Source organism: Lolium perenne, chromosome 3 (assembly GCF_019359855.2).
Source record: "Lolium perenne isolate Kyuss_39 chromosome 3, Kyuss_2.0, whole genome shotgun sequence".
Classification (NCBI taxonomy): domain Eukaryota; kingdom Viridiplantae; phylum Streptophyta; class Magnoliopsida; order Poales; family Poaceae; genus Lolium; species Lolium perenne.
The window spans coordinates 67,062,514-67,133,606 of record NC_067246.2 but is presented as its reverse complement, the minus strand read 5'-3'; the positions used below and the strand labels follow the sequence as shown (position 1 = coordinate 67,133,606).

The 71,093-nt window shown below is 44.4% G+C and overlaps 4 protein-coding genes and 2 long non-coding RNA genes across 11 annotated transcripts; 4 read left to right on the top strand and 2 right to left on the bottom strand.

Moving 5' to 3' along the window:
- Positions 1-24,461: 24,461 nt before the first annotated feature.
- LOC127341623 (uncharacterized) lies at positions 24,462-29,015 on the top strand. 4 transcript variants are annotated; one of them, XR_007875673.2, is made up of 3 exons: positions 24,466-25,190; positions 25,446-25,489; positions 25,594-29,015. It is a non-coding gene; the product is annotated as an uncharacterized lncRNA (long non-coding RNA). The 4 variants fall into 4 exon arrangements; XR_007875671.2 differs by having other exon boundaries at positions 24,469-25,359; XR_007875672.1 differs by having other exon boundaries at positions 24,462-25,190; positions 25,446-29,015.
- A 118-nt stretch (positions 29,016-29,133) lies between these two features.
- On the bottom strand, positions 29,134-30,956 carry LOC127341624 (uncharacterized). Its single transcript, XR_007875674.2, has 3 exons — positions 30,479-30,956; positions 29,940-30,119; positions 29,134-29,559 (listed from the first exon to the last, which is right to left on the bottom strand). It is a non-coding gene; the product is annotated as an uncharacterized lncRNA (long non-coding RNA).
- Positions 30,957-38,608: 7,652 nt separating this feature from the next.
- LOC127341625 (protein GIGANTEA) lies at positions 38,609-46,425 on the top strand. Of its 2 annotated transcripts, none has more exons than XM_051367490.2 (15): positions 38,609-38,765; positions 40,572-40,688; positions 40,783-40,860; positions 40,953-41,007; positions 41,092-41,234; positions 41,325-41,581; positions 41,717-41,775; positions 42,159-42,399; positions 42,473-42,623; positions 42,762-42,968; positions 43,438-44,919; positions 45,024-45,092; positions 45,257-45,475; positions 45,637-45,729; positions 45,811-46,425. In XM_051367490.2, the coding sequence occupies exons 2-15, from the start codon at positions 40,602-40,604 to the stop codon at positions 46,114-46,116; spliced, it is 3,447 nt and encodes a 1,148-aa protein (XP_051223450.1). In that variant the 5' UTR covers positions 38,609-38,765; positions 40,572-40,601; the 3' UTR covers positions 46,117-46,425. The 2 variants fall into 2 exon arrangements, with proteins under 2 accessions (XP_051223450.1, XP_051223451.1); XM_051367491.2 differs by having other exon boundaries at positions 38,614-38,765; positions 40,584-40,688.
- Positions 46,426-46,616: 191 nt separating this feature from the next.
- LOC127341626 (uncharacterized) lies at positions 46,617-49,706 on the bottom strand. Its single transcript, XM_051367492.2, has 3 exons — positions 49,496-49,706; positions 47,907-47,984; positions 46,617-47,571 (listed from the first exon to the last, which is right to left on the bottom strand). Exons 1-3 carry the CDS (start codon positions 49,658-49,660, stop codon positions 47,206-47,208), a joined length of 609 nt encoding a protein of 202 aa, XP_051223452.1. The 5' UTR covers positions 49,661-49,706; the 3' UTR covers positions 46,617-47,205.
- Positions 49,707-49,929: 223 nt separating this feature from the next.
- Positions 49,930-53,943, top strand: LOC127341627 (uncharacterized). Of its 2 annotated transcripts, none has more exons than XM_051367493.2 (8): positions 49,930-50,218; positions 51,386-51,540; positions 51,746-51,957; positions 52,060-52,298; positions 52,558-52,756; positions 52,842-53,219; positions 53,301-53,396; positions 53,495-53,943. In XM_051367493.2, the coding sequence occupies exons 2-8, from the start codon at positions 51,432-51,434 to the stop codon at positions 53,621-53,623; spliced, it is 1,362 nt and encodes a 453-aa protein (XP_051223453.1). In that variant the 5' UTR covers positions 49,930-50,218; positions 51,386-51,431; the 3' UTR covers positions 53,624-53,943. The 2 variants fall into 2 exon arrangements, with proteins under 2 accessions (XP_051223453.1, XP_051223454.1); XM_051367494.2 differs by having other exon boundaries at positions 49,931-50,218; positions 53,301-53,390.
- Positions 53,944-62,498: 8,555 nt separating this feature from the next.
- LOC127341628 (uncharacterized) lies at positions 62,499-63,187 on the top strand. The gene has a single exon (XM_051367495.2). It carries the CDS (start codon positions 62,591-62,593, stop codon positions 63,011-63,013), a length of 423 nt encoding a protein of 140 aa, XP_051223455.1. The 5' UTR covers positions 62,499-62,590; the 3' UTR covers positions 63,014-63,187.
- Positions 63,188-71,093: the final 7,906 nt, after the last annotated feature.

Here is a 71,093-nt window from a genome sequence, read left to right as displayed (position 1 = left end):
AAAGAACTTTGGTTTGATCATTGTTTCCCAGAAACCCAACTTGTTTTCCTCTCCCCTTGTTTGCTTCCGCACTAGAATTTACGAATAAAAGAATTAATGTGTTCACGTAAACCTCGGGGAAGTTTAGAATAGGACATACAATATACCGGGACGGCTTGTGCAACAGATCTGATCAGGACTTCCTTGCCAGCCGATGACAACAATTTCTCCAAAAAGCCCCTCACTTTATTCCAGATTCTATCCTTTAAAAATTTGAAAGCTCTATTGAGGTTCGAGGATAGACATAGATTTTGTGCACATGAGCACCAGTGATCCCTTTTTAGAAAAGTAATTAAAAACATATTTCTAAGTTTTAGAAAAATCTGAAAATAAATCATGACGTAGTCAGTATTGTATCCCACAAATGTGCAAATTTTCAACTGAAAATAATGTGTATTTTAGGCTGCATAAAAATAAAATATATGTGGATCTAAGTATAGTGATTCAAATCTTCAAAAAAATCAGACTTCGTCATTTTTGTGTAGCTCAGAAGATGAAACATTTGTAATTGAGATTTTATACGTTAGTGGAATACCTCATTAGCTACTTGTAGAATTTTGTTACATAATTTTTTGAAATGTATAAATATAATTTTAGAATTTTTGTAATCGCTAATATTTTTGTACACCACGCATGGGTGTGGGTGTCTCCAACACCATCCATTTATTACTCGATATTCGTGCTCACCATGTTAGATGGAAAGATTCTTTTCTCTCTTTTTTCTATCCGAATCTCAAAGCAAAATTGACGGTGACGGAAACAACCACACTCATATGTAGGTGTACCACTCTCTTTTTTATAATATAATAAGAGCGCCGGTGCCTATGATACGAAAAGAACTTTTTGTTCGATGACTGACTTTTACAGGCTATCATTGGAGTTTCAGGTTTGGGCTAACGAGTTGGCCGGATGCGTACACTCTCTCTTGACTAGACTGAGCGATCTTGCTGCTCATTTGGGCCAGATTAGCTCATGGGCTCACGGCCTTCAGCTTATTGTGGAACAAAAAGAAAACAGCTTCCAGTTTTTATTTTCCTGTTCAGTTACAAACAAGAGTACAAGACACACGTGCAGAGTACAAGCAGAGGGCGGAGATTGGATAGACTCAAGCCCAGTTATCCTAGACTGGAGAAGTACAAGCGCCCATACCCTATCTCCTCGACCAGACGACCAAATGGACATGCTGAGTACGGAGTACAATTCAGAAGAAGTTTCTAGCCGCGCGCGGAGAAGTCCGGCCGTGTGCATGTTCCGAAAGATTGTTCCTTTATTTCTTCCTCGGTACCCCGCGACTCATCTATCTGAGGCTATGAGCTAGTCACCACTCATGCATGGCCGGCCAAGCTGCGGCTGCGGCTGCGGCTGTGTGGTAGTCCGCGGCGAACCGTGGCACCCGGCGCAGCCTCACGTACGCCCAGACGGCCGCATGGGCAAAACACGACGCGACTGCCCTTTCCGCTGTCACCGTTTCGGACTTGGCCTCTCCGTCTCCGGTAGCCATCCGTTCGGAACGGATATCAGCGGCGGCGGCGGCGGCCGCGGCTTATCCCTTCCGCGTACGTAGCGTAAACGACGAGCTCCCGTGCCACGCCGTGTACGCGCGCGTGCAGCCCATGCCGCGACTTGTCAGTCCGTGACCGGCTGATAATCTTGGTACTTGGAAGAATGATATCTGGGTGTCCTAAAAAATGATGCTCTGGTGCGTTTCTTCTTCGTGGTCTTGTGACGATGACTTTTCCTATGTCTATTACAACGAAGGAACTCTATTATAATAAATTTTGCCTCGGTAGAGGGGTAAGAATGATGGAACAACTTTGGCTCGTGCTAGTATCTATGGTTTTCGCTAGATGATCTAAATAACTATTTATAATTTTATAAAAAAATTAAGATGTCTGTACAATTAATAGATGGGTAGAATTCTTGTAAAGACTTTGACGGGGTTGACTTGTTAAGCAAAGGCTGAGCTGACATTTTCCACGTCCCTCGTCCTCTGCTTTTTAGGGAGTCAAGCAATTAGGCCTGGACTGTCTCCACGTTAAACTTTATACTCCCTCCGTCCTAGAGTGTAAGTCATATTCCCAAAAACTATTTGTCTCATAACCCCCACCTCTAAGGCATAATTTTATTTAATGAGGGAGAGAAAAGGGTTGCATGCACTGATGAGAGAGAGAAAGAGAATGCATGCACCAATGAGAGAGAGAAAGGGGTTGCATGCACCAATGAGAGAGAGAAAATAAGACCCAACCAACTAGTACCTTGGACCAAGATATTCAAAAATTGTGACTTAGACTAGTCATAGTGGGGAGTAACATATAGTAGTGTCATGCATATGACACTACTCTATGTTACTACATTCATAATGCATAGTAATTTAGATGTAGTATCATGCATGAGTGTATTAATTAGCTTGTAGACTCATTCAATCTTGAAAAGTGTGATGTTATGGTAACATAGCTAGTTACCACAACCATCTCTTTCTTCATTTAATATCATGCCATGTCATCAATTTGCCTAGTTGGCAATGCATGTAGCTCTATGTTACTACCTTAGTTACTCCCACTATGAGTAGTCTTACAAACTAGGACGGAGGGAGTACTTCCTATGATCCATATTATTTGATGCTAAAATAGATGTATTTACAACTAAAATATGATACATCTATTTTAGCGTCAAATAATATAAATCGGAGGAAGTAATTGATTTTGACAACCAGTTGCGGAGAGCCACTTATAGGACATCTGTAGCTCTTCTTTCTTTTGAGAATTTGGTGGAGCCTCTCCAAAATTTCGAAGCTTACACAACTCACTCACACCACTACCTCGTACGTTATCGCTCATCCAGCCACGACACATTTACTTTGCTTCTCTAAAGACCTCGCCTCCACCATATTTTCGTGTACGTTGTTGTTGGACGTGTACCAAGTCACCATGTCTGGTTTCGGAAATAATGAAAATTTCAATATACGAACTAGTGTTTTCATTGAGATATATTTGAAAGGTTTTTTCTACATATAATGCTTGAAGATCATGTGTTGGATTTAAGATCAAAAGTCTGAGAAAGTAAAAGAAGATGGAGCTCTTGTGGAGAACTCATAGATTCTCTTGCTCTAGCTTATGAGATAAGCCATGGAGGATCAAAATCTTCAGAAGATGATTACATAAGAGAAAAATTCACAATATGTCTCTAAGTCGCGGTGTGTGAGCCATAGTTGATAACGGGTTGGAGCATGCAATCAAGTGAATAATTCATTGTGTGGATCAAGACATCGTGAGAAAGCATGAAAGAAGATCAAACGATGACCAAGCTGATGTTCATGGTGTGATCCCATAATTGTCATGAGATAGTTGGGCCTATGACGTGCATGCCTTGAATAAGATGATTGTGTGAGCACTCATGTTTACCTTTAATACATCGTCATAAGGGCATGAGCAATGGTGGCATACACAACTAGCTGCTCCATGTAAAAAAGTTGTCAGAAGCAACATGGTCAATTTTATCTCTCCAATGAAAGCTATAACTTTAGTCAGAAAAAAGAGAGAAGGGATCCCACAAATATGACACTATGTATCTCTTTCTCTCTCCAAAAAGAATGCTTTTTAGACTTAAGATCCCACTTCTTGAAGAGGAGGCTACCTCCTCATCCGAACCTACTTTGGACCACCCGAACCTAGTTAAAGGTGTGAGGCAGTAGCTCTAGGGCAGTGCATTGGGAATGCCCTAATGAAGAGATAGAAAAGATATGAGGTTGATCAAGAGAAAGTGCAAATATTTGATTCTTTTTAATCAACATACAAAGTGTAGATGATGTACCAGGTGGGACCATTCGACCCCAGTTGTTTTGTGTCTCCTTTGGAGAGTGGTCCTAGCTAATTCGAAAGACTTTTTTTTAACTTGAAAGATCTGGTAATTGCGAGTTAGTAACCCTGGATGGCAAAGTGGATTTGAAAGATCGAGATGTCGCCTAGAGGGGGGGGGTGAATAGGCAATTACAAACTCTTGCGGATTTGTCTTGTAAGAATGCGGAATTAAACTAATGTTTAGTTTACAAGCACAAACCCTAAATATGCTAAGATCAACTAAGTGTAGCAATGGCAACTAGAGCTAAGCAAGATAGGCACAAGATATATGTAGCACAAGTGATAGCAAGATATATGTACTTCAAGCACGATGGCTATCACAAGGAAAGAGAGCTCGGGTATAGAAATAACCGAGGCACGCGGAGACGAGGATGTATTCCCGTGTTCCCTTGCTTTGCAACAAGGTACATCACGTTTGGAGGAGTGGAGGTCCCACGAAGGATTCCCCGCGCCACGAAGGCTCACCCTATTCTCCGAACCACACCCACGAAGGATAATGGCCCTTTCCTTATGGTTAGCTTTTCCTCCGCTCCGGAGATGGCAAGCTCCACAACCACTTCACAAGCTCCACGAAGGAGAAGCCCGGGCCTCTTCACAATCTTCTTGAAGAGATCACCGGAGCACCAACCGCCAAGCCAACTAGGAGGTTTCCCTCCAAGAGTAACAAGCTCACGGTCTCTCACTTGAACTAATCGTGGTGGAGAGCTCAACACTATGCAATGATGCAAAGCAAGAACACTAGAGGTGTTCAAATCCTTCACTCTCAAATCCCACCCAAACAACAAATGCTAGGATGAGATTGGAGAGGAAGAACAATGGGGAAAGTCAACAAAAGACTCCAAGATCTAGATCCCAAGAGATTCCCTCACTTAGAGAAGAAATGGATTGGTGGAAGTGTAGATCTAGATCTCCTCTCTTAGATCCCTCAAGAATGAGCAAGAATGGTTGGAGGAATCAAAGGGAAGAGCAAGTTCTTCAAATGCAACAATGGTGGAGAGAGAATGGGAAGAACTAACTCAGCCCAAGGTGGAAGAAGGGCTATTTATAGCCCAAGAGCAAATATAACCGTTGGGGAAAAGTTGGGCTGAGAAAACCGTCGAGGAGACCGGTCAACCGGGCCTAGGGCCGGGCCGTCCGGTCCAGGGCCCGGTCAGACCGGACCACAGACCGGACCAGCCGGTCCAAACCGGGCGGCAGACCGGACCTCGACCGGGGACACTTTGCGTCTTCCAGGAACTCATCCGGTTGGCGCCCGGTTGGCGACCGGTCGACCGGACGGCACGCCGAGCCCGCCGGTTGGTAGGCCGGCTGACCGGGCGGCAGGCCGGAGCTAGTCCGGCGCACGGGCCGGTCCGACCGGGTCCCAGACCGGGTGAGCAGGAAAACATGTTTATACAAAAACTGTGATAACTTTTGTGTCCGGACCCCGATTGACATGAAACCAATTTTGTTGGAAAGATAACGACGAATAGAACCCCAACAAAAACTGGAAATATGGAGACTCCTCACAGAACATTTTTATATGATTTTAGAGAGAGAGTCTCCCACCGTCAAGAAACGGTGAAGACGTCCAAACTCGAAAACGCAATAGAAGATGCATGCGGATTCCGTTTTCGATGAACTTGGGCTTGTTGTAAAGCTAGCAACAAGCTCAAGAACCTCACACAGATAAACACCAAGAAGCAATAAGGATATGCAAAGTATGCAAAGGATTGAGCTCCCTAAGACGATGTGATCAAGTTACTTAACCGAAAGCCCCTCTTAATAGTGCGGCTATCTATCCTATAATCCGGTCTCCCAACAACCACCTTGAGACCGGTAAAAGGAAAACCTAGCAAGGCCATACCTTTGCCTTGCGCATCCCGCTTGATCTTGATGATAGCTCTTCAAGCTCTTCTCAAACCGGAATGCCTCAACTTGATCATCGTTGCTTCGTGAAGACTCACAAATGCTCCCCCATACATCATGATGGGAAAGCTCCATTGATGCACATCTTCACATGTCCATTATTACCAAATGGACGGCAAGCTTCAAGCATGTGCTCCACTTGAGATGCTCATCTTGAACTTGCACGACTCAACCTTGTATCTTCTCATACTCACTTAAGATAGAGCATGGCTAATATTGAGTTCCACATAAGAACTCCATCTTCATTTCTTCTTGTTGATCATATCACATATTTATCTTCAAACCGATGATCATGATGCCAATACACAAGATATATCTTTATCTTCATGGCATCCATACTTGAATCCAACACATGGAGTACAAGTAGTACCTATGGAATATTCCTTCATATAAACTCAATGAAAACATTAGTCCATAGGGGTTGTCATTAATTACCAAAACCACACATAGGGGCAATGTACCCTTACAATCTCCCCCATTTTGGTAATTGATGACAACCACAATAAGAGGGTTTATATAATGAATATTAGAAACAAGTACGCAACTTATCCGAGAATAAGTTGTATACAAGAGGTTGTATTTGATATGGTCAAGTAACACAAAGCTACTAGCCCATATCAAAACCGGCTCTACTCACACAACTACAACAAATGCAAGAGATGTGAGTAGAACCAATATATATAGAGAAAACTCCCCCACAATGTATGCACGTGTGATGAACATGAATTCATTCCATATATTGTCAAGATTAACCTTTGGGATAGTTTCCACCATATATATACAACCATGCAAGACATATAAATATGGAATGCATGACAGGACAAAACACTTAAGCACAAACCAAACTTAAGTATAAAACCATTCCCTTAAACCCTCTAAACTTCTCCCCCATTGGCATCGATTGTCAAAATGGGTGAAAAATTTAGAAGGCCAATATAATGTGAGTTCCTCCCCAAAGTGTGCACTTCTCATAATTTGAGTGGAATCAAGTGCACATATCCAATGATGAATACTTGAAGGAAGTCAAACTATATTGAGGATCAAATATTGCATAAACATAACATGGTGAAGTGAGCTTCAACAAATAAAGCGAGCAATCAAAGATCCAATTGGACAAACAAAGATATCATGATAAGAGAGATATAGTGCTCTAAATAAAATAAGAAAGCTCCCCAAGGTTCGTGCGCAATTTATAATGTTTGCATTTGAATACAATATGCACAAACATGGAATCCTCACTCCCTCTATATTATTTAGAACATACCCAAGATAAAAATAATATGCTTATCAAGAATAACTTGAGTCCAACAATTACGAGATATGAGTGCATGAAGAAAAATAAGTAAACCAAGCACTCAAAAATCTTCTTTACCAACAGTACTAAAATCAAAAGGGTAAAAGATGATTGGCAAGGAACAAGGATATCAAGTTGATGGATTAACGCTCTCATGTATATAAGTTTCTAAAGTGGACATAGTGATCCATAAAGAAACATGCACACACAAGAGGTTAACAAAATAAATAAGACATGATATCCAAGATGAAGTCATAAAATATACCAAGGATGTTTGCTTAAAAAGCATATATAGCCTATGGCTCCAATTTACACACTTGTGGTATATGAATGAGCTTCAACCAAGAAAATCTCAAAAACATCACAACTAACAATAAGGGAAGTAAAGCTAGTTGGAATGTTTTGAGAGAGGCAACAAGTATCACAAATACGGATTTATTTCACAATTTCATCAATATTGTACACAAGAGCTCTTTGAGGAATTGATATGCAATAAATTGCTAGAGGGCATATTTGTGATAGGTGAATCATAAAATATGATATATATATATAACCTATCATATGCATCTTCTCAAATTACTCAAGTGTTCAATAAGAAGTTTTACTTAAAAGGGTTTTTCAAGAACCGCAATATTTTCGAAATAAATAATTTCATGCCAAGATACAACCTACAAGAGGTTGGATGCTATATGAGAGTGCATGAATAAGATACTTGTTACCGAGATGGCAATGGCTTGATGTAGTGGATAAGAGTTCATCGATCATCCTAGCTTGACTCCAATCGTCATATGGTGACAACACCTTCCTTATAGATGAGACAAGCCTCCATTGCATCTCCAATGTACCTAAAACATCATTCAAGTACATCTTGGTCCCCAAACTTATTGGGTCCAACATGGTTAGACTAACCACAATATATAGAACACACTCCATAAAAACATGTGCATATTTAGATGAAATTCGAATTTCATGCACATCTTAGCCATTTAGGATTTGATGGAGTATATCCTACATAATGGATCGAAAGAAAGCAAGCATGCTACAAGCATAAACAAATTACATATAAGCATGCACCAAAACTTTTAAAGATCCAAGAAAGATATACTTTGGACAAAACACCAAAAGAATTAAATAAGGCATAGAGGTGTCACAAAACAAATTTGTTGTCCAAATTATATCTAAGAAGCAAATCACAAAAGATTTGTTCAACAAAGTTCAACAAGTGAACTAAGAAGAAACCATTGAGCATAGAGGATGAAATAAAGCAAACATGCTCAAAGATTTATCTCATTCAAGCTAATAAAATATGTAAGAAGGAATGAGATAGCAAACTCCCCAAAAGAGCAAGGTTCGAACAAATAAACCAAACCCTCACTTTTCACAATGGCACAATGTACCGTAAGGAAAAGGTTTGTCTTCCAAAACAAACACTTGATATGAATTAAGAGAATTTATCAAAAGGTTTTTTTTAAAGGGACAAGGAAGACACATGGGAGCAACAAAGATTTCTTGGAGAAATAAGTAAATAAGAAGAAATCCAAGGTGAAGATGATCCATGAATTCAACCACATACAAGGTTATCAATTGTCAAAGACAATGGGTATATTGGAAATAATTTCCGGTGGTGAATTGACAATGATAGTAAGGATCAACTTCACAATAAAAGGCATAGGATAAGTATATAGAATTAAGCACTATGCACGGATGAAGATTCTTGATAGCTTCAACTAGTCAAACAATCACGCACGGCAATGATTAGAATAACTTGAAGCAATCGGTGTCCCAAATAAATTATAGAGATATGTATTTGAGGAAAACCGTACCAAGAATTTCTTATTCAAACAAGAATCCATAAGATGAGCAATAAAAGTTTTTTAATAGAAGTGGAGCTTGTTTGAGCAAACATGCCACCTAGGAACAAGATAATTAAGAGCATCAACTCTAAGTGGCATAACCTCATATGTTCACATTTTCTAGGCTTGTGATATGTACAAAACATATTACTCCCCCGTAACGTGATAAAACATTTCTTCTAAACAAGAGGCAACTAAAAATTCAACTAGAGATGATTAATGGATATTTAGAATTTGAATTTCTCATGAGTATGACACACCACATAGTGACTAGATAATCTTGCAATATCAATACTAAGTGGTGGTACCCATGTACACACATTTTAAAGGAAGAGAGATGCACAAAGCATATCACTCCCCCAAAATGGGATGTTCCATTAATCACTCAAAGAGAGCCAAATAAGATATCATCAAGATGCATTAGGCTCCAAGACAATACACACGTATATGATGAGTCAAACAAACATACTTGAATACACAAGATAGGTAAGTAAGGCACAACACATACACACAAATATTTGGTACAAAACCAAACATGCAAAGGGGCAAGTAACTTACAATAGATATGATGAGTTGAAGTATAAGTTACCGCAAAGAGGAACATTGGATATAAGATATAGATGATAATCCATACGACTTGGCTTGGTCAAAATATAATATATGAAGGTCCCTTAATTCTTCATGAAGTAGCCAAGTCTCCAATGACCTCCACTTGTACCTATTGATCAAGTTTGAGATTGTTGGTCCCCAACCAAGTTGGGTCCTAAGAGGTTAGTCACAATAGGCTTGGCAACCCAAATGGTTCTTTTCTTGAAACCACTTTGAGTTCCAACAAACTTGGCAAACACATTGCCATTCTTATCCTTCCCTAGAGAATAATCTTCATCAACAATTATAGGGTTAGATAAGGTACCACCTAAGCAAGAAGAAGCAAAGTGCCCCTTCTCACGACATAAGTAGCAAGTGTTCCCCTTTCTCTTCTTTATTGATTTCTTCTCTTGGGGAACAATATCTTGATTCTTCTTGGGAAGAGGCCTATCTTCAACTTGAGGTCGAGCATGAGCTTGACCTTTACCTTGTGGCCGTTTCCCTTGTTGTTTCTCACTCAAGTGCTTCTTCTTCTTCAATGGGCATGATCTAACATGATGCCCTTCAACCTTGCACTTGAAACAAACCAACTTGGCTGGATCCTTGACTTTGTCTTGGCCCTTCGTCTTGTTGCTCTTGCTCTTGGACTTGTTCTTGTTATTGGAGTTGAATCCAAGTCCACTCTTGTCATTGGGGGATTGTTGCACACTTAGCATCTTGTCAAGTGCGGATTTCCCTTCATGACGCTTTTCCAAGTCTTTCTTCAAAGAAAGAACTTGAGCCTCGAGCTCTTTTATTTCCTCTACATGGTTAATAGAAATACAAGTACTAGAGGAAGTAGAAGCTTCATTGTTAGAGCAACAAGGCAAAGTGAGTAATCCAACACAAGGTGTATCACTAGTTTGACTAGATGGATTACAAGGACTAGCACATGGCAATATAACATTTGTAGTAGAGATTGTGCTAACATCCATATGAGGCTCACAAGATGTTACCTTAGTGATACTTGCCTCATGAGCTAACTTTAGCCCATCATAGGAAATTAGAAGTTCATCATGAGAGCTTGAGAGCTTTTTATGACTTTCTTCCAATTCCCTATAATTGCTAGTTAGCAACTCAAGTTGAGCCCTTAGCTCAACATTCTCCTTTAAGGTCGATGCTTCACAAGAATTAGAGTTAGTAGCACAAGCATCAACAATAGTTTTCTCATTTTCATGCATATAGGATTCAATTTTTTGTGTAAGCATGAAATTAGCATGCTTCTCATCTTTTAGCTCATGCTTGAGGAGAGTGAATCTCATTTCCTCATTTTCAACATGGGACTCCAACTTCACTATGGTTTCCTTATATTTATTCAAGATATCCATAGAGTGTTCGAGATTAGCACGAGCCTTTTTATTACCATGAAGAGAAGCATATATCGTTGCCATATTATGCACCAAGGTATTATATTCTTCATCATTATCATCATCATCACTCTCATCATTAGAGGAAGTGTTAGGAGTCAAAGTAGGAGATACCTTTGATCCATTTGCCATAAGGCACATGTGCATACCGGAGAATGAAGATGAAGATATTCTTGAATCCTCATTTGAAAACATGTCTTGATCCATAGAGTGTTCGGTTTCCTCTACAATGTTAGTCAACAAGCAACTAGAGGAAATAGAAACATTTTGATTATGGGAGCAAGACAAGGCAAGCATATCCTCATGAGATCTATGTAAGCAATTTACACATGATATGCAAGGACTATCAACACAAGCATGTATATTATTTTCAATGCAAGATGTGTTTAAGTCCAAAGAGGAACCATTGCAATGAGATAGAGATGAAGAGTCATCACTAATGAGCACAATATCAACATTGCAATTTCCCTCACCACTCACCATATCATTACCTTGTGTCTTGCAACACGTTGGTGAAGTGGAAGAAGATGATATATCATCACGACCGGAGGTGGAAGCAACTTGGAGCTCTTCATGATGTGAAGGGGAAGAGAGCTCCTCGGAGTCACCACCGACCAATTTAGAAGTGGATCCACCAAACATTTCCTTAAGCTTGATCCACATCTCATGAGACGATTTTCGCTTTATATATATCAAGAACCTACGAAAATCGGGTCTCAAGGAGAATAAAAGCTCATTAGATACTTGAGCTTCAAGATGTAAGTTTTTCTCATCCTCTAAAGATAGATTTTGAGAATCCATCGGAGGAGAAAAACCGACATCTAGAAATTGCTCTATATGTGGACACAAGGTCCGAAGCTTACAAAGCAAGCAATTTCGCCACAAATGATAATTTGTGCCAACAAAGATAATTGTGTCATTGTGCACTAAATTACTAGCCGGCATCTTTACTCTCAAGGCGGTGAAGCCTAAAACAAGGAGAGACCTTGCTCTGATACCAATTGAAAGATCGAGATGTCGCCTAGAGGGGGGGGGTGAATAGGCAATTACAAACTCTTGCGGATTTGTCTTGTAAGAATGCGGAATTAAACTAATGTTTAGTTTACAAGCACAAACCCTAAATATGCTAAGATCAACTAAGTGTAGCAATGGCAACTAGAGCTAAGCAAGATAGGCACAAGATATATGTAGCACAAGTGATAGCAAGATATATGTACTTCAAGCACGATGGCTATCACAAGGAAAGAGAGCTCGGGTATAGAAATAACCGAGGCACGCGGAGACGAGGATGTATTCCCGTGTTCCCTTGCTTTGCAACAAGGTACATCACGTTTGGAGGAGTGGAGGTCCCACGAAGGATTCCCCGCGCCACGAAGGCTCACCCTATTCTCCGAACCACACCCACGAAGGATAATGGCCCTTTCCTTATGGTTAGCTTTTCCTCCGCTCCGGAGATGGCAAGCTCCACAACCACTTCACAAGCTCCACGAAGGAGAAGCCCGGGCCTCTTCACAATCTTCTTGAAGAGATCACCGGAGCACCAACCGCCAAGCCAACTAGGAGGTTTCCCTCCAAGAGTAACAAGCTCACGGTCTCTCACTTGAACTAATCGTGGTGGAGAGCTCAACACTATGCAATGATGCAAAGCAAGAACACTAGAGGTGTTCAAATCCTTCACTCTCAAATCCCACCCAAACAACAAATGCTAGGATGAGATTGGAGAGGAAGAACAATGGGGAAAGTCAACAAAAGACTCCAAGATCTAGATCCCAAGAGATTCCCTCACTTAGAGAAGAAATGGATTGGTGGAAGTGTAGATCTAGATCTCCTCTCTTAGATCCCTCAAGAATGAGCAAGAATGGTTGGAGGAATCAAAGGGAAGAGCAAGTTCTTCAAATGCAACAATGGTGGAGAGAGAATGGGAAGAACTAACTCAGCCCAAGGTGGAAGAAGGGCTATTTATAGCCCAAGAGCAAATATAACCGTTGGGGAAAAGTTGGGCTGAGAAACCGTCGAGGAGACCGGTCCAACCGGGCCTAGGGCCGGGCCGTCTGGTCCAGGGTCTTGCGAGACCGGACCACAGACCCGACCAGCCGGACCAAACCCCGCGCCAGACCGGACCTCGCCCGGGGACACTTTGCGTCTTCCAGAACTCATCCGGTTGGCGCCCGGTTAGCGGCATTCGGCCGACCGACGGCACGCCGAGCCCGCCGGTTGGTAGGCCGGCTGACCGGGCGGCAGGCCGGAGCTAGTCCGGCGCACGGGCCGGTCCGACCGGGTCCTGCACCGGGTGAGCAGGAAAACATGTTTATACAAAAACTGTGATAACTTTTGTGTCCGGACCCCGATTGACATGAAACCAATTTTGTTGGAAAGATAACGACGAATAGAACCCCAACAAAAACTGGAAATATGGAGACTCCTCACAGAACATTTTTATATGATTTTAGAGAGAGAGTCTCCCACCGTCAAGAAACGGTGAAGACGTCCAAACTCGAAAACGCAATAGAAGATGCATGCGGATTCCGTTTTCGATGAACTTGGGCTTGTTGTAAAGCTAGCAACAAGCTCAAGAACCTCACACAGATAAACACCAAGAAGCAATAAGGATATGCAAAGTATGCAAAGGATTGAGCTCCCTAAGACGATGTGATCAAGTTACTTAACCGAAAGCCCCTCTTAATAGTGCGGCTATCTATCCTATAATCCGGTCTCCCAACAACCACCTTGAGACCGGTAAAAGGAAAACCTAGCAAGGCCATACCTTTGCCTTGCGCATCCCGCTTGATCTTGATGATAGCTCTTCAAGCTCTTCTCAAACCGGAATGCCTCAACTTGATCATCGTTGCTTCGTGAAGACTCACAAATGCTCCCCCATACATCATGATGGGAAAGCTCCATTGATGCACATCTTCACATGTCCATTATTACCAAATGGACGGCAAGCTTCAAGCATGTGCTCCACTTGAGATGCTCATCTTGAACTTGCACGACTCAACCTTGTATCTTCTCATACTCACTTAAGATAGAGCATGGCTAATATTGAGTTCCACATAAGAACTCCATCTTCATTTCTTCTTGTTGATCATATCACATATTTATCTTCAAACCGATGATCATGATGCCAATACACAAGATATATCTTTATCTTCATGGCATCCATACTTGAATCCAACACATGGAGTACAAGTAGTACCTATGGAATATTCCTTCATATAAACTCAATGAAAACATTAGTCCATAGGGGTTGTCATTAATTACCAAAACCACACATAGGGGCAATGTACCCTTACAGGATTTATTACCTATTCCATTAGGAACCACTTTTTTTAGTAGAGACCAGAGGAAGAGAGCTCAATTTCGTTTGATGGTGTTATGTGAGCTCACACTCGTTAGAACGAGTCGCGACAAACAACGTAAGATGGTCAGTGTCAATACTTCTTTTAGATTCTCTAGATATAGTTGTCATTTATCTCTTCTTCTGGGTCCCTTCTATTTGCTTGGCAATTTCCTGCTGTAGTTGGGAAAACAAGGGCCATATTTTCGTTATTCGGTTTCGTTATGGTAGACTATCAATTCTCAAAATACAAAGCTCTTTCATGATGCACTAGCACTTCCCTAGCTAACGGGAGCATAAACACCCATTTGTGTGTGAATTATTGAGAGGTGAATTAACAAATTGTGGCATCCTATTTATCCAATTTATCGAGCCCCAAGGGACCCCCTCCATGGGATTTTACATTTTTCAATATTTTGAAATACGAAAATTATCTAAATGTAAATGCTCTTTGCTGGGCTGTTTTGGACTCTAAATGCATAGATGGTTCAAATCCGACTCAGAACCAGCAACGGAAGAATGTATTTTTTGAAAGAGCAGAACTCTAGTATAGGTTGATATTCGAACAAGCCACAACCTACTTTTCCAAGCGGGCTTATTTGTCAATACAAGGCCAAAAAGGTTATCTATCACGCACCCTTCGAAACAAAGCTAATAATCTGCATTTGTTGAGACATCTATTCCTTCGCAAGCAGGGGTGCGTCCCTCTCGGTGTTCTAGAGACCAGGGCAAATGCAAGCACAACGTGTTGGGACAGTCTTAAAAAAAATTAGGGTAGTAGTTTATATTTCGACAAGAAAAAGTTTCAAAAGAACCGAAATTGCACTAGTAGTGCCCCTAGCAATTTGAAATTTTCGAGAGTAGCCATATTAACTTGTTTTAGCTCGGTTTCCTAGTAGAACGTGGAATTTTAGTGTACAAAAGTGGTTTCCGAATTTTGATTTGAATATTTTTTGGTCCAAGTCAACTCACCAACGTATTTTGCGTTGAATTTTTTAATACTGAGTTGACTTTGACAAAAGAAAGTTCAAATCAAAATTCATAAACCATTTTTGTATATTAGAATTCCAGTTCTACTAGAAAACTGAGCTAAAACAAGCTAATATGGCTTTAATATTGGTATAATGCAGGGGTGTGTAGCTACCCATGCAGGTAGCAGGCTTCAAATACCCAAGCCAACTGCACTAAAACCATGGTGCACATTGCCATCTACATTCCCCACATTTCTACCGTCTCACGCATGCCGGAGTTGCGTCCCTCTCGGTGTTCTAGATACAAGGGCGGACGCAAGTACAACGAGTGGGTTCAGTCATTTTCTTTTCTAAAAAATTAGTGCAACAGTTCATATTTGAATAAAAAAGGTTTCAAAGAAGGTCGAATTTGCACTAGAGGTGCTCTAGTCATTGTAACTGCCCCCACCGAACAATTTGTGAATGTGGGGCCAGATTTAGTTTCGTCAACGCATATGTTTCTTCTTCCTCAAAATAACAATGCACTATATGTATACCCCAAGTCAACTCCACTGAAACCATAGTGCACATTGCCATCTCCCTCTCCACATTTCTTACCGTTCCATGCATGCTGGTGAGTTGCAGCTGTCGGGATAGTTACGTTCGCCATCAAAGATCGGTGGCGCTCAATTATTTTCTTAATAGATCGGTGTCCGATTAGTTGCCAGGGTAGAGTACTCCTTAGAGCATCTCCAGTCGCGTCCCCCAAACCGTCCCCCAAAGGGATTTGGGGCGCGCCGGACAAAAAAAGCGTTCCAGCCGCGTCCCCCAAAGCCCTTTTTTGTCCGGCGCGCCCCTATACGGTGTCCGGCGCCCCGAGCCCGTCCCCGTCCCACGAGGACGCTCCGGGGACGCCGGACACAACGAAAAGCGAGGCCAACCGACGCGGGCCCGACCCGTCAGCGGCACGGAAGGCTAAAACCCCGTCGCCTACCTTTGGTCAAGCGACGTTAATGGCGTCCCTGTTTTCCCAGGTGACGCAGGGACGCGTCTCGTCGTGCATGGCCGCGTGGCCGTCCGCGCCGGAGTTATTGCGTGCAACCACCCGCTGCCGCCGCTGTTTTAAGGCGCCCTGCAGTTAGCGCCGCTCTCATCCTTCTCGTCGCCGCCGCCTCCCCCTCCCAGATCCTCTCCTTGCCGCTCAAAAAATGTCGTCCTCCCGCAAGATCGCCGCGGCGAACGGCTTCGGACGCGGCAGCCTCACCGTGGCGGAGGCGTGGGCGCCGTATCGCGCCGGTATCCGGGCCCCGCCGGACATGCGGCCGCCAAGCGCCGGCGGCCGGAGGATGGCCGTGAACGGCATTGGCGTTCCGCCGCCGCCGGCCGCGCACGGACCAATGGTGGGACGCCGTCATGGCCCGGCGGGCTCAACTCACCGCGGAGGAGCGGAGGGATCCGACGTGGGCGGTCGAGAACAACGACGCTGGTGGATGACGTACTTCAAGGCCAAGTACGACGTCGAGATGCACAAAGACCGACGGGCTCGTCGGCGGCCCCAACAACTGGAACAAGGACGGCCGCGCCCGTTCGGGGCGTTCCGGCGCACCCTCGAGAACGTCATCCGCGGCATCCGCAACGGCGCTCCGCGGGCCGGAGATGCCGTCGTCGCCGCCGCCGTCTCCTCAATGGCAGCCGAGGAGGACGACGTGCTCGTCCTCCTCGCACTCTTCTTCCTCGGGACCGGCGCGATCGACGCCGTCCTCGTCGTCACGGTCGGCGCCCTACACCGTCCCCAAACGGGAGGTCAAGGAGGAGCGGCGACGCCCGTCAACACAAGGCGTGGCGGCAGCGCGGCGGCGGCAAGCAAGGGAGGCGCGGCGGCGCCCTCCTCATCCCGGCGGAGGTGAAGGAGGAGCCGGAGGAAGCGTCGCAGCGGCGCCGCCGGGCGGAGTACGAGCGGCAGCAGCGCTCATCGCCGCAGCCGACGACCCCGAGGATCGCCCAGGGCTGCGGGCGGCGTTCATGGCGTCCATGGACGACAAGGACGCCTGGAGGGCGACCGGACGCGGCGATCGCCATGTCCATCCTCGACTTCCGGCAAGCCGTCGGTGGACCTCACCGACGACGGCGAGGCAGACCAAGCGGCTTGGTGAAGGACGAGCCCGTGGACGAGCCCGTCGACGAGCGCGGCAAGCAGGAGGTCGTCACCGATGAGATGTACAACTTCCAAGAAGATTACGACGCCTCCGGCCGCCGCAAGCGGTTCTAGATTAGGTTTAGTTTTAAAGTTAGTCAAATTTCGTTCGAATCTATGTAAATTTGGACGAATCTAATCGAATCTAGTTAAGTTTAAAATTTGCGAAATTTTGTTTGGGGGACGCGACTGGGGAGCGACGTCCCCCAAACGCGGCACGAACGAAACACGTCCCCCAAACGCTCAATCCGGCGCGGTTTGGGGGACGGTTTGGGGGACGCGACTGGAGATGCTCTTAGTACCTTTACTTTCTTTTCTTATAATCAATCGATGTCTGCATGGCAGCGATCCACCATCCATGGCTTTAGCCTAGGCGGAAGCTAGTGCTCTCGCCACTTGCACAAAGCATGCGCGACGACGACGTCCAGGCCGGCATTCTGTCTACTACTCTCGCACGCAGAGTCGCAGTTGACTTTACTTTGGGGTGTGGGTAACAAAGCATCCCGTTTAATTTAGTGATTCTTATGTCATGTCAACTTTCCATAATAATAATCTCATGCATGGGAGTGGCTTCGCAAACTCTTGCGGGCGGGTGGTCGCCGATGGAGGGCAAAACCAGCGGGAGGAGCCCGCGCGCGGTCTCATTCCACCAGAGACTCGTCCTCCTGCGGTCCAGCCATCCATGTATAGCAGCATGCCCTGACGCGTGGGCCCGGTTATCCAGGGAGATGTCGACTCCGATAAATATCCTTTGCTCGTCCGCCATTGGCTCGGCCGATCGCCCACCAACCGTGTGGACTTCGCCGAAGATACTCGTGGCACGCGGCGCGGAGATAGTTTTGCTTGGCCAGGATACTTTTGCTCCAAGATCGTTTGGTTGGCTGGGACAGTGTTGCCCGGTGCGCGAGCAGATCGTTTGCTTGGCTGAGATACTTCTGCCCCAGTGGCGACGAGATCGTTTCCTTGGCTGGGATACTTCTGCGTCGTATCGTATCTCCCCCGGCCGCGTCGCCGTGCGGCTGCAGTCCACGAGATATCGATTTCCTGTTTCGGGGCTGGAGGTGCTCCATCGTGTCATAGGCCGGAGAGGATGTTCCGATAGATGGATAGGTTGATCAGATGCGCATATGTTCTCACCGGTTATACTCAAGCTTTTCCTTTCGAACGGCTACACGTGGACGATACCCATGGAAACAATTTTTAGTGCAGGGGCACGCTTGTGATCGCTTGTACTCTCTCTTTTTAAGAAATATCTCGGTGGTTTGTCAAAATTCGGGTATTACTATTTAAATTTTGACAAATCTCGAACAAGTTTCGTGTGATGGATGGAGTAGTAGGTTGCCTTTCGAGCTACACGTGGACAATGCGCATGAAAATTTAATTTACCGTGCGGGGTGATCACCTGCACTCTATCTACAAAACTAATTTATTTAGGTATTTAGACAAAAGTGAGACACCTATTTTTTGACGGAGGGAGTACAACTAACTCGGATTTATCTAGGTACAAAACTATCTATATTAAAATACATCTACATACATCTGTATCTAAATAAAGTTACTTGCATGACCGAGGGATGCTTCATTATTATTATTATTATTATTATTATTATTTCTTATTTTCTTAAATACTATGTGCTTTTGAAAAAAAATTAAATAAAATGTTGCGGCGTAGGATCGGCGGATTCCGATTGGGACTTTTCGGGCTAGGCCAACCCGACATAAACAGATTCCTTGTCGGGTTTGGCCAGACCAACAAGGGGCTGTTGGCGGGCTGCCAGGGCCCATGTAATCCCAACCTTTCGTGTTCGCCTAGGCCGATGCCGCAATATTTTTACAATTTATCACAAAAATATAATATTTGTGAAACTAAATTAGTTAGACGGAAAAGCTACTAGTACCCATTTTTTAGGTTTATTACAATCTGGTTGGTCAGCGTGACATTGGAAGATTTCCGAATACCGATTGGTGGATCACTGGACCACGCGATAGCAATCTCAACATTTGCCCAAGGAACTCCCATGCTGCCCATGCACGTGCACACACCATCCTCACTCCACTCCAGTCCAAGCAGCTGGGTCGACACTTGTCTTGGCCTTAGCATGGGTATCATATGACGTGTTCCATATTTTAGCCTTCACCGGACACACCGGCCATCCGGCTCTTCCCATCGGAAGCGGCCACCTGGTCCAGTCGTTCGTCAATATAGGTCTCCTTCCGGCAGGTCCATGTCATGGCTGTCGTCGGGACTGCTGATCCGAGAGCGTGGCCGGGAAGCGTGGCCGTTCCTGAGCCGTCCGATGCGGAGGAGACGGCTGCAGAGAGCGCCGTGCGGCTCAGGCTGGCTCTACCTACTCCGCCCCGTCCATCCAGTAAAGCAAGGCGAACGAAAGTTTCCAGACGCTTCCATGGAAGAAGGTGCTTAAGATATTTTTACTTGGGTGCTCTGCATAATCGTATTCTATGGTCTCTTGCGTAAGTGGGTGTGACATGCCCCATTGTTTTATATACTCTCTCTTTAAAAATTCAGCATGATAGCTGCGCGTTCGGTTAATATGATTAATTCGGTTCGGTTTATTTGGTTATACGGTAAATACGGTTTCAATACTTCGGTTAATACGGTTACGTATAAAAATATGATTTGGTTTCGGTAATAACCATTAAATTTCGGTTCGGTTTCGGTAATAACCATACTAACCAAAGTTGACGCGAATTTTTGAATAACACATAAATTTTATGAACATATATTTCATATTATTTTATTTTTACGATGGAAGTGAATGTTTTACAAGAGGAAGATACAAAAATGTAAAAAATCTGCGGACGAAAATAAAAACTGTGCAATGTTGGTACTTGAACTCACAACCTATTCTCATGTAAGGCTAAACTGCACGTCTAAACCAGCATGCTAGACCATATTCCCTATATAGAATTTAATACCAACTCTATATAAAAGTATACTGCGAAGTTTGGCTGGGCCATCAAAGAAAAATGTTCGCTGTCTACTCAATTCGGTTTCATTCGGTTAAACCGAATTATTTCGGTTTTAAACCGAATTAACCGTTTGTCATTCGGTTAGCTATTTTACTAACTGTAACCTAACCTATAACTGAAAAAACCATAATTTAGTTACAGTTAGGTTTTTTTCGGTTCGGTTTTCGGTTTCAGTTCGGTTATGCACAGCCGGACTGCCTACACAGCTTTGTACTAACCGTGTGTGGACCGGACAAATGGAACAATCTAGACGTTGGCCAAAGGTTCTTCTACCCACTAATTACTAGGCGCGCAGGGCCAATATATACTTGGCAATTGGCATGTAGGACCAAATTCCTAGCTAGCCACTGGACTACTTGTAGCGTGGGTTCATGCAGGCATGCATAGTCCTGGGTTTAATTTTCTTCTATTGATCAAGCAAAACTTATGTTAAGGAGAGTCTTGTGTTGTTACGGCTTTCGAATCGCCCACTCCGTGTGGATCCCCGCGAGTGACCGGGACGACAAACCCTAACCATTCCTTTGAGCCTCTCCTCCTCCCATCTCCTCCTAGCCATCGTCAGGCAAAGCTCGTACGGTGCCAGTGGTGGCGGCCTTCATTTTTCACTCTTACGTGGAGGCCTCCGTGGGCAGCGGTGTCTAGGGTTGCTGATTTTGGATCTCGGCTCGGTGAACTGCAATATGGCGACCCCGGTCTTGCTCGGGAAGGAGGCCAGGCAAGCGCTGGTCGTTGGCTGGGCTGATCGGAGCCCTAAAGCGTGAGGATGTACATAGTTGGGTCGTCGGTGCTTGTTGCGGGTCGGACATGTATCTGTAGGCGGTGACGCGATGGTGACCTGCGCACGGAGATGTCCACGAAGATGCAGCGTTGGTGACTAGCTACAAGACCGTGGGGGCACAGGTTAGTGAGTGATATGGATGGTGGAGGTGAGGTGCTGACCATCGGGTGACCAATTTTGATCTGCTGAGGTGCCATCAACCGTTAATGTTGGCGGGACATTGTGAGGCAAAGGCGGTAGCTATTATGAGCTTGCGGGCAAGATCTAGGCTAGGTGGGCCTGGATCTAGCGGATGTTGTACAAGCTTTTTCAGGTTTGGGCTCTACGGGCCTTATTTTACGTTTCCAATAGATTTTGAAATTCGAAAAAGCTATAAATAGGAAATGCAAATGTCATTTAAAAAAAAAAACTCAATCTAGTTACTCTTCAGCTTCTTACAATAGCATAGGAGCACTCTCCAAAGGAGCTGCAGCGCGCCCGACCGCAAAAAAAGAGTCAGATTAACCCCAAGAAGAAAAGTCCATCTCTTTAAAAGTAAAAAAAAAACACTTAAACAAATCAGGTCCCTTTATTATACAACTCCTATGCGTAAGAAGATTTTTGTAGCAAGCTGGTGGACTTTGCAGATGACCAAGAACCTCCAACTCCGTTCATGTTTATCCCGACACGGAAACATAAGTTATCTGAACGCAAGATTGAAAATCCTCTTTCGCGGGACCACGTTTAATTGGACATCCAAACGTGGTTCGAATCCACTTCAAAATGAACAATGAAAGAACCCCTTCGTTTATGAACAATAATTTGGCTCGTTCGACCAGATTTGATCAGCTCAGTGTACTCCCTCCGGTCGGATTAAATCGACACGGAGGGAGGCTTCCGCATGCATCTCATTAGCAGGAGTCTGCGTCAATTAATTGAGTCCCGATGTAGTACTCCAATAATATATTATACCCCAAGTCAGCTCCACTAAAACCATATATGGTGAATGTTGCCATCCCCATCTCCACGTTTCTACCCGTTCCACGCATGCTGACCGGCCGGTGAGGTGCAGCTGTCGGCATAGTTACGTTCACCACCAAAGATCGGTTGCGCTTAACTATTTTCTTAATTGATCGCAATTCGCAAAGCATGCGCGACGACGACGTGCAGGTATTTTGCCCTGAGGCGTGGGCCTCTGCAGGGAGATCGATGTCTCGGTTCCGATCCGATAAATATCCTTTGCTCATCGCCCATTGGCGCGCGGAGATAGTTTTGTTTGGCCAGGAAGAATACTGTGGCGTGGCGGAGGAGATCGATCATTTGGTTGGCTGAGATAGTTTTGCCCCGGTCACGCGCGCGCGCGCGACAAGATCGTTTCCTTGGCTGGGATACTTCCGCGTCGCCGTGGCCGGCTAGCGGCGACAGGCGTGCGGATGCAGTCCAGGATCGAGATGTCGATTTTTTCCTGTTTCGGGGGCGGGGTGGTCTCGTGTCGTAGGCAGGAGAGGTCGAGAGGATGTTCCGATAGATGGATAGGTTGCCGCGCATATGTTCTCTTCTCACCAGTTATACTGACGCTTTTCCTTTCGAGAGATCGGGCTACACGTGGACGATACCCATGGAAACAATTTTTGGTGCAGGCACAAATGCTGGTGATCGCTTGTAATTTTCAAGCGTGCTACAGGATGATCTAGGGATCTTGCTAACACACTGTACCAGTGTATACGGGGAAAAGCTAGTAACGTTTGTTTTCAAAGATAAAAAGCATCGGTCGGGCGTTAAAATGACAACGCATTCAAGGGCAAAAAGAAAGATACAAAATGCCGAGCTCAGCTTACAAGTTACGACTGCGCACACACAAGATACAGAGGTACCGAATAGGCTTGAACCACATCGAAGAGGATGAGCCCATGGCTGGACAAGCTAGCAAAGTTGTCGGGCCGAAGCCGCTCACTTGGCAGCTCAGCCGCGCCAACAAGCAATGCACGCCGTCGAGACCACTCCACCGAGGATGTACAGAGAAACACAAATGACGCCTTTAGGAAGGAGACATCGTCAATGCCCGTCGCCGCCTCCGTGGACCGTACGGCGAGGGTTTCCCCTCGGCATAACCTCTCCGCCTTCTACACATGGTACACACCATCGCAAAAACGCCACCGGCCGAAACGCCACCACAACACGCTGCTCGCCGGCCAGCACACCGCCCTAATCATCGGCCAGCACTGAGCCGCCAACCAACATGACTCCCACGGTCCAAGGTTAATGCCCCGATGTATAGACTCTGTGCGCCGTTGAACTGGAGGAAACGCACCGCGGGGACCTTGTACACCCAACGAGCATGCGACGGCCGGCAACTGAACCACGCGACACCACACCTGGGTGCGGCCCGATCTTCGGTTCGCCCATGACAAACTGGTTGTTATATATTCCTTTTCTTTGCAAACATTTTTTTGAGAAAAAACATAAGTGTACCACACTCTGGTTGGTTGTCGCGGATCCTCGAAAATACACGCGGAGTTGCTAAGTTTCAGCTAGCTGGGATCTAGCTTATGTCTCAGTCATTTTGTTCGGCGTTAGATTTTGTTTCTGCTTGAAGATTCACATTTATTGATATTTGTACTTTGTTTAGGGCTATTGAAACACGCTAAAGTAATTTGACTAAGACATAAGTTAAGTCTAAATCAACTGATCGTTAGAGACACTTCTGTTGACGCGGCGACATGGGAAATTTTCCAAATACCGATCGCTGGATCACTGGACCAGGCGATAGCAACCTCAACATTTGCCCAAGAAGCTCCCATGCTGCCATGCACTTGCACACACCATCCTCACTCCACTCCAAGCGAGCTCGATTGACACTTGTCTTAGCCTTAGCATGGGTATCGTACGACGTGTTCCGTATCGATGCTCCAAGCCGAGTAGCTAGCCTGATGCCCCCACAGCAATCACAATTTTCTTTTTTCAATCGTGTTTGCCTCCAGCTGGCTCACACACTCTCAGACACACATAGATTAGCCTCCACCAGACGCAACCCCCGCCCGGCTCTTCCGAGCTGAAGCGGCTACCTGGTCAAGTCCTTCGTCAACACGTATCCTTCCATTACGTACGCCCATGTCATGGCCGTCGTCAACCTTGGGCGGCGCGCGTGGCCGCTCCTGAGCCGTCCGATGCGGACGCGACGTCAGCGGAGAGCGCCGTGTGGCTCAGGCTGACTCCCAAGTCTCCCTACGGCCAAGCAAAGGATGGTTCCAGATGCTTCCACATCCGAAGATGCTTAAGATATCTAAAGGTATAATTGATGCAACCCCATGGGCATCTCACAGCGATTAGCGCTTCTGAACCATCAATTTTTGTCGATTGGTAAATCTGGACCGTCTAATTTTTATGGCCTGCGGTATAAAAGCAACCTGTCCCAGTGAAAACCTAACCGCGCCGCCTCCCAGTCTTCCCCAAATCCCGTATCTTCTCCTCCCCCAATCACGTCTCTCCCTCCTCCCCCAATCCTCAGCTTGGCTCCCTCCGCCAATCCCATCCATGTCCGCCCACCTCCTCCTCCGCTATGACCATTTCCTGGCCGAGCCCCACCATCTCATCTCCTGGTCGAGCTCGCCAACCCTAGCCACCACCACCGAAGAGATGGAGAAGAGGACGACCTGCTGATGTATGGCGCCGCCGATTCGTGCACCCCGATGGGTTGTGCTGGACTGCTGGCCTCCTCCACCTCTTGACGCCGACCACCAGCACAGTGGCATGTCCTCCCCCACCTCTTCTTTGAAGGGGATCTGCAGGTTCTTCCTCATCCCCTCTTTCTCCTCTCCTCTCTTTTTCTGTTCGTCCTGCCATCCCAGGGTACCACAGATCAACAAAAAAACGGTTGAGTGTAGATGAGCCACCGGAGCATACAAGGGAGGCAAGATCTGTCCACCACCGTCCACCACTGGCCTGGCCGCCACAGAGCCGTTCTTTCAGGGCCACTAGTGCTGTACTCTTACTGTGCTCCCACATAGGATTTGAAGGTTCAGTGGTGATCTGTCTTTTCTCTCCCTTCATCTCCTTTGATGTTTATATGTAATATATTTGTTTTTTATATGTAAACTGGCTTGGATCTCTGATGGCTATGTGCAAACGCTACCATTGAAAACATTTGCTTCTTGGATTTGGGTTTTCTTTTAATCTATTGGTGATGTATGAGGCAGACAACTTTCGTTCTTGTTTCTTGTGATATTCCTAGGATCTAAGATGCAAACTTGATCATGTCTTCATGATTTCAGCGGCTGGGTTGTGAGACTACAGAAAAAACTTTCAATGATAATCAGTAAGTAATAACTCATCTTTGGCACTTTCCCCTTCGTTCATAGTTATGCACATATATTAGTAATGAATCATGTATTACCATTGTGGGTTATTTACTTTGTTCAGATGGTCTGTGGCTTCTCCTGGTTCCTGTTGTGCCAGTTCAGGTGATTAATTGATGAAGTATCTGATATCTTCATAGCTATTGCAAATGAACTGGTATGCTGCATGGTAATGAGAGGTTGGATGATTTATATTGATGTGTTATGGCACATGCTGATGCAAAAATATTGTTATATATTTTCTTCTTTCGATACAAAGGCTTAATTCATTGCTTATAGTGCACACTGTATGGTGCATTAGGTGATGATGTTAAACTTACAGTTGGGTATTCGAAGGATATAAGCGTAAATCCTTTATCTCGGACGGTCTTTTCTTCGAAGTGGGCATACATGGTATATTTATCTCTGCTATAAGAAAATCAGCATTCCTCATGCTCTCTGTTATTGCAGATGTGAAGAATCTTTTCAGTTTCTATATCTATCTCATGTTATTTCTTTGTATTTACTTTTCTTTTTGTTGATTTACTAAAAGTACCTCCCATGAAAAGAATGTCCAGGTTGTTGTGGTACACGGTGATATGCTAGCCGTGAGTAAGCTGGCAGATAGAACATTCCAATTTTCTACGTACTCATGTGAAGTTTGATGCCTGGCAAGTTTTCTACTGTTACAGTTTTTTTGTTGCCAAATTAAATTTTATGTTCCTACTATGATATGCCCTTCACACGAGCAATGCTACACATACGGAAAATCATTACGGAATTTTCTTACGGATATCAGCCAGCAGCATACGACGCCAGAACGTGCCCCGTGATTCAAGGGGAGAATCAAAGCTCAGCCAACCAATTGATTGCATCTAAGTCCGTAGAAATTTTTGTCAGCCAAACCGTCTGTAGGTGTAGGATTATTGCCCTTCACACCTAGAGTTGGAAATCAAAATGTCGATCCATCTTTTGTAGCCAGTTTAGAGATATTATCATTTCATTTGTCAACTAATTAAGTCTGGTGTCAGCTGGGTCAAGCTGGCGACCTGACCGTGGTGTCCTTAAAATGAGCATTTGGCGGCTCTGAATATTTTAATTTGCCTTAGGTGACTGCTCCCTGTAATCCCTTGCCTGAATTGTTTCAGTTGCAGGCCTGACTAATTCCATGTGGTGAACAATGGTGGACTCATGAGGAGATGTGCATTTTTTACCAAACCAATCTCGGGTTGATTTCATGTGCAAAGTTTTGGGTTCATCGGTTAATCCTGCACTGGTCTGAGGGGATCCTACCATTTGACCAATTGCCTACATGCTTTCCTGTTCTCATTATTTTTTTGCCACTGAATCCTCGTGAGTAACATGGTCCCCTTCTACAGATCCCTATTTCTTAATTGATTGGATTGCAGTGACAGAATTACTGTGCAATTCTTAGACAATTAGTGTATTATTGAAATTCAGTGCGTTCATTTTAGTAAGTTGCGCATGTGTTCATTGTTGTTGTTGCAAGTGGCTTGGTGAGATAAGATATATAACAAGGGGCGGTTATATTCTTTCCCAGAAGGCTTTACTTCAGGGTGTGTTTGGTGGAGAATAAAATGTTAATTAGCCTTATATATTTTGTATGCAAGGATGTTTTCAGAATATATACATATCAACTTCTTGGTCTCGGGATGACACGCCAAATCTTTTTCATTTGTCAAATTAGTACAGAGCTAGACATATTTTTTGTAATGATAAATCCCTGTCTAAGACTGCCTACATTTTAATTTATTCACCAATGGAGGCAACTCTCAGACTTGGGTTTGTTGGTATTCTATACCAGGTGAAAACAATGCTCCTGATTTACAAATACTTTCATCTAATTACAACATGAGTTCAACATTTCCTTTACTACCTTCCATAGTTATTTGCATGTACTGTTAGGTTTGCATAATATTTTTATCGCCATGAATTAACCTTGGATGAATCGAATTAGGGAGCTTCATTGTGGTAAAAGCCTTCCACTCCAAATTATTTCTTCTTATGAAGGGATTCAATAAAGATATTGTAGTTGTGGTCGTCAATGAACTAAAGAGCATAGCTCGGATAATTATGCATAGTTACTTAGGTACATAATATTACAGCATATTGAGAGTGGCCACGCTCTGGCAGTAGTAGGTCTACATAGTTAATTGGGTACTTAATAATACATCATCAGTGCTCTGGTAGTCGTTGTTAAGTCCATAAAAGTTTACATTTTTTTATGGAGATAGTGTTGTCAACTCAAGCGTAGTTTTTTTTAGCTTCTGCTTATTGATACAATAGGCATGTTGCAACATACTGTATTTTTGGAAGATTATAGATGTGCGTTGTGCAACAAACACAAGAGCGAGAGAAGAGGTCATTCATTTTTCAAGTGTCTGTTTTCCTAGACATACTTGAAATATCTTAGTTCAGATCAGAATTCACAGCTAGAGATTTAGTTTATGGTAACACTGAAAATATGTTAGCCTCCCTATTTCATATGGAAATCATTATATTAATGGCCTAGAGTATTTGGTGCTGCAATGGCCTTTTGTCAACTGTTTACCATGCAAAAGATTTTGTGATCGATAAGGACTATCAAAGGAGGGAGTTCATCTTAGACATAAATTGACCATGCAGCCAGTATGTTCCTATTTCTTTCCTATTGGAAGCCAAAAATTTACGTGCCTAGCTGTATTTTCTTGACAGATTTAATAGAAGAATAAGAATTGCTTTCCGCAACTTTAATTGTCCGGAATGACCTATCCCTATGCTTCCGTTATTAATATCCTTATCATGTTACCATTTATAGAAAAATAAACAAGGAATCATTTAGTTTGCCTAACAAGGAATCATCTACATTTCTGTCTGGATAAGTAAACATACTATTTCTGGCTTTCCTCAAGAAATGATGCAGTTTTGCACGAACATATTTATTTCTTGGTGTTTTGTCCTACTCGAGTTTTGCGTTTCTTCATATATATGGAGACAATACTCTTGTCAGTTTCTTTGCTCAATAATGCTCTATATTCCGATTTACTTAACAATACTATTTTACTGTTGTATGAGACATCAGTTTAGTGGCAAAACTGTGAGACATCATTCCATCAGAAAAGAATCAACAACCCAGACATTTTCACTTAGATTTTATCTACTATGTGGTAATAGTGTGCTCCAAACTGGCCAAAATTAAGACTGATTATTTGTACTCTATTGCAGGAGAGAACACACTTCGGATAGCTACAGGTGTCAGCTAAGAAAATATGTGGTGCTATCGCAGTTGATGTTGTCATGGATGCAGCTTAGTTTAGATCTGGTTACCGCTACGTTATGTATACTTCCTTTCACCTGCTGGTTCTAGGCTATCGTATATTCAATTGTTTTTGTGTGCCCTATGTTGCTCTCTGTAAAAGACTTGTGTTTCTGACATATCTCTTTGTACCACTTTCTACTATTGTGATCGCTTCACTTGGTAATGGTCCATAGTCTATGTATATTTAATTTCCTGATTTGATTTTCTGCTTAGACCTATTCATCTAAACACAGAAAAAACTTAGTATGTCAAGCAGAACATTAAATGTCATGATCATGTTATCATATATAGTCATCTCCTAATTCTTGATTGCTTTATCTGCTGCCATGTTCACCATAATAACTACAAATAGGACATGGATTGGAGTAGTTTATATGAGTGTTTGGCTTAAATACAAGAATTGTGTTGCTCCCTTTTGCCCCAAGTATACCTAAATGCTCAAAGCATAAAAGTCTTTCTTTTTCTAGAAGTTCTAATGATTGCTTTTCATTAATTAGCCTTGGGTTAGTTAGTTGATAAGAAATGTAATTATGCACTAACTGGACAAATGAATAACTGCGGTAGTAACAGTGAACAAAATCTGAAATGAAATGCATTATGTTCAGAATTGAGGAACAATACCACTTGGTTGTGCCCTTACTTAACATTTGTCCAAGGCTGTCTTTCTTCATAACATTTCAGAGATTCATTATGTGAAGAAATAAGCACAATCTCCAGGATAGGCCATGATATCTGCAAGGAAAAATACTCCATGATTAAATTTGTAGATAATGTGGATAAATTGATTGTATTAAATCTAGATGATATGATGCACATTCCAATCTACTGCTTTCCAGAAAATTCAGAAAAAATCATGTAAAAACATGTAAAAGAAAGTTTAGAAAAACATTTGCATCACTCTAAGGTCTAGACTACCAACCCGCAAAAAAAGGTCTAGACAACCAATGAGCTTAAGATTTCACTACAATGACCAAACAAATTCTGAGTGTTTAGACACGGAGGAAGAAAGGGCATCCCTCAATTAGACACCAAAATTTCAGCCAAATTAATCAAGACTATGAAGCATTATAAGTTTTTACTCTGAAATGAACATTCGAGTACAAGCAAGCAACCTACTGTATCCACCAAGGGATATGTTAAGCAGTGGAGCTCATTAACTCTTCCTTAGCGGTGGTGTTATGCTCCTGCCCTATCATCAGCACCACTAGCAGATACTGTTTCGCCTGCCTGCCTGCTCTGTGGTGTGTGCTGCCACTGACACACTACAAATTATGACCAAACTGATTCAGTACCTACATAAAAGAGCATTGCATCTCAAATTTAGTAGGAATATAAAAAATAAGTGCATGGAAAAAAACAGAATTAGTTAGCCCATGAAGATAACCATGTAGTTGAAGATTATTCTCATCCTCTCTGTTGGCTCATGGTGTTAGTTCTACAAACAATCTTTTGCTTTTAAATTATTTGTAATGCAAAGAAAAAGAAAATATTCAGTTCCCCAAAAACAATTGCACAAATCAATGAAACAAACAAATCCAGAACTGGATTTGCTCCTTAGTGTAATTAAAGCCACATCTAGATGGGTACATCTGCTTCTAGGTTCAGAAAGGTAGTACTGTAGTACAGATCGAGGAGTGTAAGGGGTAAGTACCTGCGCGAGCGGGATCTATAGAAATTGGAGATGGTACAGCCTGCCCGAGCTTGCACTTGTAGAGCCGATGAGATACGGCCACGCCGGTGGAGGTCAAGCTCCTCGTGTTTGACAGTCCTCATCTCCTCGCTCTGTCAATCATCTTCTGTTGCTCGGCGTCAGCACGGGCGGGCGGACGAGACGCATCATCCGTGCCGTATGAAAGCAGGTCGAATGCCAGCGCATGCAGATCGAACACCATCGCATCAAGCGAACTTTGATCTCCATGTCCGCTGGCGCCTCCCTCGTTGCGGGCTTCTCCACTCGGTAACCAGGAGGAGAGGCAATGGGGCCTCATTGGTCCATGAGTTGAAGGCGGAAGAGGGAAGCAGTACAGCCGGCCTGCCGGTGGCGCCCGGTCTGGGTCAGGTGGAGAGGAGGCCTGGGGGAGAGGGGAGTGGTGCAGGAGAGCATGGGGGAGTGAGGTCGCGATGGGACGACAACTCGACACGCGAGGGTTATTTTCGAAAGGGAAATGATGATTATCACCCAGACGATGGAAACGTGTCGTTCCTCTTCCTTGTACATGCCACATGTGACATGTGTCCTTAGTGCACCCCACACACGAGACTGTCTCTTTCCTCACCCTATGCCTATCCTCTCCGCTCTCTACTCCGGTGGAGGCGACGGACCGTTCTTCCACGGGGCGCACCTGCGAGCCAACATCCATTTTTGCTGTCGTCACGCGGCACAACCAATAGCAAGAGCGGAGCATCTCCTAGCGGCAGGCGCCGTTGCTTCCATAGGCTGATGGCGCTGCTCCGAGAGGAGGGCCGTGCTGCTCCCATATGCCTACAGTGTTGTTCTGGGCAGTGGCCACCGTTGCTCTGATAGGCTTGCTCCCAGCGGCGGGCACCGTTGCTCCCATAGGTCGAGGGTGCTGCTCCTACAGGAGGGCCCCGTTGCTCCCAGGGGAGGGCATGCGGTGTTGTTCTTGCTGTGTGGGGGCGTTGCTCCCAGCGGACGCGGGCGTTGCAGCAAGTGGCCGACGCCAGTGATGCAAGCGACCTCGCCGACGTCTTCTCCGTCGATGGCGACAACCATGAGAGGCAGTGGTTCTGCAAGGGAGTTGCTTCAAAGGGGAGGCAGGGGATGTTGTCAGGGAAGGAATCATTAATCATGTAATATCTCTCTCAATTAAATCCAATCCCTAAAATGAATCCTAAGAAATAAAACTTATAGCAACTGCTCAAACGGTCTCGGTCAATGGTCATTCCTGACATTATCCATTGGTCAAAAGCAAACTGTGTCATGTATCACCAACAATTATGTGTTTAAACATATAATTGTGATATCGTAGGATAAAAAAATAGTGGCTGCTCAGCTGATCAATTGTAGGTGACTTGCAAGGAAGTAATATAGAACATTGGCTCAAATGTAACGCGAATACTCAAGAGCTACTATAATCTATTCCTCAGTGTTGTGGCGTCTGATGCATGAACCTTCTAACTAAGCTTGCTGCCCTTCTCCTGCTGCAGGTTCTCCTTTGCGACCATTTTATTCCATATAGTATAGTCGAAGTTCGCCAATGATGAGACAATTTCAGGTGCTGAGTCACAGTTTTTCATTCCTGTCTTTCCTGGGCAGTTGTTATCCGAGATATGACCATGGGCATCAAACAAGAGATTAAATGTGTTTGTACCTGTCTTCTAAATGATATTATTAGAGCATCTCCAGTCGCGTCCCCCAAACCGTCCCCCAAAGGGATTTGGGGCGCGCCGGACAAAAAAAGCGTTCCAGCTGCGTCCCCAAAGCCCATTTTTGTCCGGCGCGGCCCGATACGGTGTCCGGCGCCCCGAGCCCGTCCCCGTCCAGGGGACGCTCCGGGGACGCCGGACACAACGAAAAGCGAGGCCAACCGACGCGGGGCCGACCCGTCAGCGGCACAGTTAATTTAAACCTAACCGTCGCCTACCTCGCGACGGAAGTTATTCGCGCGCAGCGGCATCTTTGCCTTAATGGCGACGGAGGGGCAGGCGAGACGTCTCGTCGGTGCTGCGCAGCCTCCACGCGTCGCCGGCGTTCGCACGCCACCGCCCGTTCCCGCGCGATCTTCCCGCCTCTTCTCGTCTGTTCCCGCGCTTTCTTCCCGACGCCGGCGTCTATAAAAGGTCTCCCGGCTCATCAATGGTAGCCACCACACCCCGCCGGCAACAAACACAGCCCTCGTCGCTCCACAGCCGTCTCCTCCATCACCAGTGGCAATGGCGAACCGCCCCGGCGATGGCCACTTCCCTCCACCGCCGTCTCCTCCATTGACGAGCCGGCAGCGGCGTGCGGCACTCGAGGAGGCACTCGAGGAGGAGGCCCGCCAGCGGCGTGAGGCGCAGCAGGCGGCGGATCTAGCGGCGTTCTCCGCCTCGCTCCGCAGCTGAGAGGCCGCGGCGGCGGCAGCGTGGCAGAGCGACGGTGCGACACCGTTGCGGCGTTCGACGCCTCGACGGGACAAGAGGCGCGACGGTGCCGCACGGGAGGAGATGGAGCAGCGATGGGTCGACGAGCGCCGACGCGCCGCGATGAGCGGCGGCGCCGTTCGTGAACGGCGTGACTCGATCGAGCGCCGGCGGCGTGAGTCGATCGAGCTCCAAGAAAGCGACGGTGGAGGAGCGTCGACAGCGGGAGGCGGCGCTTACGACGCTATGGGGAGGCGGGCGGAGCGAGCGGCGGCCGACGCGTTTGCGGCGGCGATGATGGAGGCGCCAACGAGATGTGGAGGAGGAGGCGCCAATGGAGGAGGAGGAGGCCGAGGCGGAGGAGACCGAGGTGGAGGACGACGACGACGACGACGAGTTCGATCGGGTCCGACGACGGCGCCCGCACCCGGACGAGACGGCCGATCAGCAACGCGCCCTCGTCGAGTCCTTCGAGTCGGAGAAGAAGCTCCAGGACGACGCCCGTGCCCTCGAAGAGGCGCATATTCGTCGCGCCATCGAGCTCTCCCTCCAGGCGGCGCAGCAGGGGACGGCGGAGGACGCGCGGCGGGAGCGGCACCGTCTGGCCACCGCCGAACGCAAGGAGAGGAGGCGCGCGCAGGAGGAGCTGCGGCATAGGGGAGGCGACGACGGGGCGGGGCCGTCGAACGCGCCGCCGGGCGGTCAGTAGTCTAGGTTTAGATGAAATCTAGCCGTTTTCATTCAAACTTTGTAATATATAATTAAAATTGAATGAAAACCTTTATTTTCGTGCACAAATATTCATTTGGAGGCGGCGTTTGGGGGACGCGGCTGGGGAGCGACGTCCCCCAAACCGGCACGAACAAAACACGTCCCCCAAACGCTCGATCCGGCACGGTTTGGGGGACGGTTTGGGGGACGCGACTGGAGATGCTCTTAGGTGTTACAGAAATCGTGTGAGCTCATAGCATTTTACTGTTAGGGGGGTTGGCATGTTTTCTTCCTACCCGATTAGTGGTTGGTGTCGCTTTACCACATTAGTAATTTGCAACGCCTTTGATAGAAGGTAAAGATTTACTTATTTTGTTCAAACAACATGTTTCAACATTTCAATCTAATTTAGAGATCATGCTACTTGTAAGTTGATACCTCCCCATGTGTGAAGTAAAAAGCCCGAGAAATCCAACCCGTGTTATTTATTACCTATTGGTTCTGAGGCATGTCAACTGCAAACTCTGCAGCTGAAACGATGAAAAGCATCGTATCTGGGTTAGAAAATTATTTGGTTTTGTTTAATTGTGGCGATGTGACATTTGATTTAAGTGCAAGTATACCACTTTCGTTTTTAAATATTATCTCCATTGTATCACCAATAAAACATATATCAAGTATCTCAAATGTGTGTTTTCCTTTGCTATTACTACAATTGTGAGAGTTATCGGATCCATTTGCACTCTTTGATATTATACAATATACTCTGTGTAATCTGATATCTATGTGATCCATCATTTTGTATAGGGGTGTGAAAGATATTAAGAACTCATCCATGTCAAGATTTTTGTTTCGGGGTTTGCCTCCTCAGGTTGAATCTGGAGAGGTAATTACTTACATACTAGGTACAGTTCTTCATGCGTTCTGTAGTAAGTTTGCCCAGTTATTATGGTTTGCTTAAGTTTCACATTAGCTTCGTTGATCTTCGAGTGAGGATCCAGTAGAACCAGTGTCATCATCTGCCACAACTTCAACGAATAAGAAGTAGCTTCTACTCCGAATCTGACTTGCATGGTGCGTCTATGTGTGCCTCTCCTGAGCTATATGTCCTATGTAAAATCTAAAATGTTTGGTGCAGACAGTTGTCGCAGAAAGCCCAGGCAGATGGACAAATCAAGAAGAAAACCTATACCAAAATTAGGCATCAGAACTGAAAGGCTCTTAAATCTTTTTTTGTGCTGGCTTCGGATATTGTTGCATATTTCGGTAAGGGGTAGATAATAAAGCAAATGTAGCATCTTCTTTAACTATAGCGAAAAAACAAGCAATGTACGATAAACATGTGTTGGTGATATCAGGTAGAAAAACTATCCCATTGTCGTTTGTTTGTGCTATCTTCAACTTAGTTTGTGGCTGATTCCTTCTCTTTTCCACAATTCCCAGCTTTTGGTGATATATGTTGAAAGTATATGTTCTTTATATGCCCTTTGCGTGACCTGGACTATGAAGATCATCTTGATCCCTTATGTAATTGGATGTTGGCCTATCAATATAAGCTAAAGTGTACATTGCGATGATGTTGTTGTGCACCTTATGTGGATGCTACTTTTATTGCTTCTTCATGCTTGTTGTAGCCTTGTAGGTGTGTTACTTTCGCTTCATCATGTTATTGGTAGCGTAGTTAATTATGTGTGACTCTAACCTATCCGCTTTCACCAGGAACTAACATTTGTAGACTCTTGGGTGAGTGGAATTATCCAGTAAACTGTAGAGGTTCACTTATGCTTCATGGGTGTATTGTTGTTACATTTTCTGTTCCACCTTCCCGTGGTTATCTTTTTGAAAAAAATTCAGGTTGCATCTTTTGGTACATGATTTGAAGGTGATGTCATTCCAGAATAGAGTCCACTAAGTGAAACATGCATCTTCTTCACATACCTTATATCATACCTAGACCTTCTTAAAACATTTTAGTACTATTGATGTTTTACACATTGCTATATTCGTCGGTAAACAATGCGAAAGGTGGGTGGCACGTGGCAAGTTGTTCCTGGAAGTTACTTTTGTTTTCTACCTTCTATTTCTCTTGAAAAAATTAGTTCTAATTTCATCCTACTAACTTTGTTTTCTAAATCCTATAAAACTTATTCCACTTACATGTAAATCTATTTGAATTTCACGGGATCGTGCGCCAAGGCGCACATCTAAATCTAGTTTTGGGTAATTTGGGTGCTTAGTATTCTATATATGGCCTCTTGCGTAAAGTGGGTGTGACATATCCCGTTGTTTTATTTATCTCTTTAAATAACTCTGCATGATTGATGCCTGCTGCTTTGAACTACTAACGGTGCCGAGTGGACGGGCAAAATGGAACAATCTAGACGTTCGCCAAAAGGTTCTTCCACTAATTACTAGGCAGCTTCAACGCAAAATAAAAATAAAAATTACTAGGCAGAGCCAATATATATAGAGGACTTGGCAATTGGAATGGGTGACCAAATTCCTAGTAGTGGCCGTGGAGTTCGTGCAAACACACATAGTATACTCGATGAATTGTATTCGATGGATCAAAACTTATGCTGAGGAGGGTCTTGTTTTGGCGGCTACCACTATGCGTACATGGATCCCCGCGAGCGACTGGGGTGGCGCACCCTACCCATCCCTTCGAGCCCCTCCTCCTCCCACCCCTCCCCGCTAGCAGTAGCGGCTACGAGAGCCCAGATCCATCAGCGTCGGCACGATGGTGATCTTTGCATGTCGATGGCCACGAAGAGGTGGTGCAGGTGGCTTCAAGACCGAGGGGGCGCAGAGTGGTGGGCGGCATGGACGACGAACGTGAGGTGCCAGGTTTGGTCAGCCGAGTTGTCGGCAACCGTGCATGGTGGCAGGGCGGTGCAAGACGGCCAGGCGTCTTTAAGGCGGAGGCGGCGGCCACCGCGAGAGGCATCGACGCGGCATCAACCCTTTTCATTCTATCCGGGTGCATGTACTGTGGTGGGACAAGTTCAAAGGGCGCATCGGTTGCAGGTGGTCATCTCACCTTGTCAATCCGCCATTATCTTCCTTTGTGCAACTTTTCTTTTCCGATGGGTATGTTATCGTTGTTGGCATGTTGCCCAACATTCTTTTAGAACCGTTGTACGATGTGGTTAATTTATTTATAAATCGAGGGGCCAAATTCTATTTAGAGGGACTAACAATTAAAACTTATGCATGCTTTAAATTCAAAACTTCTTCCTAGCTGCGTCCTACGAACTTGGTAGCTAGACATGTCGACATTTTCCAACCACTCTTTCTCCACGATATTTTTCACTCCCCAATTAAAGGCGGTTTTCATTCCACACAGTAACAACTTTTTTTTTTAAAACTTTCCCGTGACTATCCTGCGAATCATTGCTGGACTAGTCCCTATCATTTCCATGGCCGTCGCCATTGCACACACACATACACGTCCCATCAAACCACCCAAGAAAAGCAAGGGGCTACAGAACCATCCGATGCTTTAGATAGTTAAAACACGCACGATACGAAGCCTCCGGGTCGGGGAGGGACCTAATCGCACAGATCTGCCAAACGTGCGGGCCCCACCACGATAGTGGACGAATGTGATGATGATTAAACTATGGAAATGGTGCCATCGCGCACCACCGTCCAGCGACGTCGTCCCTCATCCCCGGCCGTCCAGCTTGCCGACCGCCGGACCGGCTGACCTCACCCGCCGCGAAAATCAACGCACGCGTCTCGCCGCCGCCGTCCGATGGACGCGCTCGTTCCATCCGACGGTGGAGGGGCGGCGGACTAATCAGCCGTGCTTTAGCGTTGTCATGTCGTTAGCGATGAATCTAATTAGTGCTTCCATTTTGCTTGTAGACCCTTGCATAATGGTGGAATTACATGGGTCTTTGTTCAACGACAATTGCCAAGTCCTAATTTATATGGAGTGTACTTGACTTGTATAATGCTCATGCTTATGCTACGAACATTCTATGACTACCCAATTAGAGCTGCTTTAATTCGTTGGATTTTTCAAGATGCTAATTCTTGTGAATTTCACGATGGGCACGTTATTTGACTTGTGCAAAATGCTAAGCCACACATTTGTTCTTCTTCTGCAAATAATTTGCACTATATTCCATGCGGAAATTGCATCTGCTTCGACCTCTCAAAACAAACGACGTGCTTTTCGTATGCACAACCTTGTAATGTTATAGCACTGCAAAAGAAGCCGCGACACTTCAGTCATGTGTTTTTCTATTCATTTATTTTGAAAACCCCATGTCTTTTAATCCCGTGTTTTTCTTATTCATGGCACACTTTAACCATATACCTCATGAATAAATTAACTTAGGTTGAGAGGCATGGATGACATTTTCGCTGAACTCGCGTTCATGGTAGCAAACAAACGAAACCTATTTAGGGTAGTGTTTGTATCACTGAAACAACTCTAACTCTGACACACGCTGCACATTCTTAGCAACACGTCCCGCTTGTTGTACACTCGTACATTTTTCCAGGAAAAATTGTTTCGCCGCACATCTTGTGGCTTGCCGCTAAATACAGGGGACACGTGTTGCAAAGTACTGTGTCATGAACCAAACATACTGCATACCCTAATATTTCTTCTTCTTCTTAAGTTTGCATATGTGAAGGCCGTTTCGATGTTTCCCCATAGTTGGGGGGCCAACGTGCAAAGAGCCATGTGGCGATCGAATATGCTGGACGCATGGCATGGGGTGGCCACCATCCATGGCACCATGGCATCCATGCCATGCGCCCCCGAAAATATCAAGCGCCATGTCACCAGCGCCAGCAGGCCATCTCGCCACCCTCCCCAGCCGCGCACGCCCGAATAAGTATCTCCGCGCACCCACCCTCTCGCCGACACGCGGGCCCATCACACCGACCCCACGTGTCAGTGAGACAGCCAAGCGCGTGGGCCCCACCTGCTGCAAGACTACACACAGCACCGCGCGCCTACTACTCCCCCCAACCACGTTACGGATGAAAAAATCTTTTTCTCGCCTCTCCTCGCCCCTCGCTCCAAGTTTCTCTCTCCTCACCTCCGCCTCCGCCTCCATCTCCGTCTACCCCTCGCCGCCGCTGATTCGCCGCCGGAGCCCCGGAGTAGAGCGCGCCCAGCCTAGGTACAGCTCCCGGCTCTCCCTCCCCTGCTACCCCGAACATCTCCGAGCATTTTTTCGTTCAAATTGAGGCTGCTTGTATTACTTTCTGTTTTGCTTTGATTTCTGTTCTGTAGCTCGAGGAGCCGGTAGATTCGCGGGCAATCTGTGCCCGAGCATGCTCGGGCCAGCTGTTTTTGCTATTTCTACTTTTCTAGTGGAGAAGCTCGCGTCCGGCGGCGATGTTGAGCTGATTGTGCTGCAGTTCTGTCTGTAATCCCGAGTAGATCAGCGCCAGATGGATGCCTGTTCCTGCGAATTTCGGGCTGATTTCGGCTATTGCCCCAGTAAGCGTGGATACGAGCTGGATTTTGCGCCCTTTTGCGGGTCATTTCGGCGTGCAGATATTCATACCCTCGGTTCCGGAAGCTGTACGAGCAGACACGGTTATTGGAAAATCATTTGCGATGAAGATTGTTCTATGCTAACTTGCAATTTCCCATTTCCGTACTTTACCTACTCAGTTTCCATGGTCGTGCTATTCTGTTGTCCAAATCTAGTAAGCATGCGTGGCTTCTGGAAGAAGTCAGTTCGCATCCTAACAGAGTATCGCGAGCAGAAACCTCGAAAGGAGCGGGTGAGCTCGTCGCATGTCTGCGTTTTCCCTTTTCAGTATTTCTGATGTGCAGAACTAGAACTGCATCCTCCATGCTTTGTCCTTTTTGTCGTTTTTTAGATGTTCCTTCTCTCGGTTCCGGAAGCAACAGGAGCAGAGACGGTTATTGGAAATTCATTTGTGATGACGATTGTTCTATGCTAACTTGTAATTTCCCATTTCCGTACTTTACCTACTCAGTTTCCTTGGTCGTGCTATTCTGTTGTCCAAATCTAGTAAGCATACGTGGCTTCTGCAAGAAATCAATTCAGATCCTAACAGAATATCGCAAGCAGAAATCTCAAAAGGAGCGGGGTGATGTCTGCGTTTTCCCTTTTCAGTATTTCGGATGTGCAGAATTAAAACTCCACTCTCCCCATGCTTTGTGCTTCGATGCTGCGGTTCAATTGCGGTAGTTACAGATTTGAAAGGGAGATTTTTTTTATTTTTATTTTTTTTGCATATGTCTAGTTCCTATAGTTAGCGTGGAGGGGCCTAACCGAATTTCCTAAACTATATGCGAGATAACGGTAATAGAAGCAAGAGAAACGCCGATATTGCTTTCTTAGGTAGCAGTCGTGTGACGAGCCTCTTTGATATATGCGGATGGTGTATCATTATGTTCGAATTTGTATGAACCTTTGAACAGCTACAGGGGAATACTAACCTTCCCTGACAAAATATGTCCTACGCTATGTTTTTTCTCTTATCTTTCTTCTGGTTTCTTCTTTTTATGGTATAACCTCAGGTTTTTATTTTGTTCTGATTTGTGGTATGCGCCGCCTATGGTGGCTGTGTTGCTTCTGTGCCGTGTCTGTGTTCTTCTAAGAGAAACTACATGTTTTGACTCGTCTTTTGAAAGAAGACACATTTTTTATTTATTTATATGAGAATGGTTGAAACTTCTATATAGCATTTTTTTTTTAAAAATCCCCAGCTCACTGGCTCACTGGAGCTCGGGAACCAAAAATTTGCACTTCGACGAAACCCCCTTTGTGGGGGGTGATTGATGAAATCCAGTTTTTCTTTTTGGTTCCAAGACAAGTAGCTTATAAGAAGAATAGGACATGGAATAGATGGATATACTGAGGCAATTTCAGCTTGTTATTGAGTAGAGACGCTCTTATTGCAGAGCAGATTTTCCATTTTCTTACTTACTGAGAGTTTCCCTCTAGTTTCTTGAGCAGGATCTTAAACTACTAAGTATGTCTGTCTCAAATGGGAAGTGGATCGATGGGCTCCAGTTCTCTTCACTATTCTGGCCCCCGCCACACGATGCACAGCAGAAACAGGTACCATACTGATAGTTGAATTACGTTATGTATGCTGTAGCTTAGGAGACACCTGATGTTAATGAGACACTTCTTTCGTGTTCTCTGTTTGAAGGCACAAACTTTGGCCTACGTTGAGTACTTTGGTCAGTTTACATCTGACAGTGAGCAATTCCCGGAGGATGTAGCTCAGGTACTCTCTCTCCTAGCACAGTTCACTACTTTTTGTGGTAAATCTTTATCAAGTGTATTAACTTTTAGACCATTTTTCTTGCTTGTGTGCAGCTCATCCAAAGTTACTATCCATCGAAAGAAAAACGCTTGGTAGATGAAGTATTAGGTAATACATGAACTTCTCATAGCTATATGTTACACTACAGGCATTTGAAGAAAGAAACTAACACACCTTTTTCCTCGTTACCAGCAACCTTTGTTCTCCATCACCCCGAGCATGGTCATGCAGTTGTACATCCAATTCTTTCACGCATCATAGATGGGTCCCTGAGTTATGATAGACATGGTTCCCCATTCAATTCTTTCATCTCTTTATTTACCCAAACTGCTGAGGTGAGGCCCTTACTTTCCTGCTTATCTTGAATTCTCTTGTTTGATGCTTGTTCAAGTGCAGTTGCTCATAGAGTGCATTTTCGGCTGCAGAAAGAGTATTCAGAGCAGTGGGCTTTGGCGTGTGGAGAAATTCTTAGAGTTCTTACTCACTACAATAGGCCAATCTTCAAAGTTGCAGAATGTAACGACACCTCCGACCAGGCCACAACAAGTTATTCCTTACATGACAAAGCTAATAGCTCTCCAGAAAATGAACCTGAACGGAAGCCATTGAGGCCATTATCTCCTTGGATCACAGACATTTTGTTAAATGCACCTTTGGGCATTAGAAGTGACTATTTTAGATGGTGAGTAATAATTTCCGTATTTTATTTCCTGCTGGCTAAAATTTCCTTTTACCTTTTTCTTATGGAATGTGACTATGATAGTCTTTGCTTTGTAATGTGAGCTGATTACTCTCTGCTTCGTTTCAAACACATCAGGTGTGGTGGAGTCATGGGAAAATACGCAGCTGGTGGAGAACTGAAGCCTCCAACAACTGGTTAGTAATTAAGCAGCCTATTTTTTTTTTTGATAACTAATCATATGCAGCTCCTAGTGAATAGTGCAGTGTTAGTCCTTTTGCTGTATTTACTTACTAAGGACTGGTTTGAAGTCATGCTACATTTGCATGGTCCTTTTTTCCAAGAGCACATGTTTACGTAGTTGAATTCTTAGACATGAATTGTTTGAAAATTAATTTGAATTCACATCCAGTCTGTTACTGTTATGTTGAAATTGCACATGGCTTAAAGATACGAGGGGTTTCCCAGGGTGAACACCTTTTGTTCTTGCATCTGATGCTAATTCTTATTATCAGCACAAATTTCTTATAATATTTTCCTTGAATAAGAAAATATCTGATAATATGTATTTGTGATGTAGCTTACAGCCGGGGAGCTGGTAAGCATCCACAACTTATGCCATCCACCCCTAGATGGGCTGTTGCCAATGGAGCTGGAGTCATCTTAAGTGTCTGTGACGAGGAAGTAGCTCGTTACGAGACAGCAAACTTAACCGCAGCAGCTGTTCCTGCGCTTCTGCTACCTCCACCGACAACGCCCTTGGATGAGCATTTGGTGGCAGGGTTGCCCCCTCTTGAACCATACGCTCGCTTGTTTCACAGGTATAGCTCCTATACAAAATTTATACCAAGTCTGCTTTCAAGATTATTCTAAACATGTCACTCTCCTGTCTAGATACTACGCAATTGCTACTCCAAGTGCTACACAAAGGTTGCTCTTTGGTCTTCTTGAAGCACCGCCTTCATGGGCTCCAGATGCACTTGATGCAGCAGTACAGCTTGTTGAACTCCTTCGAGCAGCCGAAGATTATGCTACTGGCATGCGGGTATAGCAACATTATGCACTCAGGCTGTTGTTTCAGTGTTATTAGGGTTATCATGATGCCCTACGACACAGAATTTCCATATCCACATGTAGGGTTGTGCAACTTTATTAACTTTGACAACTTCATTTTTCTGTTCAGCTTCCGAAAAATTGGCTGCATCTTCATTTCTTGCGTGCAATCGGAACTGCAATGTCTATGAGAGCTGGTATGGCTGCTGATACGGCCGCTGCCTTGCTATTTCGTATACTATCCCAACCAACGTTGCTTTTTCCTCCACTAAGACATGCCGAAGGAGTTGTGCAGCATGAACCACTAGGTGGCTATGTATCATCATACAAAAGACAGGTATGCAGTAGTTTTTGCGTCTTGCTAATTTTTATTTCAGGTGTTCGTTTTCCCTTAAGTTAATAACTGAAAGCACAGTTAGCTTTTTCTGGGGCCTACCCTGCGTTATGAAGTTCAGGACACCGTATGATACACTTATGTAGGCAGTGTTAGTTGCAAATCAAATGACTACATTACATGAGCTAAAACGTTACAACAGAAAGATGATAACACATGCAGTTAACTTCTATTTCTGAATAGAAAACTGCAACATTTGGTCATATTTGTACACTTGCTTGTATAGGATGATCATGAAATAAGTTAAGTATGATAAATACTGGTAGAACAATCGCACGAAAGTTGCAAATTCCTCAATTGTCTTAATTACACCTTTACACGTGGGAATCCACATTTTAACTATAGCGTTAACTGATTTATGCCTTTTGTTTGCATGGCTAATTTACCTGCTTGCTCCTTGAATTATCCACAGCTGGAGATTCCTGCATCTGAAACCACTATTGATGCTACTGCACAAGGCATTGCTTCCTTGCTGTGCGCTCATGGTCCTGATGTTGAGTGGAGAATATGTACCATCTGGGAAGCTGCCTATGGTTTGTTACCTCTGAATTCATCAGCAGTCGATTTGCCTGAAATTGTTGTAGCTGCTCCGCTTCAGCCACCTACTTTATCATGGAGCCTATATTTGCCACTGTTGAAAGTATTTGAGTATCTACCTCGTGGAAGTCCATCTGAAGCATGCCTTATGAGAATATTTGTGGCAACTGTTGAAGCTATACTCAGGAGAACTTTCCCTTCGGAAACCGAACCATCCAAAAAACCAAGAAGTCCATCTAAGAGCCTTGCTGTTGCTGAACTCCGTACGATGATACATTCACTCTTTGTTGAATCATGTGCCTCAATGAACCTTGCTTCGCGGTTATTGTTTGTAGTATTGACTGTCTCAGTCAGTCATCAAGCTCTGCCGGGGGGCAGCAAAAGACCTACAGGCAGTGAGAACCATTCTTCTGAGGAGTCCACTGAGGACTCAAAATTAACCAATGGAAGAAACAGATGCAAGAAGAAACAAGGGCCTGTTGGTACCTTTGACTCGTATGTGCTGGCTGCTGTTTGTGCTTTATCTTGTGAGCTTCAGCTGTTCCCTATACTTTGCAAGAATGTTACGAAGACAAACATAAAAGACTCTATAAAGATTACCATGCCTGGAAAAACCAATGGGATCAGTAATGAGCTACACAATAGCGTTAACTCAGCGATTCTCCATACTCGTAGAATTCTTGGCATCCTGGAAGCTCTTTTCTCCTTGAAGCCATCATCAGTTGGTACCTCCTGGAGCTATAGTTCAAATGAGATAGTTGCAGCAGCAATGGTTGCTGCTCATGTTTCTGAGTTATTCCGTAGGTCGAGGCCATGCCTAAATGCACTATCTGCACTGAAGCGATGTAAGTGGGATGCTGAGATTTCTACCAGGGCATCATCGCTTTACCATCTGATCGACTTGCATGGTAAAACTGTGTCATCCATCGTGAACAAAGCTGAGCCTTTGGAAGCTCACCTGAACCTTACAGCAGTAAAGAAAGATGATCAACACCACATTGAGGAAAGCAATACCAGCTCATCGGATTATGGGAACTTGGAGAAGAAGAGTAAGAAAAATGGTTTTTCAAGACCACTCATGAAATGTGCAGAACAGGCTAGGAGAAATGGTAACGTTGCAAGTACATCGGGGAAAGCTACTGCAACTTTACAGGCGGAAGCATCTGATTTGGCAAACTTCCTTACCATGGACAGGAACGGGGGTTATGGAGGTTCTCAAACTCTCCTAAGAACTGTAATGTCAGAAAAGCAGGAACTATGCTTTTCTGTTGTCTCGTTGCTGTGGCATAAGCTTATTGCATCTCCCGAAACACAGATGTCTGCAGAGAGTACATCAGCTCATCAGGGTTGGAGAAAGGTATGATTACACATGCTAGTCATAACACAGTAATCCTATGGAGATATTTTTATTTCTGGTAGCATTCTTATTAACTGTACATTTTCACATCTTTTAATGTATAGGTTGCAGATGCGCTTTGTGATGTTGTTTCAGCTTCACCGGCCAAGGCTTCAACTGCTATTGTCCTGCAGGTAAATATTTCTGCTGTATTCAAACATTTGGTCATAATAATTATTTTTTAATTTTTTTGCTTTGTTTCTGTTGTTCATTTCTCACGTTGGGAACATACATTGACTTCATTGCCTTCATGACATGCATCATATTTCCTGTCATATTTATGGGCTCCTGTATGCAGGCTGAGAAGGACTTGCAGCCCTGGATTGCTCGAGATGATGAGCAAGGTCAGAAGATGTGGAGAGTCAACCAGCGAATAGTGAAACTGATAGCTGAGCTTATGAGGAACCATGATAGCCCAGAAGCACTGATAATTCTTGCGAGCGCTTCAGACCTTCTGCTCCGTGCCACGGATGGGATGCTTGTTGATGGTGAAGCTTGTACCTTGCCTCAATTGGAGGTAACATCCATTCACAAACTTTCTTCAAGAGTGGAACATGTAACCTACAGTACTTGCTGTCAGAACAATATAGCTGTCATCAGAGCTACATTTCATCCATTTTCTTGCTTTGAAAAGATGCATGTGCTGATGATGGTCGTCCTATGGTTGAATATATACAGCTTCTGGAAGTAACCGCCAGAGCCATTCATCTCATCGTTGAATGGGGAGATCCAGGTGTAGCAGTTGCTGATGGCCTCTCGAATCTGCTGAAGGTATGTCATCTCCTTGTAACTCACATCTCTTCACCAGAAACATAGCCACCTTTCAAAATGCTAACTCAATGTGATTTACAGTGCCGGCTATCACCTACCATCCGATGCCTTTCCCACCCTAGTGCACATGTACGGGCGCTCAGCATGTCCGTCCTTCGCGACATCTTGAACAGTGGACCAATAAGTTCCACCAAGATAATTCAAGGAGAGCAGCGGAACGGCATCCAAAGCCCAAGTTACCGGTGCGCGGCAGCAAGTATGACCAACTGGCAAGCGGACGTCGAGAGATGCATAGAGTGGGAAGCCCACAACCGTCAGGCCACCGGGATGACGCTTGCCTTTCTCACTGCAGCGGCTAACGAACTCGGATGCCCCCTTCCTTGCTGACACAGCCATATTTGAAGCTGACATCGGCGACACTTGACAGTTAGCGCGAGCAGTTGCTGCATGGTCAGCGAGCAGGATGGCTAATCCCTTGCTCAAGGATGACTTCCCAGTCTGCCCCCATTATGTGATTTAAAACTGATGTATATTAGTTGACCCAGTCATACGGAGCTTGCTCCCACTGTGTGATTTAACTTTTAATCTGACATTAGATGTTCAAGCATATTGAACTGCTTGTGCTGTAACTTGTATTTCTGTAGCCGAAAGATGTACACTATGGTAAATGAAGACATATCATTTTTCGTCATGTAAGATACATGCTTATCTGCAGAGCTTCCAACTAAATCTGCCTGTTAATAATCATATGTTGCCTGGGCAGTTGTTTTTCTCGCGCCACAATGGTTAAAGGCCAGACTTTAATCTACAGTGCCAAGGCCGACCACTTCGTTGCACGATCATGTCAACACAAAACAATCATGTCTACAGAATACAGATCCAAAACCTGACAAAAATATCTGGTAACCCATACAAAACTTTATTGTGTATTACAAGCTAGAGATGTTCAAACAACAAACTTTACAGAAAAAAGAATGAAACAATCCGCTCTCTCTTTCTGCGCTAAAGAATCTTTTACAGATACACAGAGAACATACCAATGATATCAGTAACTAATATGCAAAACCACAGCGAAATTGATCCCTGTTAACCAGACAATGGTCATCTAGTATGCACAGGAAAAGGAACTGACAATGCAGGCACAATTATGCCTGGACAGTTCTCCTGATCCTATCTTCTAATCAGTAACATGGACAGCAGGTGAGCTCATTCCGCAAGTCGACAGAAAGGACTGCAAAGATTGGTTCTGTCTGTCATTTACAAGGTCCCAGGATAGCGGAGACAATGGTCTCACAGCAATCGCAGCTGAGCTTTGCACGGAGGCAAGCAAGTCCTGGAGGGAAGCACCAACCATGGGGGACTTCCCCCAGCAAACCATGATTTGATATCCAAGGCTCCAAAGGAACTGTGTCCTGGAGAAAAAGGCTTCAAAGGAACTAGACAAACAAGTTACCACCTTTCATCTGGTTCACAGCTTCAATGAGTATCATGATCCATATCCGAAGAGTTCCCGGACGAATCGCCTTGCACCAAGTCCTGGTTCTCGGGAGAGTGGCTGCTCCGATCTCTATCTCCAGCTGACGGGGAGTCATCCGGGCCATATCCTGAACACTGAACAGGATGAAACGCTTGGAAGTTTTGCTGCAAAGGGCTGGGGAAAGCATTTGAGATGCTTGCAGTTCTTGTTTGATCAGTTTGCCACTGGTGAGAGTCAAGTGCAGCCGCCACATTTCCGAAGGGGGAGGTGTTAGTTTGGATATCTGCAGAAGGGGAATCATTTGCTGGCTGTGGACTTGAATGCTGAGGAGACCCTGCCATGCCCCCTCTGCGCTCGATCTCATCCTGTGTGGAGAAAAGAAGCATCAAGGATTTGGGTCAGATACTGACATAACAACAGAAAGAGCCACAGGGATATAAAGCGGTAAACATCACTTTTGAACGTAGCCTCGAGTTGGTGCCTGTTTCTGTACCAGAAGCTTTGGCATTTCAATAGACAAATAATCTATTTTGTGATGATAGTATAGTATCTTATTTTGAACCAACAGGAAATAAAAATCCTCTAAAGTTAAGCACCTTGGCCATCTTCATGGATAGGTTTTAGACACAAGATATTGACATAATATGTGAAATAGAGTTTCAATTTTACAAGAATTGGCTGAGACAAGTTGTTCGATGACCTGCACGTAGGCGAGTACATCAGCAGCAGACACTGATGCTTCTTCATGCTGACTGGATATCCACTGAAGCACAGTCTCCTGCACAATTCAATTGAAGTAAAATATCAGCTAACAGTATGTGTCGATACAATGAAGAGTTCGACCATCACCATTCCCTTAATTAAATACCACAGGGTTTCCTCCCCCTGTAGGTCTAGTTTTGTGGATACAATGAAGAACACAAATGATGATTTCAACAGTTGATACCTATGACTTACATGGCGCTACGACATAGGCATGAATTACTTCTTGGAACAATATATCTGAAATCGAATTGCATAGCAGAACATCACAAGGACATTTACTCATTCAAGCCACTCATGTATAATTCGGCAAGCATTGTTCTGTGCACTCTTAACCCACTTCGAAAGCAACATTATGAACATATTCCCCGGAACGTTCCACAACATCCAAAGAAATGTATTTCCCCGAAACATTGCTCAAAATCGAAAGAAACATATTTCCCCAAAACATTCGACAGCATCCAAAATAATATATTTCCCCGATACATTCGACAGCATCCAAAGAAACATATTTCCACAACAGACAAACAATATATTTCCCCGAAACATTGCACAACATCCAAAGAAACATATTTCCCCGAAGCATTCCACAACATCCAAAGAAACATATTTCACTGAAATATTCCACAACATCCAAAGAAACATATTTCACTGAAATATTCCACAACATCCAAAGAAACATAGCGTGGTTCGACATCCCCAACCAAACTGCCCCTTCGTCGCATGTAGATCTCCCCAGGAAACTTTGGCCATGTCGATACTTGTGCTCTGTTGCAACTCAACACTCCACAAAACCCACATCCAACTTCAGCTCTACTGCTAGCACACGATCTTTGCAAAGCATCAAGATGTGTATTTTTCTCTATCCCGTTTTCTTGATACACAACGAATTTCCACGAACAGGTGGCATGCATCACCCAAGAACGCACCGAATTCCACCACCTACGTACCAAGAACTTTCCACTTGCAGAGAAAATTTCCGAATCCTGTCCAACTGGCGACCACAAAGAACTCAGGGCCATTGACCAAGAACCAGGAACCCGGGCAGTACCAGAGACGCAATTCTTAGCATAGAGATCACCGGCAGGCAGAAAAATTGGCGGTGTTGATGCAGAGCGGCACAGGTAATATTCTGTAGTAGCTGTTAATTCTCCACCGCCTCCATTCCCTTCAGGTCCATTGGTGCCAAACAACAGTATATGACCATCATTGAAGAAGTACCAAGACATACACACCGAATTTCCACGAACAGCTGACATGCTTCAGCCAAGAAGCCCCAAAATCCCACCAAGAATTCTCGACAAAATTCAGTAACCAACGAAAGATTCCCAATCCTAAACCACCGGCAACTCCAAAAAACTACAGGGTAGAACGCATCACCATGTAATCCCCGCGCAATTCGCCATTGACCGGACAGACTCAAGAACTGGGCCAAGACGACAGTTCCGAGCCAAACAACCGATCAAACGGGCAGGCAGCGAAAGAAAGATAGCCATTGGAGGGAGGGAGGGGGTTGAGTTGACGCACCATGGCGCTGCGCTCGCCGTCGCGGAAGTTGGCCTTCTGGCTGGCGACGCCCTGCGCGTACAACTGCGAGAGCGCGTTGGCGGCGCGCCGGAACGCCTGGTGCACCTCCGCCTCCGCCTCCTCCTTCGCGCTCCGCTTCTTCCCCTCGTCACGCGCCGCGTCCATCTGGAAGAGAACCTTCCGGAAGTGGAAACTCTCGCCGGAGCAGAGGCGGAAGCCAAGGCACTGCTGGTGTTGGCGAACTGGCGCTGGTGTCGTCATGCGGCCGCTGGTGGGTCCCTGGGCCGGGCGACGTTGCGCCAAATGGGCCGCCAGGCCCATTAGTCCGTATCACCACGAGGCCCGTTAGGCCCATCACGGTTCACGACTACAAATACGCCGTCATAAAAATAAAAAAAGAGTGTGTATTCCGTATTCTGATATCCCCCACTTCCACAGAGCGCAAGCAGGCGGCAAAATTTCGATTTCCCCAGAACAAATTTTCGTCGTCTCTTCTTCCTCCTCCTCCCGCTCGTCGCCCCACGCCGGGGAGCTCGCCGAGCCCGTCTGGAACCCGGGCCGGCCACCGTTCGCCCGCCGCCTGCTCCCCGCGTCCCAGGGCCGCGCGCTCGCCTTCGCCCCCCTGCCCGGTGGCCGGCTCGTCGCCGGCGGATCCGTCGCGGGAGCTAGGGTTTCGCCCCCCTGGGCCGTCGCCGTCGCCGAGATCTAGGGTTTCGAGCTCAGGTACGCCTTCCTCCGCCCGCTCGCCGTGTGTGTGGTTGGGTAGAGTAGAATTCGTGCGGGTTTGAGGATTCTGAAATGTTTAGAGGTGGAGCGGGTAGAATTCGTCGGTTAGGGTTTGCGGTTCCGCTCTCGAATCCGCGGTTGGTTTGGGGGAGATCCACAGCCACCGGGCGGCTGGTAGCAATTGCAGTTAGGGTTTGTTCCTTGGTTTATCATCATCAACAAAATTCTGAACCTGCTGAATGGTGAAGTCAAGTGCGTGTTAGTAAAACTGGAACATATACTGATCATTCTGTTGGCGTAAATAGGGAAATCGGTGTCCTATCTCGCCTTTACTTGCTATACTTGTGCTCATCTATTACAAATGCAATGCACACCTAATTCTGAACCTGCTGAACCGTGAACTCAGGTGTTTTTACAGAACTTCAACATATACTGATCATTCTGTTGGCGTAAATAGGGAAATCAGTGTCCTATCTCGCCTTTACTTGCTACTTGTGCTCATCTATTACAAATGCAATGCACACCTAATTCTTGTTTAAATCAGATTTGAAATTGCTTACTCCCTGCACTGGACAGTATAGAATTCCTGTTAAATCAAACTAAAACGTCCTTACTTCCTAGCATCTGGATTTAGTTTGACATGTGACTTGCCAATTTTATGATTCGACCCAAAACGTGCATGCATCATCTTTCATGGAAAACTTGTCGCACATCATATAATCAGTGGGTTATCTATCTCATGTTTACTTGCGACTTGTGCCCATCTGTTACGAATGTAATGTACACCTAATTCTTGTTTGAATCAGATTTGAAATTGCCTACTCCCTGCACTGGACAGAATTGAATTCTTGTTTAAATCAGATTTAAAATTGCCTACTCCCTGCACTCGACAGAATTGAATTCTTGTTTAAATCAGATTTGAAATTGCTTACTCCCTGCACTGGAAAGAATTGAATTCTTGTTAAATCAACTAAAACGTCCTTACTTCCTACCATTTGGATCATGTTACTTGCCAATTTTATGATTTGAGCCAAAACGTGCATCATCTTTAGGGAAAAACTTTCTGCACATCATATAATCACCTTTTCCCAAACAGAGAAGAGTTATTAGAAGCTAGAATCTACAGGCAGATTCATAACTGGTGGCCCAATTTATTAACTGCAGGAAAGGCAGAATTTTCCTAGGGCAAGATCAATAGTATCAGAAAATCATGAAAGCTCCTCAGCAGCACGGTAAACCAACGGATGCAGACGCAAAAGCCAAGCCTGGCAATAAGATCCAGTGCCTGAAGCCAGGCAAATATTCTACCAAATCATCAGGTGATGTTTTGTTGTCCTATTTCCTACTGCTTTTACATTTTTACTGAATTTCATTGCAGATAAATCAACTGTCAAAGTAGGAAAATAAGTGCTTGCTAGTAGTTATAGTTGAACTGAAACAACGATATGTCTCTGTCTGTCGCTTAGCCATATGTCTGGGTTTCCACGAGTAACAGGATGCTCAAATAAGAAATTACTTTTTCAGGCAATGTTGTGCCAAAATGCATAAGGGGAGATGCTCAATCACATACTGGCAGTAAGACTATTGGCACTAAGATTCAGTTGAAGGGTGGCAGCTTTATGGTGGAACCATTTAGCAATTCGACAAACCTATTGGCTAAGCTGCCAAATCATTCTGGAAAGATGAAGCTTCAGTTTTTCCCAATAGATGAGGCGATTCAAACTATTCTACAGCAGGTGATTATCTCAGATTTTTGCAGGAGATTTTTAGAAATACTCTTTCAAGTTCACCTTCTCTTTATCCCTTCGTATGGTTTATTAGACCACTTAATGTAACAGGAAAATCACAATCCTTACCTGGAGTTAACTTTGGCTCCTCGAAAGAAGGTGTCCTCAATTGTGCAACACCTGAACACAAAATGGGGCCGTTCAAGTTGCGCAAAAGGCGACCTCATGCTCTTCCCTTACAGTGCTAGACTGGATAGCATTGCTGACAGTGAAAAATGGACTCTTAAGGATTCTTGCACAGCTGGTGATGTTTATGCTGCTGTTGGCACCCCTTCAACATTTCGATTAAGGTTCAATTTCTTACCCAGAAATGGTTAATTTCGATTTCGCACCAATATATAAATGCGTCCTTTCTTATGATCATAGTTTTCTATTTATTAACATACTTAAAATAAATCACAATGGTGGTTCAGTTTTGGAGATTGTCAAGTCAAATAGTATATTATGAAAATTGGTGGGCGTATTTTCCTGAAATGTTTACTATTTTGCTGAAAAAAAATAAACTGAGTATATGAATTGTCAGCTAATTATTGTTTCTTCTTGCTTTAGGTATGGATGGTTTGAACCTATTTTGAAGCAACAAAGCAGCGTAGCATCTTTGCCATCAGTGCACTCTGCAGAAAAGACTATTGTTGACAGGCCTTCAGATCCCCCTTTCAGTCAGCAAGAACAAATGGTTAATTTGAGTGAGTTTCCAGCTAATTTTGCCAGACCATCCGTTGAGTCTACTCCAGAACAGACTGTGTCGGTGAGTATGCAATGTCACATTTTTCTTGGAACAATGATGCCATTTGTACCTGAGACCTAATCTTCTTTGTATGTTCTGAAATTAGGACAACCAAAGCAAAGTGACACCACTTTCATGGATTGACTGCATATCCAATATCAGTTTCGGAGCACTGTTATCGGAAGTTGTACCCTCTCAAGACAGCAAACAACCACCTTCACAAAGTAACTCGATTCTTCAGCAGCTTCCTGCTACATGTGACTCATTTGATGCTGCTATTGCCTCCTTGATTCGACAACAGCAAACAACTAACCAACCGAAGGTGTCAAATCCATCCTTTTGGGATGCAGAAGAAACTTGTCATGCATTTCCTTCCCGGAAGCAAACTTCAGTCAGGGGACCCTTGTCAGCTCCTAGCAACAGTAGTGCTCTTGCCTCATCTATTCTGGGTGCAATCCCTGAATCTGATGCAGATGGTGATCAGGTAGGTGCTATTTCCTTTGCTCTTCTAATGTTCTGTTTTGCAGACACAATATGCGTTGTTTATCACCTTCTCTTTCTGCAGCAATGCTGTACTGAAGGCAGGAAAGAGGAACCAAGACCTCCGGTACCATGCTTTGGCAATAATGAGAATGTGAAACCAGATGTCTCAATGGTACAAGTCAGGGCTTCTAAGAAACGTTGATATATTTGAGATCTTTGTTTTGCTTTCTCTTCTGGCTGTTGAATTCTTATACATGGTTACCTGCTCGCTTTCAGCCTGAATCCACCGGTGAGCCAGAGCTTGGGGCATTTTGCTCTAGGCTTATAAATGGAACTGACAGTTTAGGTCTCAGCGGCTTGCTAGCAAACAGCTTGGACGCATTCCCCAACTTCTCTGTTTCGTAATGCTCTGATTTACCAGAGGGAAGACCTGAAGTTATAGATCATGTAAAGACGAGGAACTAATAAGAGATCATCATTGGCTTCCTGCTTCAACCGAAGTGATTACTGGGCTTGTTGAAGCTGCTTGTGTAGATAATAATTATTTAATGACCTATCTTAGTCACTTGATCTTTTAATTACAGATCGCTACTCGCGATGGTTCTGTCGTTTTGAGATTGTCCATAATCTGCTCGGCTGCTTACTGTGTTCCTTGCACCCTTGTACTGTGCCGATTGTTTCACAAACAAACATATTTATTGAAACTTTGTATTTTATTTTTTGTACGTAAAGCTGACTGGCTTTCTCATTCATAGCACGTTTGCTCAGAAAATGGCCTGAAGCCACTATGCCATTCCTACCTTTGTCGTCATGGAGTAGACTTGTACCTGTAGTGGGTGTACATGTATGCTTGTTGTCTTCTGCGATGTGTGTTTCTTTGTACACTAGTGACCATATCGCAATCCAGAATTAATATTTGTCAGAGACATGACCAGCCTTTTTCTAGCTGGAAATTTATTTATGATACTGTTGGCAGTTGCACATCCATTTTTTGGGGAGAAATTAACGAATGATTTTTCCGACTAACAAGGTTGAACAGACTGACACATGTACTCACCACACTCTATTTGATTTTCTTTTCTCTTAAAAGCTACTAAGAAATGTTCAAGTCAATCAAGTTCCAAGCATTTCACAACTGATCTTGCTTGAGGCTTGACCATCGGATCTTTTCAAAAAGTTTGCTAGAGATTTGCACTACATGCGATGCTTGCATCAATAGTTAAATCTGGCATCTTCTATGACCTTGGGAAAAGCTATTCAGTGATGATGCAGCAACGTTCATCAATAGTGAAAAATGCATGCTTTCTTGATTACTTCGCGAACGTTAATAAATTGTTTGATGTTCGGGACTGCCATATACTTGAATTTCCCTTCATACATTTTCGTCTGATTATATATTTTTTGCTTTAATTTTCTCTTATATGCCAGCTTGTAAGCAGAGTGTCATCTCAATTGTCTAATTATTTTGACTTCTGTTTGGATTCTTGTTTAAACGAATCAAGATAGAACTAAGAACACATAAAAAGAGCATAGAAGATCAAGACCATTACCAAACTTCCTCCAAGAATCATATTGGGTATCTACTCCCTTTCCTTTCCCATTAGGGAAGTGAGACTAGGGAAGTGAGCCTAGCTCAACTGGTTGGGGAAGTGGATGGACAAACACATACCTGAGTTTAAATCCTCACGGACACGAATTAAGGTTCCTATTTATACTTACAGTCTGGGCTGGTCCTGGTACTCGTGCAATTTATATTAAGTACTATGCTGCAATCTTAACTAAGATTAAAAATATTAGTACTCATGCCAAATGGTTGTGTGCATCCCTAATTGGTGTAGATGCCGGGAAGTGAGATTCTCCCCATCTTAAATTGGGAAGTGAGCCTAGCTCAACTGGTTTAGGAAGTGGATGGACAAACCCAGCACCTGACTTCAAATCCTCACGAACGCGAATTAAGGTTCCTATTTATACTTAAGGCCCGGGCTGGTCCCGTTACTCATGCAATTTATCTTGGGGACTATGCTTTAATCTTAACCAAGATTAAAAATCTTAGTACTCATGCCAAATGGATGTGTGCATCCCTAGTTTGTGCAGAGGTGGAAGGTGAAATTATCTTCCATTTTAAAACCGCTGCGCCGCCGCCTCCCTCCCCACCCGATCCCTCCCTGCACCGCCGCCCCTCCACCCTCCACCACCGTCCCCTCCCTCCCCCTCTCCTCCCTCCCCACCCGATCTTCGCCCCGGGTCATCTCGCGCGAGGCGGCTCCGGGTGACGACCCAAACCCTAGAAAAAGGCAGTTGATCTTCCTCTTCCCGGCCGCTGCCACCGTCGGGGTCGGCGGTGGCGGCCGCGCCCGGTTGCCAAAGGCAGGGCGGTGGTGGTGCGCCCAAGGACTCCCCTTCGCGCGGAGGCAAGATCTTTCAGGGGTGGCGACGGTGGACGGCGGGTCTGGTGGCGGTGGCCTTCGGCTACATCACCTAGATCATGGCGGGGGACGCGGTGGTGTGGCAGAACTCGATGGGGCTGAAGGGCGGCAGCGGGACCGGGCGGCGGTGGCAAGGTACATGGTCGCGAGGCAGCGACAATGAGGCTCGGCCAGGCTATCCTAGCGGGCAGCAGCCGGCCGTCTCTGCGTCGTGGGCATGCGTAGCCGCTATCCTGATGGCTACCGGCCTCCATCAGCCGGGTTGGAGGAGGAAGATGGACCGTGGTTCCCAGTCATGGCGGCGTTGTGGGGGTCGTCCGTTCCGGCTTTCATTGTGGTGGTCCTAGGGCTCTTCTTTCGCGAAGATGAAGGCGTTCCGGATGCCGATCTTTCTTCATCTAGCCGGAGTGATGAGTTCCGGAAGGCTTCGATAGCGAATGGAACAATGCATCTTTTGCCTGTAGTTCACATGTTTGGATGGTATTCGGTCGTGCACACCCATGCTTTTATTCCGACCATTTGGTTCCGGTGGGAGCGGCGTGAAGCTTTGTTCTGTGTTGACATCAAGAGACTTTTGGTCCATGGTGAAGTCAGAAGCATATAATATCATGAGTGAGGGATTGGGGGATTAGCTGAAGAAGGTCCAAGTCTTCGCGATTTTGAGGAACTTGCTTGGTGTTCCGGAATTCGTAGCAGTGGTATGAAAGTGGGGGCGGAAACACCAGTGAAGTTCAGGGTCTTACCTTTCAGGGTGAAAACCCAAGGCATGGCCTTAACTGGTTGTGCCTGACAATGACCTTGTTGGAGGCATTGTTTTGAGAGCGAGGACTATCTTCAGGCTGAAAACCTAAGATCTTTGATCGGGCGATGACGGCGCTGGTGCACTATGTATTGCTGTTACTAGACTTGGGATATTGTGGCGGGACTTTTATTTCTTAATTTTCTTTTCTCTTTTTTCGCTGTGTGCGTCCGTACTGCTATTAGGGTGTTGCATTGTTGGGTGTAATTGGTATCTTTTGATATTAATATATTTCCTTTATAAAAAATCCCTTTCTTTTCCCGTTAGGATCGGAAATCTTATATTTTACATATCCATGTACCATTGAATTCTCAGGGTTCGAGACTATGCCTATTTTACTAGTCTTCGGAAACAGAAAACCCTGAACCAAGAAGATTTAGGTATATAGGGCATGTTTTTTTTTTATTGTGTCTGGTTTACTAGTTCAACACTATCTCACTGATCCATCACATGATTTGGTTGTAGTCATAAAATCAACTGTCCAGTATCTTTACAATTAAGAAACTAACTTGTGTACGAATTGTTGTGGGTTTTATTTCCTATACAAGTTGGATTAAACTCATTGATGACCCCTGAAAATTAGAATGTAGTACCATGGAGCATAGATTTTACCAAAAAAAAAAATTGAGTCCTAGATAAGCCATACTATAAAAAGGGGTAGTTGGCTTGTATGAGGAACCTGAATTATTGCAAATCTCTCACAAACATTTCACACAAAATCACCTTCCCTGTATGACGGTTCAAGTTTTGTAGAGGTATCATAAATATGAACCTTACGATAATGTGCATTGTAGGGGTAGTACCATACACTGGTAACATGTGCGTGACACGGGTAGGACATGATAGTCTCCGGTTAGAAAAGAATTAGGATTTTGTTTATACATTGTCACTGCGCCTTCCCTTGAGGGCTTTAGCTGTGAGATACTAGCGTCATATGGTCATCGAGGCGTCTGTACATGTACACTTCTGGCCTTCTGCGTTACCTGTTTCTTTGTACACTTGTGAGTCGTGATGATACCGCAATCCAGATTTTAATACTCGTCGGCACAGTACCATTTTCTAGGTGGATATTCTGTTGGTTAGTACTGTTGGCAGTTGCACATCATTTTCCTTGGAAGAACGATTCGTCTGACAAGCAAGTCTGAACAGACAGACCCATGACTCGGCCACCATCAATTTTAATTCCCCGCTCCCTCTTGTGAACCATGATCTCGAAAGCTGCAAGGATTTTTTCCAAGTCAAACAAGTTTGAATGGTTTCACAGCTGATCTCGCTTGCTTCGTTTGACCATCAGATCCATTTCGCAGCAACTTGCCTGGAGCGATGCTTGCGATCAATACTCAAATCTGGCATTCTGTCTGATCAGTACTATTCTTCTCCCTATTTTTATCTTTGCTTTGGTTATTTTCACATGCCATGGCTCATCAACATTTCAAAGTTCGACATGTCCAAGGAAAAATAAAAGATTTCAAAGTTCAAACCCGTCCATGAACTGATTGTTTCCACGGTTCTGTAAATTAAAAGGAAAATCTGTAGACAAACTAAAATGGGAGAAACTTGTAACTGCTGTGCAACTGCTAGAGTGTCACTCATAAGCCCAGACGTCTACGTCAGAGAATTATTATACGTGCGTACAAGTTCTTAGCGTCAAATAGCTGAACAGCTAGCCAAGCTGCCAAACGGTAGGCCTAACCGAAGGCTTAACCAGTTAACCTGCCACTTGGCAACAAGAGGAGGATCAATTAGCTTGGTTTCATGGAATCCCATTCAGAGAGGAACTGACACCAGATAAACCAAAAATGATTACACGATGAATGTCGACTCATGTCGACTCATGACCATCAGAAAGTACTTTCTTTTGGTAGAGTTGGAGCTAGCCTTGGCGGTCATGACCACTCTCTTGATTCCGTAGTAGTGAACACTTGATATGCAATGATGAACATCAGGGAGATAAACCAGCATTGAAGCTCAAACACACAGCTAGCTAAATTTACTTTATGTTCTTTATGGATAATGTACTTTATGTTTTTCAACGAACAAATAATGTTTAACCATTATTATGGTGCCAGAACTCAGGTACCCCTAAAACGAACAAATTTTTCCAATGGTGCATAGTAATTTTGTATCTGACAAAACATTGCGGCCGTGTTCAAAACACGGGGTTTTCAGTAGCGGAAAAGGAATTTGGTAGAGGCAAAATAGCAGAAAAATCATTAACTTGGGGAACTTTATTCACCACAATGACCACATGTGACCATGAGCCAAAATGCATTTTCCATGTGGCCAGTTACATGAAAGCTACATTTGGACCATCTTGCAGTTCGGTCATCCCACCAGGAGAGGAGGAGAGCGGCTCCTTTGTTTACTTGTCCCAGTTGGTGCCGTCTCCACATCAAGGGGTCTTCAATATGTCAACACGTCCAAGATATGGGCCATGGGTCCAAATAATTCTCATGATTGAGACATGCTAGGATAGGTTTATCTGTCATTCCGTTTGTGATTGCAAATGGATAAGATAAGCTAGGAAATACGCAACATCTCACTAGTGGAAAACGGGCCTGTAATCCCGGTTCGTTTGGGCCCTTAGTCCCGGTTTTCAAACCGGGACCAATTAGGCGGGACTAAAGGTCCTCCCTTTTAGTCCCGGTTGTAAAACAAACCGGGACTAATGGTCCCGCCACGCGGGTTGCTGACGCGCGTCGAGGAAAATAACCTTTAGTCCCGGTTTGTAACACGAACCATGACTAAAGGTTATTTCGTTATTTTTTTTAATCCATTTGGTTATGTCCAATTATTTTTCGCTCCTCTTTTTTTTTCTATTTTTTCAGAATTTCTAGTATTTCAGTTATTTAACTAGTTTACTTTCTAACTACACTTAATCTCTAACTACGCTTAATCAATAGTCAAATTACTTACCCGTGGTCCAACTTCCCGCTCGGTCACCCATCCTCCCACTACTCCAGCACTAGCACGCTTAACTTCCAAGTTCCTTTCTCATCCCGCCTAAGTGCTTTCACAAGATGTTGTGATACTAGTATCATATCAATCCTATTAACATGTTGGTCGATGTCACACTTATTTATTATTCAAATTACAAATAATTATTTTAATAAACATAACTAATGACGTAATAACATGTTGTGATCATGTATCATAATTTTAATTTTTTTAACTTGTATTATAATAGTTTTTTTAATTTATTATTTTTTAATATTTTTTTGCCAAATTTGAAAATCTAAAAATTGGCTAACTTTATGGTTAAGTAATAGTAATCTTTATGCATGATGTAATTATTATTTTAAAAAATTTAAAAATATTAAATTCTGAATTTCTGGCAAAAACTAAAATGGTAAACCCGGGTGAATTCGGATGTAACTTTCTCCCACGATGATTTTGATATATTACACATTTTTTTTCGACGTCGTATGCAAAAGTTAATGCGGTTTTACCATTTTTCAAACCTTTTTTGCAAAAAAATGAAAACTCAAATTTGTTAATTTTCCCTAATAGTAGGTTGCATAACATACAAGAATCTGAAAAGATTTTGTTTTTTGAATTTTCTATCATTTTCTTTTATATTTTACAGTGTTAAAAAAGGCGATCCACGGGGGGGGGGGGGGGGGGGGGTGGTGGTGGTGCATGGGGAGGCAAAAAAACCCTTTAGTCCCCCTTTAGTCCCGGTTGGTAATACGAAGGGGGACTAAAGGGTCCAAACGAACCGGGACTAAAGGGTTTTCATGATGAACCGGGACCAATGCCCCCCATTGGTCCCGGTTTGGTTCAAAACGGGGACATTTGCTTGGGACGAAAGGCCTCTTTTCCAATAGTGTCTCTAACCATACGGATTATGGTTTTCTCTTTGGGCATAATGTTGTACTGAACGTATTTAAATTTTGAGATATGCCATAATACATCCACTGTAATTGAATTATCGCACACAAACTAGCTGTTCTAGGTCATAGTGAGTTCTGTGGGCTTGTGTTATTTGGTGCAGTCCCTCCGTGTGTGGCAGGGCTTACTAAGACTAGTCACAATGCATAGTATCATATAGAAATATCATGCGTATGATACTACTACATGTTACTATCTCCACAATGCATGGTATCATATACTAGTATCATAGTCTCCATATATTAATTGTTTTGTAGAATCTCAATGCAAATACGTGTACAAGATTTAATTGACATTATTTTTTCTAGTAGTATGTGCTATGCTACGGTATCTACCTATGATACTACACTCTCTCTCATCCTTAATTGTACTGTCACATTAGCATTTTGCATGCATGAAATGCATGATACTACCTATGATACTCCCATTGTGGGTAGTCCAAGGATGGCAATGAATATGGTATGGGTATGGTAAAATAATATCACACATATATGTATAGCTTGTGGATACCAAATTCAACTCATATACTTACTGCTACCCACATGTATAAAATGTCAGCCTGCAGGATTCTGTTAACCCTAAACTCCAAAAGGTGGCCATTGCCGAGGAGTACCCTCGACATTAATATTTGTATTTTTCTTGTAAGGTTCATGTCGTTGCCTACTCGACGGTACCTCGGAGGAGGGATCCTCACGAGGGGAAAAAGAAGTAGGGGCCATAGGGCGGAGAGCACTCGGGACGGTGGTACGCGATTTACCCAGCTTCGGAACACCTGCTCGAAGACAAGCCCTACTGCTGCTTGTCTGGAATTATCTGGGCGTTTTCGCGTTGTTACAATGAGTTGTGGTTGTCTCGTCTCTAGTTCGAGATCTCCCTCTAGGGCTCCCGGGATCCGGCTTATATAGGCGCCCGGATCTAGGATTTCTATGGAGAGTCCTACCCGAAATACAAGTTGCCTAACTACGGAATATTACATTGCCATGTACGTCAAGGATCCACCTATTCCTAACTTGTCGTCATGGATCCGGCTTCCTTCATGGGCCTTCACGGATCTGACTCCTGACATAGACCTCTTCGGATCCGGGTACCTCCATGGGTCTTCATGGATCCGGCTACCTCAGTAGGTCGGTTTGGATCCGACTACCTCAGTAGGTCGGTTCGGATCCGGCTACCTCAGTAGGTCGGTTAGGATCCGGCTACCTTCGTATGTCGGTTAGGATCCGGCTCCTTGTTCCTGGGCTGGACATCTTCCATCTTGATCAACAGCAACTGGGCCGCCCGGTGGGCCATATGCCATCACCACCATCTGTGGACCATCCGGGCTTGCCGGAATCGAACCATGTCGATGGTATACCTATGAAGTATATCCACAACAGTTCATGTGAATAATTTTAATAAAAGAAAGTTGTGTGCATAATTAGATGCAGAGACTAGGGTAGAACTTCCATTTCGAAAAAAGGTATTTCAAATAAATAGGGATATAAACAAATAGGATAATTTTCCCGAATCCGTATTAAGGTATCCATATTATATTTTGATGAATTCATTGGATAAAGGTATCTAATTTCGAAGTGGCGCTTCAGAAGGTATATGATATGGTATAGCAACTAGAATGCAAATATAGATTACCCGAAATTTAATTAGAATAATTCAAAGGTTTTAAATCGTATAATCCTATTTTTGAGTCAACAGCCAAGGCTAATCTCACAAGTTTAATCTCACAAGTTTAATAGTTACTGAGTTACCGTCTTACCGAATTCATTTAAGTAGCATATTTAGCTCTAAGTTTGTGCCAATACCTCTGCTTTAGCGTAAATGGTGTCTCCTTTTTTCTTAATTACACAAGACTAAAAGTTTAAATTCCTGTCAGGATCTGCAAAACCTATAAATCATTCATGCGTTTCTTAGTGTCTATGGAAACCAAGAAAATTTGAGAGAAATTTATGTGAGTACATTTTCCAGTCACCTATGGGCTGTTGGTTGATCACTATAGACAGCTATTCTGGCCTCGTCATAAAATGATTAATCCAGTCAGATATGGGTTGTTAGCACAATATTTTTTCCTACTTTTGTACGTGATTAAAAAGATATTTTATCGTAACCCACGAGCAAAACCACCCACCGGCCACTCTTCTCCGGTCCTCCCTCGCTACATATACACAACCCACGACCAACGCCTCCCATCTCTCTCGCACAACCTCTCTCCCCCCATTCTTGATTCTTGCAACTGCCGCCTCTCCCACTCCTCTCCCCGCCATGGACGGCGCCGACGGCCAGCGCTCCCAGCGGCAGGCATCCTGCTCCTGCGCCCCCTCCATGTCCCGCCGCTACGTCCGCGACGGCTTCGACCTCGACGACGACGACGACTACTACTTCGACGGCCAGTTCGACAAGGCCGCCGCCTCCTCGTACGGGCGGGCGTCGTCCGCGGCCTCGTCTCGCGGGTGCGGCACCAAGCTGAGGGGCCTGTGGCGGAAGATCGTCCGCGAGAAGAAGAGGATACTGCTCTGCACCACCGGCTGCGTGCCGTCGGCGGCGCCGCGGGAGCCCTACGACGCCTACAGCTACGCGCAGAACTTCGACGACGGCGCCGCCTGGGTCGAGCCGGAGAACCTCTCCCGCTCCTTCTCCGCGCGCTTCGCCGTGCCCTCCAGGGTCCTGCAGAGGGTCGCCGTGTAGACACTTACCGGCGGCGGCGGCGGTGGCGGCTCGCCTTGTTTTCTTTTGTTTCTTTCTCTGTTTATTGTCTTCAATTTCAGTCGTCCAACTGTGAAAAGAAAGGTTCTTTCCCCAATCTGTAAATGGTAGCTCCTGAATCCCAATGGCATGATCTTCAGTATTAATTTGCAGCAATCTTTACCGTACTATTTTTGCGCCCATCCTTTATTAATGTAGCTGCAATCTTTATGCGTGACGGGAGTAGATCACCTATCTTGGCCTGTTGAGATACAGGGTAAATATTAGTTCGCCAGCTGTACAGATTTTTATAAGGAGTCTTTTGAGAGCATGTAAATCTTGTCAAGAACTTACTACTACTACAGTAGTTCTGTTTTTTTTTACATGGGATTTACTTAGTTCCAGTTAACCACAAAATGCTGCTTATTTAGCTCATCCAATTCAATGGGTGTGCATATTAGTCCGATCCAATTAGGTGTAAAGTGCATGGGTATTGCTTGGTCAAACATGTTTCTTGGGGATTAGTCCATGCGTCTTGGCATGTGAAGTTGATTGGACTTGGAGTGCTCCATGTCCCCCTTTTGTAAAATGCACCTAACGCTTTCAGTTTGACCGCGCGCAGAAAGAATTTCATAGGTGACAGCGAGGTATGTGACCATTTCCAGAAAATCCAAATACAAAAATCCACTGGTCAAAGTGGTAAGGCTTGTTTTATCTAACATTGCGGCGTAACCTGGGAAAGTAACTGAACGAAATTTTTATCCTGGTGGTTTTTTTAGTGACTCCGGAATGGATGAATATGATGACGGAACTGTATGAGGAACCGTGATGTCTGGTGAAGAGACTTCCATGTCTTTGAATTGATTTTGAGGTGTACCAGGATTGGATGGCATCACACTATTGTTGCTGCTTAACCAATTGTGTTCATTTCAATTTGAAAGGGGGAGTGCGATTAACCTGGCTTTTTAAACCAAGAAGTAATCTTCTGTGCAGTTGTGCTGCGCATCCCCTTAAAAATGGTAACATGGAGGAATCTTTCATCTTACTGATCACTAACTGTTGTTTTAGCATACTCATCATCTTACTGCTTTTTCGTTTTACTTTTCCTCAAGTGGATTACCGTTAATCGTTGCTACTAAGTGCTAACTGTCGAACAAACTAAAATCATGTATGCCCCATAACATGTTCATTTGAACCGCGAGATCTCATTTGTTCTTCGCACACAGAAAAACCGCATAACTGCACATGACTATCCAGTTTTCTACCCCAATGTTTATGAGAGCATCCCCATTCGTTGGGGCTACCCACGCCCAAATCCAGCGAAATTTTCGTCCGGATTGGAGGAAAATTTGGCCTGGGGAGCGCCGAAGTTCCAGCCGTCCCGGGGAATTTGCGCGGACTAGAGCATGGAATCTTCACTGACACGCGGGTCAGATCGCGGAATTTGCTTCATCCGGAGTCTCCGGCAACACCCCGGGAAACCGAGGATGGCCTGGGGAGTCCGGACGGATTTAGACCCAAATCCGAACGAAAACGAGAAGCTGGGGGCGTGACTGGACGAGTTTCGTCCGTCCGGATGGAAAAAAGAGGCCCCGGGGCTACCCGGGGCATGAGTGGAGATGCTCTGAAGTCTGCTGGTAGGTACACTGGATCTCCTCTCTGATGCATGCTCGCTAACTCCCATCAGCAATGATAATTCAGCGACCGTGTACAGTGAACCAAAGAGCAACTCATGCACTTGGGATCATGATCCGTTGTATATACCAGGATATCACATTAGTATCGACATCTTTATGCACGCTACATCGTATTAATATGTTTAGGCCAGCTACACTGTTCGAGTCTGATGCCGGGCAGGATAAAGTAAATTTGGTTCTCGAAGTGTTATGTACGATGTATCTATATACGACGTGCCAACTTTGCTTGAAGTGGAAGATCACAACACTAAAACAATGCAATTTTCTATAGGAAGTGAGCTGTTTCTCTGTTTGAAAGTTATTGAAGCCCATACATATTAATTAGTCCACCATCAACCATTCGTAGAATTTAGTTTTGGTCAATGAACAGCTAAATATCCAAGTTTAAGCCATAGCTTTCAACAATGATGTATTTGTTCCCTCAACTCAATAAGTCAAAATGGCATGGCCGATGACACATAGGCAGTTTCGCAGACTTGAGAGCTCAATCAATACACAAGGGAAAATATAGAAATAACCATGGAAACGTTTTTTTTTTGTAGAAATAGACAAGGAAAAAATAAATAGATATGAAAAACCAGGTTAAAGTAGAACAACAGGGAACACTGATAAGAACAAACTTAGCACAAAAAAATGTAAATACAATTGTTTTTTTTAGCATAAACAGTAGGGAAAATCCCTACTGCCAAACATTCATTATATAAATGGGTTATTTACAAGGACAAACCAAAGTGAAAAAGGAGAGACGAAAAGAGTGATATCTTTCATAACAAATCCAACCAGTCTTGCATTCCTCTCCTATAAGCTGGGTTTCGCTCCGTGAATAGTCTGAGAGAAGTAACTTTTGGGCATACCAAAACATACTTCAATATCCCTGTTAGGTTGCTAAAAAATGATCCCGTTTCTATGATTCCATATACTCCATGATCCAATGATGACAGAATCATTAAAATACAGCAAGGAGTTTCTCTGTTTTCCATCTGATATCATCTCAATGAGAGGTAGATCACCATTCCATTCATGACTCTATTTCCACCAGAAGTTTCTAGTGAAGGCACATAAAAAAAAACAGATGCCTCACATCTTCGAAAATGTTCTGATCACAGAAAACACATTTAGCATACTCAACATAGAAATGCTTTCTAGTCATGATCTCCTTGGTATTCATCTATGTCATTAACCAATAGAAGAATTTCTGCTTTGACAGAGCAAAATATTTCCAAATCCATTGGAAGGGACCAGGTGCCTTAAGCGCATCAACCATCTGAAGGTATACCTGTTTTGTTGGGGTTATATTTTTTCCAAACTAACCATTCAAGGGTAAGTGAAGTGGATCGAGATCTTTTCAGCTAGCGCTCGGGGGTGGGTGGGGGCGAGAATCAGACTGTACTCGACAGGTTACTACAAAGCCGTCAACTTAATATACCCCTCACAAATAGCCAGGAAATTACAGGAAACTAACAAATAAAAGCAATTATATTTTAACGAATATTCCTATACTCTTCATGAGTTTTCGAGAAGTATCATGTACGATACATCTATAAATTTGCTTGAAGTGGAAGCTCACGACTAAAACAAGGCAATTTCTGCACGTATTCGAAGTTCTTAGTGTGAAATTTCCCTGATGTGATTGAAGTCCATGCATATAGAGATTAGAAAATGGTTCACCCTCAATTGTTTACCGAGTAATAATTAGACACATTTGGAGATTCTTTTTCAATACTAATGGATAAAGTTGGTGTTTGACCTCAATCAAAATGCAAGATGTGATATGATGGTGGTTTGCACATGTGATGTCACAATCAACACAAAAAATTATTTTGAAATATTAGGTAACTTAAAAGGATAAGGGGAATGCAGATAAATAAATAAAATAAAAATATGCCAAAATATGTTATTAAACTCAAGGAACTTTGAAGAACTGAAATATATTTGAAAATAAAAACGGTAAACAGTTATCCCGAAGAACCTTGTAATTAGTAGGAACTCGTAAAAATAGATACTATTTTCTAAATTATTTTTAAGTTTCCTCAAAGTTCCAAGTTTTTCCATAAAACTTCTATTTTCTTTTCATCTAATTTGTTAACTCTACTTTCATTTTAGACAAAATATAGGGTCTTTCAGCTTTTTTGTTTTCCCTATTTTTTTTCCAGTTTTATAAGAGAGAGAGGGGATTTGGTGACTAGGTGTATACGTGAGCACCCTCTAGATGCCACACGATCTGCGTTGAGATCCGGTTCTCGTCAATTGGATCTGTTGCCTTGATGTTGTCTTATCCACCGCTAAGCGTACTTGGCGTGGGTCCTATGTGATTTGAAAGTGCATCTGGCCCACTATTTGAATTCAAAAAGGTGGATCCTACGTGATTTGGAAGTGTTGTTAGTGCTGATGTGGTTTGCTAACCCAACAATGATTGTAACAGTGGATTGCTAGATGTGACACGTGTCAACCATTGGATGCGTGCTCACGTATACACCCGGTCACCAGGCTTCATCCGTTATAAGAGAACTGATGTTTCTCCTTCTTCTTATTTTTTTTTGGAAATTTCGTGTGTACACCCGGTCACCAGGCAGTCATGATTTATCAATTACTTGTACGGATTATTTCATATGGATATTTGCTTATATATTCAACAGTTTCTCCTTTTTTTTTTTTTTTGGAAATTTCGTGTGTTGACCAAGTTACCTCTTATTCAAACCACATTTAGGCTCATCATACCACTTTGGTTATGGTGGTATGGGATCAAACACGTTTGGTACCATTCGATTCTAAGGATCAACTTTGTCCGGTCTGAACATTTTGGACCAAAACTAAGCTTACAAAGATAGTTGATGTGTCCAAGACTATTTCCCCCCCTATGAAGGGTATAGGAAACTGAAGTGGAAGCACCATAGCAGTAGCTCAGCCATGATGCATCACGCATGTTGATCACAACTACTGCTGAACCGGTACGCATGCATGTGACCAGTACATATGCACAACGCATCTTGGTGCCATTTGAAAGAAACTGATCTGACAAGGCTGAATGATTAGTTTAGTGGGGGATCAGGCTGTCACATGCCTGTTGAATGCTGATTGCGTGAGGCAGCACGGTGCCGCCCAATATGATGATTCCCTTCCGATCGAAGTATCCGTGCCCTTTCCATCTGAATCCATTTACATTTTCCTTCAGTTAGCAGCAAGAAACATAGTTTATGACCTCGTAAATTTCCACAGCTAACAGATTAGAGCTGGGTTGCAACACGGTCTTTGATCGAAAAGCTGAATCTCCATAACCATATTTGTTTGGCAATGGCTATATGGCATTGAAGAGATTTGTTATGTTTTTATTAGGTGTATGTATCCCGAGTTCCCGACGTAAGGGCATCCTATTAACTGCGATTTGATCCGGTTAAGAATCCTGACACTGCGCTAAATCTTTGACTAACTGATTAGCCGATCCAGGCGACGCAACTTGCACTACAAAACGCTCCTCCCAGGTTGCAACTTGCAACTAATGGCATCCGTGATCAAGCTTCCTCTCATGTGAGATCATGTGAAGGGGTTGTACTATCGATGGATTAATCATCGTCGTCGTCGTCATCATCATCTTCTCCCGCTGCTTTGGATACCTTAATCCTGCTGGCCTGCACGTTGGCTCACAATCATTCGGCCGCCGCCTGCCCACCTGATGCGTCCGATTATGTTATGCCTATAATCTTCAGAGATCCATCGATCCGCGCTTTCTCCTGAACCAATTCAAGAAAAAGACGGCAGCTTTTGACCGGTAATCTGAGTCACAAGCACCTGTGTTATGTACGGATTTCATTTTTCTGTGTGGGTGTGCTTATACTTAAATCCGTGTTGGAAGAAAAATGCAGCAAGATAACACTTTCAGGTTCTGAAGCTTACAGGTCACACAAGTTTCCAGAGTTAGACAGCAGGTCAGTTGTAAACTTGTAACTTATCTTTACCGTGTAGACTGTAGAGAGCACGATGATTCAGTTACTTTGCGTGGCACAATAACTGAACTTCATTTTAGACAAACAGGTAGTAGTGACGGAAATACAGTAGATCTTCTCCGTGATGGCCACCAAACGGCTAGTTGTTTAGGCAGGTTGGACCAGCTGCAGAAGAGCTTGTGAAGGAGTGTAGCTGTGATCTTGTTCCGACGTGAACAGTTGGGGAGTCCAACAAGCTGACAGGCAGAACCGGCCATGTCCCGACGACAGGGAGGTGTGACCTACGTACTCCGGCAACCAGATAATCCCTTTAATTTGCAGCTAAGAAGGCGGCTGGCTGGCGGGCGCCACACAGAGTCACAGACACAGCTCATGGATGAGAGTTGAGGACAAGCAGGAGATGGATGGCAGCTTGGGCCCGTTCTTGCCAGCCACTTCCTTTGACTTGATCTGCACGTCAGCCGCCTTCATTTCAGTTTTGTCCGACGGAACTGAATCGACAGGTGCTTTATTTTGTTATATGTTGGCCTTGCCTTTTTTTTTGAAGGGGATCATGTTGGCCTTGCCATTCTGGGGGGCTGATTGGTCTTCTAGATAGACAATATATTGTCACTCAGTCCTGCCTTGAGGTTTGACTCGAGACTCTGGATGCGTTATGTTGACATCATCTCAGTCAGTGGCGGTGCTTGGCCTCTAACGCTGTGATGTCAATGCATCTAAACTCTTGATGATTTTCTAAAATGTACGGTGAATATGGAAAATTTAAGAGTGCTTTGGGTTCTGAAAGGCACCTGCTCTGCACAATCAGTATACAGAGCACACTTTGCCCACTCCAAGCTGCGGTATTGCTAGAATGCCAGCAGCATTTGGGGATCTTGAGCTCCACTGCGCTGCAAAACCTCCACCTGGCTGATCAACGGTCTCGGGGTCATGAGTAATCGGGTACTCATAGGAGGAAAAACTCTAGTAACTGGCTAAGGTTAAATGTGGTTCTTGAAGCCTTGGCCGAACAAGGTCCAAGCCGCCAATCATGTATACCCGCTAGGAACCCTCCGAATAGCCGGCTAGAAATAGGAAAGGGCCCACATCCCAGTCCTTGATGAGATGCGTGACATGTATACCGATTGATGTGAACAAATGACCTGCCGTCGGGGGCAAGCTTCCAGGCGGCATGGCGAGGAACCGACTCCATCGCCGGGTCACATCCCAACCTCCAGAGCGGCGTTGCCATGCCTAGAGGCCCGAGCCATACGCCCAACATCATCTACAGTGGATGACTTCCTGAAGGCCGTTGATAAGAAGGAGAAGTAGCGGCCAAGGAGTCCAGCACCACCATTGGTATGGCGAGAACTCCTCGGCCATACCTCGATGTCCATGATCGAGAGTATAAAAGGAGTATCCTAAGGAAGAAGCAAGGGCATCCTCTACGAGATCTTTTCTGGCAACTCATCCAACACCTTTACATACACCACATTCGACACCCTCTAAGAGTTTTGACCGTTTAGAGCCTAGGAGGAGCTTTTTAGAAAGTACATGAACATCATCTACGTAATCGTCCACCCACAAGAAGTTCGAAGACTCCGATGAAAAGCCCACTGGAGTTGGAGAAGTAGTTCATAGGAAGTTAATATTTCAGGCTCTCAGAGCACCCCCATTAGTTTCATTCCACCTAGAGGTTTGTTCCTAGCCGGAACAAGCCAATACACCGGCTAGACTCCTAGAAGCCGTCCACCATGCGTTCTAGCTAGCATCTAAGATGGAATACCCCTATTGTATTATTTGATCACCTCACACACTCTCTATAATAAAATATACACATGACGTAGGACCGTTCCCGGATCCTTATGCAGGGACTGAACCTATATATATCGTGTGTGCCTTGAGGTTGTTAGCCCATTGGTTCGTGATTACAAGATCCTACACCTGCTAATCTCTTTGCCGTGAATCGAAACCTGACAAACATTAATCGGTTTTCGACTGCAGATCGTTTCATGAAACGGGGTTTACCTCCTAACCAGAAGTGTGTCTTTTGCAACTTAGCCACTCAGGATGATAAACACTTGTTCATGGGATGTGTGGCCATGAGGTGCTAGTTTTGGCTAATATTGCACATGTTGTATTATCCAATACCAAATCTCTTCGATCATGGTAGTGTTGACCACCAAAACCCACCGGCGAGCAGCGACGGGCAACACGTAGAGCCGAGAGGCTCCCAGGACTGCTGGTGGGCCCTGGTCCCTCGGGCGACGGCCCGCAATGCTCCGGCACGCGTCCAAGCTGGTGCAAGAGTGTGCCACCTGACCTATACCTGGTCAGGAAGGTGATGGATTGCTTCGACTAGTTTCCTGCATGGCATACACGTAAACATTAAATACGAGCCTCGATCGGCTCTCAGGTTATCCTGTGAATCGGCTCAAGGAGCCGATCCACCCATGATTCGTATGG

Coding starts and splice junctions, on each gene's coding strand:
- LOC127341627 (XM_051367493.2), top strand. CDS start 51,432: ATGAAAGCTCCTCAGCAGCACGGTAAACCAACGGATGCAGACGCAAAA. Junction 53,220..53,300: donor CTGATGCAGATGGTGATCAG/GTAGGTGCTATT, acceptor CTCTTTCTGCAG/CAATGCTGTACTGAAGGCAG. Junction 53,397..53,494: donor CAGATGTCTCAATGGTACAA/GTCAGGGCTTCT, acceptor GCTCGCTTTCAG/CCTGAATCCACCGGTGAGCC.
- LOC127341625 (XM_051367490.2), top strand. CDS start 40,602: ATGTCTGTCTCAAATGGGAAGTGGATCGATGGGCTCCAGTTCTCTTCA. Junction 41,008..41,091: donor CTTGGTAGATGAAGTATTAG/GTAATACATGAA, acceptor CCTCGTTACCAG/CAACCTTTGTTCTCCATCAC. Junction 41,235..41,324: donor TATTTACCCAAACTGCTGAG/GTGAGGCCCTTA, acceptor TTTCGGCTGCAG/AAAGAGTATTCAGAGCAGTG.
- LOC127341628 (XM_051367495.2), top strand. CDS start 62,591: ATGGACGGCGCCGACGGCCAGCGCTCCCAGCGGCAGGCATCCTGCTCC.
- LOC127341626 (XM_051367492.2), bottom strand. CDS start 49,660: ATGGACGCGGCGCGTGACGAGGGGAAGAAGCGGAGCGCGAAGGAGGAG. Junction 47,985..49,495: donor ACGGCGAGCGCAGCGCCATG/GTGCGTCAACTC, acceptor TGAATTGTGCAG/GAGACTGTGCTTCAGTGGAT. Junction 47,572..47,906: donor ATGTACTCGCCTACGTGCAG/GTCATCGAACAA, acceptor TTCTCCACACAG/GATGAGATCGAGCGCAGAGG.